The sequence below is a fragment of the Plasmodium falciparum genome (genome assembly GCF_000002765.6).
Source record: "Plasmodium falciparum 3D7 genome assembly, chromosome: 9".
Classification (NCBI taxonomy): domain Eukaryota; phylum Apicomplexa; class Aconoidasida; order Haemosporida; family Plasmodiidae; genus Plasmodium; species Plasmodium falciparum.
The window spans coordinates 1457849-1529937 of NC_004330.2; the positions used below are offsets into that span (position 1 = coordinate 1457849).

At 25.1% G+C, this 72089-nt stretch overlaps 10 protein-coding genes and 1 pseudogene across 10 annotated transcripts, besides 1 other annotated feature; 8 read left to right on the forward strand and 3 right to left on the reverse strand.

Annotated features, from left to right (window-relative positions):
- Positions 1 to 543: 543 nt before the first annotated feature.
- PF3D7_0936800 (Plasmodium exported protein (PHISTc), unknown function) lies at positions 544 to 2014 on the forward strand (the record flags this gene model as incomplete). Its single annotated transcript, XM_001352196.1, has 2 exons — positions 544 to 648; positions 968 to 2014. 2 exons carry the CDS (start codon positions 544 to 546, stop codon positions 2012 to 2014), a joined length of 1152 nt encoding a protein of 383 aa, XP_001352232.1.
- A 2537-nt stretch (positions 2015 to 4551) lies between these two features.
- PF3D7_0936900 lies at positions 4552 to 5811 on the forward strand (annotated as a pseudogene).
- Positions 4552 to 5811: a sequence feature (Plasmodium exported protein (PHISTb), unknown function, pseudogene).
- Positions 5812 to 8055: 2244 nt separating this feature from the next.
- Positions 8056 to 9207, forward strand: PF3D7_0937000 (Plasmodium exported protein (PHISTb), unknown function; the record flags this gene model as incomplete). The annotated part of the gene is made up of 2 exons (XM_002808944.1): positions 8056 to 8124; positions 8203 to 9207. The coding sequence occupies 2 exons, from the start codon at positions 8056 to 8058 to the stop codon at positions 9205 to 9207; spliced, it is 1074 nt and encodes a 357-aa protein (XP_002808990.1).
- Positions 9208 to 10697: 1490 nt separating this feature from the next.
- Positions 10698 to 11569, reverse strand: PF3D7_0937100 (Plasmodium exported protein, unknown function; the record flags this gene model as incomplete). Its single annotated transcript, XM_001352199.1, has 2 exons — positions 10698 to 11405; positions 11501 to 11569. The coding sequence occupies 2 exons, from the start codon at positions 11567 to 11569 to the stop codon at positions 10698 to 10700; spliced, it is 777 nt and encodes a 258-aa protein (XP_001352235.1).
- Positions 11570 to 14002: 2433 nt separating this feature from the next.
- PF3D7_0937200 (lysophospholipase, putative) lies at positions 14003 to 15076 on the forward strand (the record flags this gene model as incomplete). The annotated part of the gene is made up of 1 exon (XM_001352200.1): positions 14003 to 15076. The coding sequence occupies one exon, from the start codon at positions 14003 to 14005 to the stop codon at positions 15074 to 15076; it is 1074 nt and encodes a 357-aa protein (XP_001352236.1).
- Positions 15077 to 16582: 1506 nt separating this feature from the next.
- On the forward strand, positions 16583 to 17856 carry PF3D7_0937300 (rifin; the record flags this gene model as incomplete). Its single annotated transcript, XM_001352201.1, has 2 exons — positions 16583 to 16639; positions 16798 to 17856. 2 exons carry the CDS (start codon positions 16583 to 16585, stop codon positions 17854 to 17856), a joined length of 1116 nt encoding a protein of 371 aa, XP_001352237.1.
- A 1821-nt stretch (positions 17857 to 19677) lies between these two features.
- Positions 19678 to 20888, forward strand: PF3D7_0937400 (rifin; the record flags this gene model as incomplete). Its single annotated transcript, XM_001352202.1, has 2 exons — positions 19678 to 19749; positions 19881 to 20888. The coding sequence occupies 2 exons, from the start codon at positions 19678 to 19680 to the stop codon at positions 20886 to 20888; spliced, it is 1080 nt and encodes a 359-aa protein (XP_001352238.1).
- A 2210-nt stretch (positions 20889 to 23098) lies between these two features.
- Positions 23099 to 24363, reverse strand: PF3D7_0937500 (rifin; the record flags this gene model as incomplete). The annotated part of the gene is made up of 2 exons (XM_001352203.1): positions 23099 to 24154; positions 24310 to 24363. 2 exons carry the CDS (start codon positions 24361 to 24363, stop codon positions 23099 to 23101), a joined length of 1110 nt encoding a protein of 369 aa, XP_001352239.1.
- Positions 24364 to 28221: 3858 nt separating this feature from the next.
- PF3D7_0937600 (erythrocyte membrane protein 1, PfEMP1) lies at positions 28222 to 32339 on the forward strand (the record flags this gene model as incomplete). Its single annotated transcript, XM_001352204.1, has 2 exons — positions 28222 to 30933; positions 31104 to 32339. The coding sequence occupies 2 exons, from the start codon at positions 28222 to 28224 to the stop codon at positions 32337 to 32339; spliced, it is 3948 nt and encodes a 1315-aa protein (XP_001352240.1).
- A 2185-nt stretch (positions 32340 to 34524) lies between these two features.
- On the forward strand, positions 34525 to 35860 carry PF3D7_0937700 (rifin; the record flags this gene model as incomplete). Its single annotated transcript, XM_001352205.1, has 2 exons — positions 34525 to 34578; positions 34811 to 35860. The coding sequence occupies 2 exons, from the start codon at positions 34525 to 34527 to the stop codon at positions 35858 to 35860; spliced, it is 1104 nt and encodes a 367-aa protein (XP_001352241.1).
- Positions 35861 to 37730: 1870 nt separating this feature from the next.
- Positions 37731 to 45488, reverse strand: PF3D7_0937800 (erythrocyte membrane protein 1, PfEMP1; the record flags this gene model as incomplete). Its single annotated transcript, XM_001352206.1, has 2 exons — positions 37731 to 39137; positions 40101 to 45488. 2 exons carry the CDS (start codon positions 45486 to 45488, stop codon positions 37731 to 37733), a joined length of 6795 nt encoding a protein of 2264 aa, XP_001352242.1.
- Between the last annotated feature and the right edge of the window lie 26601 nt (positions 45489 to 72089).

A 72089-nucleotide genomic window follows, 5' to 3' on the forward strand; every position in this document is an offset into this window, starting at 1 on the left:
ATATATATAAATAAATATATTAATAATATATATGTTTTTATGTAGGTTATGAGGAAATTTAAAAAATCAAGAATATATTAATAAATAAAATATATTTATTTTTAAACCTTATATTATTCCTTTTTTTTTTTTTTTTTTTTTTTATTAAGTAAAATTAGAGTATCTAGAATGATTATCCATTAATTTTACAAAAAAAAATATATACATATATTATATATATATTAAGATCAAGATTAAAATAATTTTTTTTTTTTATGTAAGAAAAGAAAAAAAAAAATAGTGTTTATATTTGACATATATATATATATATATATATATATATATATATATAATTAATTTTTTTTTCTTTTTTTTTTAAATAAAAACCTTATTAGAATAATTTTATATTATACATACATATATATAATATATATATATATATATATATATAAGATTTAGTCTTAGAATATATATAGAAAAAATAACTTTTTTTGTGTAAACAATTATATATAAGAATTTGGTTCTTTTAAAGAATTCTTAAAAAGAAAAAAAAAAAGAAAAGAAATGGCTGTTAGTACATATAATAATACTCGAAGGAATGGTCTAAGATATGTCCTTAAAAGACGTACCATTCTATCTGTTTTTGCTGTCATTTGTATGTTATCATTGGTAATGAAAATAAATTAAATTACTATTTAATATTTCCAATAATATAAATATGAAGATATTTTATAAATAAATAAACATTTTATGTAATATATATATATATATATATATATATATATATATATATATTATACTCTTTTTTTTTTTTTTTTTTTTTTTTTTTTTTTTTTTTTTATTTTTATTTTTATTTTTATTTTTATTTTTATTTTTATTTTTATTTTTATTTTTATTTTTATTTTTATTTTTTTTTTTTTTTTTTTTTTTTTTTTTATTTTTATTTTTATTTTTATTTTTTTTTTTATTTTTTTTTTAATTTTTTTAGAATTTATCAATATTTGAAAATAATAATAATAATTATGGATTCCATTGCAATAAAAGACATTTTAAAAGTTTAGCTGAAGCAAGTCCAGAAGAACATAACAATTTAAGAAGTCATTCAACAAGTGATCCAAAGAAGAATGAAGAGAAATCATTAAGTGACGAAATAAATAAATGTGATATGAAAAAATACACTGCTGAAGAAATAAATGAAATGATTAACAGTTCTAATGAATTTATAAATAGAAATGATATGAATATAATATTTAGTTATGTACATGAATCTGAGAGAGAAAAATTTAAAAAGGTAGAAGAAAATATATTTAAATTTATTCAAAGTATAGTAGAAACATATAAAATACCAGATGAATATAAAATGAGAAAATTCAAATTTGCACACTTTGAAATGCAAGGATATGCATTAAAACAAGAAAAGTTCCTTTTAGAATATGCTTTTCTTTCCTTAAATGGTAAATTATGTGAACGTAAAAAATTTAAAGAAGTTTTAGAATATGTAAAAAGGGAATGGATTGAGTTTAGAAAATCAATGTTTGACGTATGGAAGGAAAAATTAGCTTCTGAATTCAGAGAACATGGTGAAATGCTAAATCAAAAAAGAAAACTTAAACAACATGAACTTGATAGAAGAGCACAAAGGGAAAAAATGTTAGAAGAACATAGTAGAGGAATATTTGCTAAAGGATATTTGGGAGAAGTAGAATCAGAAACTATAAAAAAGAAAACGGAACACCATGAAAATGTAAATGAAGATAATGTAGAAAAACCAAAATTGCAACAACATAAAGTTCAACCACCAAAAGTCCAACAACAAAAAGTTCAACCACCAAAATCACAACAACAAAAAGTTCAACCACCAAAATCACAACAACAAAAAGTTCAACCACCAAAAGTACAACAACAAAAAGTTCAACCACCAAAAGTGCAAAAACCAAAACTTCAAAATCAAAAAGGACAAAAGCAAGTATCTCCCAAAGCAAAGGGTAATAATCAAGCGAAACCAACCAAAGGAAACAAGTTAAAGAAAAATTAATTAGTATAATGTAACTTAGTTAATAGTGCTAATATATATATGTATATATGTATAAGGTTTTTACGTTTTGAAGGATGTATTGTTTTTATGTTTTTTAAAAATTTTGAACATGAAAACACCAAAACGAAAGAAAATAAAAAGAAAGAAAAAAATCACCATACATATATATATATATGTTTATATATCTTTATAAATATATTATATGAACGTTTATATATTAACAAAAAGGCATAAAAACGATCATAGAAAATGTTTTTATAATGTTTTGTTAATGGTTTGTACTATTTTGAATTCATAATTATAATAAATTAAAGTGTCTCTCATCATTTATATTTTATTTAATAAGGTAAGTTATAATTATATTTTAGTTATTATTATTATTTTTTTTTTTTTTATATATTTTTATGTAAGTAATTTTGAAGTGTATATTTTGTTTTATGTTTTATATATAATTTTTTATTTTTATTTTAAGATTCTAACTTGTTCTTTTATTTATATTATATATATATATATATATATATATATATAAACACATAAATAAAATATTAATGTGTTTTTGTAAGAAATAATATAAATTTTATATAGCGTTCATATGTTTATTTAACAATAATCATAAAATCATTGAAAAGGAAAAATATATTATTTTGTTTAATATAAAAGTATAATAAAATATATTTCATAAAATTATTATAATTAATAATTTAAATAATGTTAGAATACAATATTGGAAATAGTTTCTTTTGTGGTTTTATTTTATATGCTATTTTTATTTTTCACGATTGATATTTTTAAAAAGATAATAAAATAAGAAAAAATTATAAAATTCTTATTTTTTTAATTATATTAAATTTTTAGAGTATACATTTGAAAATTACATTTAAATATTTAATTTGAAATATATATTTTTGACAAGAAAAACAATTTAAATTATCATTACTATGAACAAGAACTTTTAAATTATATCCCAATTATATATAATACAACACATATATATATATATATATATATATATATATATATATATAATATTTGTTATTTTTATTTTATGTCAATTTTTTTTTTATTTTTCATCGTTCTTCCTATTGAGAAAATAATATTATTTTAGGTGCTTGATATGATAAGTCTTTTTAATTTTTTTTTTTATATTTAAAAACATTATATTATTAATAATTTAATATATATATAACATGTAAAAATTAGAAAAGTGATGTATGAACCTGTGTAAGAATAAAATTAATATTATGCATATATTTAGGTATCCAATTAATCTTGGACAGTTCTTTTTCCCTATAATGTGTAATATATATGTTATATAAAATTATGTTTGGAGATTTTACTACTTTTATATGTGCAATATAATTAAATTAAAATATATTATGGTAAAATATTATGATTATTCTTCTTCTTATTATTATTCTTATTATTATAATAATAATAATTATTATTATATATATTTTTTATTATAATTTAAAATAATATTGTACTTAGATATAAATATGAAAATGAAAATATTTTTAGAAGAACAAATTAATATATTTAGAAAAAATTATGTTGAAAAAAAAAATGTTTAAAATAATATATTTATATATATATATATATATATAATGGTATTTATATAATTATATATTTTATTGATGAATATAAACATAGGTTAATTTAATTAATTATTTTATTTTATTTTTTTTTTTTTTTCTTCTTAATATGAGTTATATTTCTCCTATATGGTGAAAGTGTTTGAGTTAAAAAGAGACCTTAATTTTTTGAGACTATTATTAAATATTATGAAAAATAAATTATATGAAATAGTTATTAAAAAAAATATATTGTAATATTTGTATAATAGTTATAAAAATGGTTTTAATTAAATAATAAAATTGATTTTTTTTTGTTTGTTTTTTTTTTGTTTTTTTTTTGTTTTTTTTTTGTTTTTTTTTTGTTTTTTTTTTGTTTTTGAATTAGCTCCCAATATATATTTCAGTTGATTTATAAAATTTTAAAGAAAGGTAGAAATGTGTATATAATACATACAAATAAGCTCAAGAATTACAAGTAACATTTTAATTATATGAAATGATTATATAAACAATAGTGTAGAATTAAATAATATATTTATAATTATATCTTTTTAATAATGGGATACAATATTTTATAGTTTTATTATTATATAATTTTTTTTGGGTGCTTGGGTAAATTTTATTAAATTTTAATATGCTATAGATATAGGGTTAAAAATGAAAGTGAAAAAAGAAATAAGATGAGAAGTGTCCCATAACAATTTAATATTTTATCTATGTTTCAAATTATATAACATCAATGTATATATATATATATATATATATATATATATATAATTATGTATTCTTATATATAAGTTATTATAATTGTTTTATTTTATTTATTATTATTATTTATTATTATTATTATTCTTTTTGTTTTTTTATAATAAGAATCATATTCATATAAATTATTATATATATATACATATATAGAAAGACTTTCCCTTTTTTGAATTATTGTTTATATATAAAAAAAGAAAAATGTGGTTTTGTAATAAATTTAATGATAATACAACTAAAGGGTTACTGGATTCTAATAATGTACAATCAAAATATTGTACCATATATTCTTTTGATGATGAAGAAAATAATACGAAAAGAAAAAATCAGTTCGCATCTTTTAGTAAATTATGTTTAAAGTTATGTATTCTTGGAATTATTGTAATAGTGGTATGTCAAAAAAAAAAAAAAAAAAAAAAAAATTTAAAATAAAAATAAAAAATAAGAAAAAAAATAGTGTGCATTTTTTATTCCCTACTTGAATCATATATATTTATTCTAGATATAAAATACTAATATGTTATTATATATATATATATATTTTTTTTTTGTGTATAGAACGTGTGTTGTAGTTTTGAATCAAATGAAATATCCAAGGTTAATTTAATAAAGAAGGAATATTCCAGAATATTAAGTGAAACCGAGGCATTAGAAAATTTGAAAGAGGAAAGTAAAAATAGAAAAGATGATGAAGAAGAAGTAAGTTTATTTGATGGTTCTGATGATATGGGTCGTACTTACGATAATGATACATGGTCTGTATTTAATGAAGAATGTGGTAAAAGAAAACCCAAGAAAAAGCCCTAGAAAAAACCTCATCCTTTAAAAAATAATTTCGAATCATTCAGTTATCAATCAAGATATAATAGATCAAGTATAGGTGATCTGATTCAAGTTATAAAATCCACATTTGGAGGTGAAGATGAACATTTATTTCAAACTTGTCCAGATATTTTCGATGAGTTAGTAAAACGTTCTACATGGGAACGTTTGGAATTAGATTTGTATGAAACTGAAATTTCTGATTATTTAACTGTAACATATGATCTTTCATTAAATGAAAAAATTTTGACATTGAGTAGATTAAGTAACGAAGAAGATTTATACAATTTGTGGTCAGAAATAATGAGAAATGAAGAAAGGAAATTTAGCTTTCTAAGATATCATCTATATAACTACTATTATTCACTAAAAAATAGAAGCAGAGTAAGTCGTGAATATTCAGAAAAAATATGGAATGAATGTGAAGAAACCCTTAAAAGTTTACATGAAAGTCATGAAAGTTCAATCTTTGATTTATTCCATAAATGGATTAATGGAAGTATACATGAGCTTTCGGAATTTAAAGTTCTTGTATCTGCAGGTAGATATTCATGGAGAAATTTACTTAAAACTGGAGAACGTGAATGTAAAAAATTTATGATTAAACATTATAAGGGTAAAACCGCTTTAAGAATTTAAATACCAACAATAAAAAAAATATAATATACTTAATATGAAATAAAATTATTACATATAAGAATGATAATAATGCATATAAATAAAATAAAATAAAAAAAAAAAATGAAGTATATATTAATCGTTTTACAAAAAATTTTGTATATGAACTTTTTCTTCTTTATATATATATATATATATATGATTATGTGTATAACCCAAAATATATTGTTTATGATTTTTAATTAAAATTTATCATGTACGTTTTCATTTTATTTTATTTTATATACACTTTGTACTTATTTTATTCTTCTTTTATTATTATTATTATGTTATTTTAAAAATTATGTTTAACTTATTAAAGGGCAAAAAAAGAAAAAAGAAAGAACAACAATATATAACATAAGACCTTTTATTATTTTATAATTACATTATCAATCTATAAATATATGGTTAGGCAAATTACAATTTTTTTTAATTGTTAATATATATAAAAATTAAGAAATATTTTAATTCATAATGATATGTTCACACTAACACATTTTGAAAAATATTTTATGTATGTATATTTTCTTTGCTATATATGTTTATAAAATTTTTTTTGTGAGAGAAAAATTAAATGAAACAGGTATGTTAAAAAAATAATCATAATAAAATAAAGAGTGATTAATATTTTTATTATTATTATATTTTGGAAATTAAGTCATATTATTTTAGTTTATTTTATGATATTTCTTTTTTTTTTTTTTTTTTTTTTTTTTTTTTTATGTGTTATCCTTTCTCTTTTTTATAAATTACTAAATTTTTACATGTTTAAAAAAAAATAAAAAATGTTGATAAAAAAAAATGATGGCATCATAACATTTATGCAAGTGAAAATAGGGTATTGTAAAGATATAAAAATATATAATTTGTTAATAGTATTTTATTATTTATTTTGATAATAATTTTTTTTTTTTTTAATTATGAATTTAATATTATAAGAATTTTATATTAATACATACATACATATATATATATATTATTATTATTATTATTATTATTATTATATACAAGAAAAGTACAGTGGACAAGTACACTTTGAGAATCCTATGTAGAAGAAATAAGAATATATACAAATGATATAAGGATACCATACTATTTTTAATATTTACGGAAAATATAAACAATGAATTCAGTACATTATAAAATGAAATGTTTATTATATATAGATTATTTATGAAGGTTACGTGTATTAAATTCATTATTTTATTTTATTTTTTTATCCTATTGTATAAATATATTTATATTATAAAATAACGATAAAAGAAAATGTTGAATACATACAATATAATCATTTTAATAATACGAAAAAGAAAAATGCATTTGATGTGTACGCATTATAAAGAACAAAAAAGAATTATAAAATAAAATGACAGTATTATTATATTTCAATTATGTACATATAAAATGAATAAATACATACATACATATATATATATATATATATATATAATATAATGATTATATATGTATTTACTTTTTTCCTTTTATGATCATATCCACATTATTTTGTAGATATAATTTTAATAAAATTTTGAGGATATTAACTCTTTAAATTTCATATTTTTTTTTCGCATAAAAAAAAAAAAAAAAAAAAAAAAAAAAAAAATTCCAAGTAAATGAAACATCTATATTTTTGTCTTCAACTTTATTTTTATATATCATGAATTTACAAGTTCATTTTTATTTCATTTTATTTTTATTATTTGTATTTTTTAAAGATAATTTTACAAAGGTAATGAATACATGATAAACTTATTTTCTATGTGTTCCTTTTTATTATGAATTATAATGTATTCTGTAAAAATATGTAAATCGATGTTTGAATAAAAATATAGAAATTGATATATACAATATATGTATATATATTTTGTATTAATTAATTTATTAAAAAGGGAAAATATTATATCGTTGTTTGGAATACATGTAAATATATATTGTAATATATGTTTTAATAAACATTTTATATTTTTATAGAAATAAATTATTATTTTAAAGAAATATTGGGAACAACAGATTATGCATATGTTTGTAGGAAAAAAAAGAAAAATAAAATAAAATATTAAGATTATTCATTTATTATTATATGTGTAGTTATTTATATATGTTTGCTTCCTTTTTTAACCTCATTTTTCAGTTTTCTGTAAGAGAAATTTAAATATAAAGAAATTAATTGAAAAGATATGTATTAATATTTTTCTTCTTGGATAAGAATACTAAAAGAAAATGAAAGGAATGAATTTTTTTAGAAGTATTTCACTATTGGTTGTTGGTATATTGTATGTATTTGTATTGGTAATATTTTAAAAATAATAAATATATATATATATATATATATATATACATAAATATTCATATATATTTTTTTATTAGAGAAATATATTTAAAGATGATACCTTTTCAGTTATATATAAATTAGATAAATATTCAAGAAACATGTCAGAGAGAGAAGAATTAGTAGAAATTCTTGGCGAATACTCTGATGGTAAATCCAATGTTTTAGAAAAGAGTAAGAATAATGAAGTATATAAAAAATATAATTTTGATGATTTGATATATTCTTTAAATTCAAATGATATATTAAAAATTATATTCCCCTCTCATATTTTTGATAAACTTTATTATGAACTGAAAGATTGTGATGATAATTATAACACTTATTATCTTTGTGAAAATATTAGAGATGGAGATATATTTTTTTTAAGTCCTAAAAAATGTTGTAAAGGTGGGAAGCATAAAGATAAATGTGTTCATAAACACTTTCCTATTTTAGTAATGGATCCTAAAGATTTGGAAATAAATAAGAAAATAAAAACTTATGATTTCTTTAAAAATAAGAAAAAATATATGAGGACTATGTGGTCCGAATTAATGTTCAAGGAAAAATTAAATCTTTTTTTCTTAATAAAACATTTAGAGATTTTTTATAAGAATTTAATGGCAGATTATAATATTTCAAATACCTATGTTTTTGGAAATTTTTGTTATTGTAAAAAAATGATTGTAATGGATATTTTAAATAGCGAGTATCATCTTAATTTAGTTTTTTATAATTGGTTTAAAAACTCAAAACTAAAAACAAAAGAATATAAAATGCTTTTAAATGCTTGTAGATATTGTTGGAGGTATTTAAAAAGAAAATTACACGACTCCTGTGAAGACATTCTTATTAATTCGTTTAATAAAATAAATGTTACTGATAAAACGATGAATAAGGATATGAATAATTTTAGAAATGAATCTAAAGTACAATTAAAAAACACACAAAACAAGAATTATATATCTATAAGCAACAAAGAAGCAGATATTACTGATAATTTAGGAATAACAAATTATGAAAAGTGTCTAATAAATGCACCATATATAGATGAAGAATAACAAAAGTTTGTGATATCTTAAAATATGAGAGATATTATAATATTTAAATAAAAAAAAGAAAAAAACATATAATATATCATGTATATAATTTTTAAATGTATTTATTTATAATTAGTTGTATTATGCTTAGAAAGATATTGAATATATTATGAATATATTATGAAGATATTATGAATATATTATGAATATATTATGAATATATTATGAAGATATTATGAAGATATTATGAAGATATACATGGAATTATTTAAAAGAAAGGTTGCCCATATTTATAATTATTTGATTGAAAGTTTAAGTATGTCTTATTATGTTCATTTTTGTAAAGAAGAAGAAAAAAAAATATATATATATATATATAAATATATACATGTATATGTGTGTTTGTTTAATTGTTTGTAGTTCTTATTATTAAAATAAGATATCCTTTAAATTAGATGTGTATATTCTTTATAGTTATTTTAAGAAAATATTTTTTATAGACTGTTTTCTTAAAATATTACATGTATTTTTGTTATCATTTAACAAATCATGTTCATTCGTTTGTTAGTTATTTATTATTATTATTTTATGGGTATTTATCATTATATATTTGGCTATCGTTTTCATTTGAAAAAAATTTCAAAAATGTAAGAAAAAAAAAATAAAATAAAATAATAATAATAATATATATATATATATATATATATATATATTTTTAAAAATAATTGTAATGTTGTTAAAATATTATATTTAAACTGAGTTTTTTTGTTTTTAATTTTTTTTTATATGTAAATTATTATATTTTTACTAGTTCTTTGTTCATGTTTTAATCTTTATAAAAAATAAAATATATATATATTTAATGAATACATGATGTTTGTTATCAAAATATAATAAATGTTCATTTAGTGTTTTGAGGGAATACAAAAGTATATAGCATATTCATTTTCAAATTTATATATGTTAAGTATTTGTTATATTAATGTGGAAAACAATGTATTTTCCCTTTTTTGTTCTATATAAAATGTTATTATATATGTTTATAGAATTTTTTTCCATAAGCATTAAAAGTAAGAATAAACATATTAATATATATATATATATATATATATATGTTAAATTGGTTTTTCTGTAATTTGATTTATGTAAAAAGAAAATAGAAAAGAAAGGAGAATAATATGATATATAAAATATAGATATATAATTTGTAAAATTTTCGTGAACAAAATAATATGGAAAAAGGTTAAATAAATTATTGTAATTATGTAAACCATAAATATATGATTAAAAGGAATACAACAATATATTATATATATATTTAAATGAATTTTATATTGTAGTATTATGAATGTTAAATTACTTTTAATCATATAAAAATTGCTCAATGTATATAAAAGTAAAAATTGAAAAAAAAAAAAATTATATATATATATATATTATATTATATATTTGTGTATCTCCTTTTTAATTTCTATTTTGATTTAATATTTATAATTATCTTCTAATTCATATTAGTCAATTGAAATCATTTCGTATATTAATAACCCTGCAATCATTAAAAAGACTAGTCCCATTATTCCAAATACAGTGGGCCAAATAATTGAGGTAATTAAAGAAAAATTTATCACCAAAGATATACTATATACTTTAAAGGCTATGAATAAGCATCCAATAGATAATATAGTAAAAATTAGTGTATATATACTATTTTGAAATATATCAAAATCGGACATTCCTTTTTTTTTCTCTTTTTTTTTCTCTTTTTTTATTTCTTTATATATTTTTTTCTTTGCTTTTTTAAATATTTTATAGAATAACTTTTTTATATAATCCATGAATTTCTTTTTTTTTTTGCTTTGTATTAAATATTTTGAAGCTTTTTCATCAAAAATTTTCTTTATTTTCCTTTTTATACTCTCTGTATCTTTTTTTGAATCAAAAAATTTTTTATAATATATATATTTTTCATTTGAATTTCCATCATTATATAAATATTCATCCCAGTCATATTTTTGAAGGTCCTTATTTATTAAATTGTACAAGAGAAGAGCCTTCTCATACTCTTTATATTTTTTACAGTTTTTTTTTAAATCATCATATTCCTTTAATTTAGTATATTTGTGATGTTTTAAATTAAAATCTGACAATATCCTTTTTGATTTTATTTCTGTTGTAATATATCTTTTATATATTAGGTCTTCTATTTTTGTCAACGTATTCTGAAAGGGAAAATATTATATATGTATATATATATATATGTATATATGTTGAATTAACTAATGAGTGAATAAATATTTGATATATATTATAATACCTTATATGATAAGAATAATATAAGAAATATAACTATGAAAAAGTATATTTTATTTTGTAGTAATAGCATTTTAATATTAAGATGTCTTTTACGTTTATTTTGTAAATGATGGAATGGTTTTAAAATAATATTAAAAGGATATAAATTTCAAAAATATTATTAGGAATCATATACATTTATAATAATGTATAATACACTACTATTGTGAATAAAATTTTATCCATTTACATTTCATTAATATTTGACGATAAGGATATTAAAATATAGTAAATTCAGTACAACTGGTTGATATAGATTTATGGATATTAAAAGATAAAACAAAATTTTATTTTATTTTATTTTATTTTTTTCTTATATAACATGAAAATAAATATTAATTAAACATACATAAGGCAATATAATAATATTTTATTTATTTTTTCTTTAATATAAATATATTTATTTTTTATTTAATGTGGATTAGTAAAATTTAACAAATGGAAATTATATAAAATATAGAGAAGGAAAAAAATTTAATTATAATGAAACTATCCTTATAACGATACGAATAAAAAAGATATACACATATATATATATATATTTATATATGTATAATATTAATACCTATATTCATTTCCCATAATATATAATATTAATTTATTTATATTTATGAATAACATAATTAATGTTTTTACCCACTAAAAATATGAATTTACTTATGTACACCTTTTTTTTTTTTTTTTTTTTTTTGGTGTACTTTTTTTAGAACGCAATGAAGAGAAAAAAAAAAAATTAAAAGAGAAATGGGTTAGTTATTATTTTGGATAATTTAAAAAATAAAAAAGAAACATAAGTTTTTATTTATACCATTATAATTTTTAATAAGTTATGTTTTGTACAAGGTATTTTTTCTATTATTTATTTAACTAAATTTTTTATTTTTTTGATTTGTTCTACAAAAAAATAAATAAATAAATATATACATATATATGTGTATCTTATATTATTATTTTACTTTTTTTTTTTTTTTTTAATCTTAAAAAAATAAATATGAATAAGTGGCATAAGAAACTTATGCCAGATTTGTTTTATTTTGTTTAAAAGACGAATAAAACAACAGACATAATTTACAATACATATTAATATATATATAATTATAGGAAAAATATAATATATATTTAGTTATATGATATTTATATAAACTTCGCAATGATTGAACAAAAAAATATTTCACTTGTATTTTTTCCATATTTTTTTATATTGTTTATTTATTTATTCTAGGTTAAATATTTAAAAAAGAACGTTCTAAATTTTTAATACATTGAATGATTTTATATAAAAAAATGTATGTAAATTTATATTACAATTATTTTAATGATAAGAATAAAAAGAAAAAAAGAAAAGGTAAAATTTTTTATATTTTCGGATTCCATTTCTTCTATATTTATATCTTAAATATGATTATTAAATTTTAAAGCTATATATATATATATATATATATATATATATATATATATATATGTATAATATATTTTTTAATAATATTAAGAGTTATATGAATTATAATGTGATACATCTTTTATATATTTGTAAGGTAACAAGTGTGCTTTTATATTATTTTTATATTAAGGAAATTGTATATTTTCAAATATAATTATAAGTTTATTTAAAAAAAAAAAAAAACTACTTTTTCTTTTATAATATTATAAATATATATATATATAAATATATATATTTATTTATTTATAAATTCCATATATCATCTTATGGATAAATAAATGTACGTTAAGATAACACAAAATACAAAATAAAAGGACAAAAAAATGCATGCCGTTAAATTATGTACTTATTATTTTAATATGCAATCAAAATTTATAATGTTAAAATAATTTATACTATACATATTTATATATATATATATATATATAATATTAAAAGAATATAGTAACTTTATTATTTATGCTTTATTTTTTTTTTTTTTTTAAAATGACATGTAGGACAAAAAAAAAAAAAAAAAAATTATTCTATACATTTTTATTATAATATATTAAATTAAGATATAATAATTATATTCTCAGCTTATATACCATAAAAAAATATTATGTATTTTTTTTTTTATGAAAGAAAAATTTAATTTTCAAAAATATTTTATATTTTTGCATGAGAAATGAATTATTTATAAACCAAAATGAATAATATATATATATATATATATATATATATATATATATATATATATAATGATTACTCATAAAAATATATAATAATTATTTACTTTTAATATATATATTCTATATAATATATATTTAAATGAACATTAATAAATTTAAAAGAAATAAATTAGTCACAACTTGGGTATATATATATATATTTTTTTTTATAATATTAATATATTAAAAAAATATATGAACAGATTATTTGTATAAGACTTTATATTTTAATATTGAATGAATACATAATATATATATTATATATATATATATATATATATGTATCTATAGTTTTATGCATAAAACATAAAAAATGTCAACAGGAGATATAATCCCTGAAGAAAGTAGTATACCTACTTGTCGTGTTGATTCATTTTATAATAAGGATGGTTTATCAATAAAAAATTATTCGTGGACAGTTAAGAAAGCTATTGGTTTAATAATATTAATTCATGGTTTAACAAGTCATATGAGACTTGCGTTTTTAAAGCATAATGTAAATATAGTAAGTAATAATCATGCTGAATTAATAGATGCTGATAATTATTATTTATATGAAGGCAGTTGGATAGAAGAATTTAACAAAAATGGTTATTCTGTATATGGAATTGATTTACAGGGTCATGGTGAATCTGATGGATATGATAATTTAAGACTTCATGTGAATAATTTTGATGATTATGCAGGTGATGTAATTGAATATATTAGAAGGGTTAATGCTTTAATTACTTCTGAAGAAAATGTATTAGATGAAAATACATCGGATTATGATGAAAAGAAAAAAAATAGAAAAAAGCTTCCAATATATATATTAGGTTCATCAATGGGTGGAAATGTTGTTTTAAGAGCATTGGAAATATTAGGAGAATCAAATGAAGATATATCTAAATTAAATATTAAGGGATGTATATCCTTATCTGGAATGGTTTCAATTACAAAAGTCGGATCTATTAAATCATTAAAATATCGATTATATTATTTACCTGGAATAAACTTTTTATCATCCATATGTTCCACTTGTAGAACAAGTAAAGGAAAAGTTTCATTTGAAAAATATCCTTTTATTGAAGATATCCTTTCATATGATAAATATCGATACAAAGGTCATATCACAAACAAACTTGCTTATGGAATTGTAAAATGTATAGATACTTTAGATAAAAATATAAGGTCCTATCCTTCAAATATTCCTGTTTTATTTATTCATTCAAAAAATGATACGATATGTGATTATCGAGACGTTGAATCTTTTTTTAAAGAACTGCGTAATGTTAATAAGGAGCTATACGCATTAGAAGATATGGATCATGATCTTATAGCAGAACCGGGAAATGAAAGTGTTTTAAAAAAAATTATTCATTGGATGAACAATATGAATCAAAAGTGAAAAAAAAAAAAAAATATATATATATATACATACATGCATATATATATATATATATATATATATATATATATATATATATATATATATATATACGAAATACATGTAATTAAAAATACATTTGGTGTTTATTATTTATATGTTAATTCTTTAAACAAATTTTATATAATAATATATTTAATGAAGTAATATTATCATCTGTTAATGAAATATTTTAAAATATAATAATAATTATATATATACAATGTTATTATTTCATTTTTTATATATAGTTTCACTTTTATTGTTATTAATTTTTTATTTTTACAAAAACATAATATATTTTTCTCGATAAACATTAAAAAAAATAATAAAATAAAATAAATAAGTGTTAATGAGAAAGAAAATATATTTTTTAAATGTATCATCACATTTTAATAAGAAAAAATTCAACGAATTCATGGATTTTATTTCGAGGTTTTTGTTCCTTTGTGTATTATATGTGAAGAAAGCTCTTCGCGAAAAAGGAAAAAAAAAAAAAAATTCCTGTATTTATTTGCTTTTCTTCTTTTTTGTTAAAAAATTTGAGAAATATAAAAATAATATTCATTAAAATATATAATAAATGAAGTATTAGAAGTATCTATATATATATATATATATATATATATAATTTTTTTTTTTTTTTTAATTTTGTTTTTGAATTTTTTTTATAATTATTATAAATATTAAAATTTTTTTTGTGATAATTATATAATTTAATAGATTAATAATTAATAATTTTTTTAAATAAATTCAAATATATTTATAAAAATAATAATATTAATATTTGCAACTACGTAGATAAAGTAGAGAGAAAGGTATAACATACAAGAATTTTTAGAACAAAAAAAAAAAAAATTCAATTACTATTTGTTTAAATTTTTTTTTTTTTGTTTTATTATCATACAAAATATTTATTGTAAAATTGTTTTATATAATTGCAATGATACAAAGTTATATCTTGGAATATGTATTATATAAATATATGTTCTAATACGTTGTAATATATGTATTGTGCACCTTTAACCATTAATTCTCTACACACTTTTATTTTATTTAGAACAAAATACAAGTCGTTTGTAAGAATAGTTTTAGTGGTTATATAAATGTTTAAAAAAATAAAAAATTAATATTACAATTTATCTTATGATATAAAATTATATTTTATTAGAAATTACAATTCAAAATTATAAAAAATGTAAAAGGTTTTATTATATTATTTACTAAAAATTTTAATTAATTATTTTCCCCCCCTATTTAGTATTTTTTTTTAATTTTTTTTTTGTTTTAAATAAAAGGGAAATATATGGTTATAGAAAAAAAAAATTATTTTTATAATGGTAAGATAATTGTGTATTATATTGTAGAGCAATAATAATATTTTATATTAAACATATATAATTCTTTTAATAAAACACAATACATTTTTATATATTAATTATTAAGTTATAATATTAATCATGAAATAATATAAGTATCACTATAAATATGAAACTGCTCCACTACTGTAAAGTATTGTTATTTTCCGTTCCATTAAATATATTGGTAACATCAACATGAAATGTATGCATGAAATAATAATAAAAAATGTATGTATGTTTTTATTATTTATTAAATATACCATATACATATTTATTACAAATATATAAAATCATAAATTACAATTAAATATATAATATGTATATATGTTACATTCTTTATAGGTGCATAATAAAAATAAATCATACATCACACCACAAAATACACGAAATACTAGGTTATTATGCGAGTGTGAATTATATACATCCATTTATGATAATGACACCGAAATGAAAGCCGTGATGGGAAATTACAATCAACAAACCTCACAACGTTTTGAAGAATACAATAAACGTATGAACAAAAACAGACAAAAATGTAAAGATGAATGCGATAAAGAAATACAAAAAATTATTTTAAAAGACAAATTACAAAAAGAATTAATGCACAAATTTGCCACACTACACACAGATATACAAAGTGATGCTATTCCAACATGTGTTTGCGAAAAATCTTTAGCAGATAAAGTGGAAAAAACATGTTTGAGGTGTACACAAAATTTGGGAGGGATAGTTGCACCCTCTTCAGGAGTATTAGCAGGAATTGCTGAAGGTGCACTAATTGTGTGGAAACCTGCGGCAATTAAGGCTGCTAAGGCTGCTAAGGCTGCGGCCGCTAAAGCTGCGAGTGATGCTGCTACGCAAGCTGGTATTGAAGCTGTCAGACTTGAAATTAATAAATTGTCTGTCTATTTTAATGGAACAACAGGATTTGTTGATTTGACACCAATTGTTACTTCATCAACATATGATAATGGTCTTGTTCTAGTTGAATGTGCCAAAAAACTAATAGGTGATTTGTCTTCGAATGGAAGAGGGGGATATACTGGTTTTTATAATACGGCAATACACACGGAGAGTGGTGAATTGTACGTTGGGAATTTCGGAGGAATTGGTAAGGCTGCACATGATGCAAAGTTGGCATCCGAAACAACAGCACTTACAGAAGCAAAAGTGGGTGCAGTAGACACTACATATGGTGGTTTCCAGACTTATATAACTGCTTCTGTTATTGCAATAGTGGTCATAATTTTAATTATGGTGATAATATATTTAATTTTACGTTATAGAAGAAAAAAAAAAAATGAAGAAAAAACTCCAGTACATAAAATTATTAGAAGAATAAATATAATGTGTTTGGCATTCTTCATAGATATTTTTGTGTATGAAATATTATTAGTTTAATATGAAATGTTTTTTATTATTATTTTCAATTAACATTTATATTTTTTTATATTTATTAGGTTTTTATATATAATTTATTTTGTTACATCCTATTTATTTATTAGTTATAATGTTAGTTATTAATTTATTATTATCCTTTTTTTAAGACATTTTTACTTTAATAAATAATATATTTGTTAATTTATTTTAAATACTTCTTATAAGTATATATAATTACATTTAATTTTTAAGAATATAATATAACATATATTTATTAAATTGTTTATATCAGTTGTTATATAATAGAATATATAATGAAAAAAATATAATATATATTATATTATAACATATAATTATTTGTGAATATCCATGAAAATTTTCAAAATTCAATTTTAATAGTATTAATGTATCTATTAATTTATGAAATTCATCCATCGGTTATTTATTACACATATTGCTAAAAAGTTTTTTAAAAAAAAAAAAAAAAATATAAATATATATATACGTATAAGATTCATGCTATTGTAGCAATATTTTAATGTTTTCTATTTTCGTTGTTCTTTTTTTGTTCTTGCTTACTCATTTTGTTCTAGTTATTAATTTTTTTTTTGTTTTTGTTTTGTACTCATACGTACTATCATCATAATTATAGGAAACAATTTTATTTTTAGAAATATTAAGAATTTTTTTTTTATAGTTATAAATTATGTATAAATTAAAAATAAATAACTCGGTTTTTTTTTTTTTGGTAATATGTATAACATTGTGTTACTTATTTAATATATAATAATAATATAATTATTAAAATATATAGTAATTAATAATTTTGTTGCAACATGTAATAATACAATTAATGTATGATAAATTGTAATATACTATGATTATTTTAAGAAATATATATAATAATTATAAATAGAATGTATATGTATAAGATAAAACAATACGTAAAAAATACAATATATTGTGTAATAGTATATATAATTTCTCATTTCGTTAAGTGTTTTCTTTTTTTTTTTTTTTTAATTTTCTTTTCTAATAATAATAAATATTAAAAACATTTTTTTTGTGATAATTATATAATTAAATAATTTAATAATTAATATTTTTTTTTGAAATAAGTTCAAATATTTTTATAAAAATAATAATATTAACCTTTGCAACTACGTAGATAAATTAGAGAGAAAGCTATAACATGCAACAATTTTTTGAAAAAAAAAAAAATATATATAAAAAAAATACAATTACTATTAGTTTGAAAAATATTTATTTCTTTTATTATGATACAAAATGTTTATTCTATAATTGTTTTATAAAATTGAAATAATACCAATTTTATGTTGTAATATATATTCATATATGTTGTAATAAGTTCCTATATACTTATTGTATACCTTTAAAAATTAATTCTGTACACATTTTTATTATATTTACATCGAAAAACTATTTATTTGTAATTATAGTTTTATTTATTATATACATATATATTAAAATAAAATTAATATTATAATTTATCGTATGATATAAAATTAGGTTTTGTTAGAAAATAAGATGGGAATTTATAAAAAATATGGAAATATTTTACTATATTATTTATATTTTTTTTCCTATTTATTATTTTTTTATTTTTTTTTTTTGTTGTGAATAAATGGGAAAAATATGGTTGCAGTAAAAAAATATATTTTTATATAATGGGAAAATAATTGTGTATTATAGTAAACGTCTATAATAATATTGTGCATTAAAAATATGTAATTCTAATATAGAACAATAAAATATATTATTATATATGAATCTTTTTAGTTATAATTTTAATCATAAAATAATAGTAGTATCACAATAAATATGAAACTGAACTACACTAAAATATTATTATTTTTCTTTCCATTAAATATATTGTTAACATCACCATCAAATGTATGAATAAAAAAATGACAACAATAATATATATATATATGTAATGTTTTATTATTTATGTAAATATATCATGTGCATATTCATAACAAATATATATATAAATATATATATATATGATATATTTTTTATAGTCACATAATAATAATAATGAACCACAAACCACTCCACATCATACACAAACTAATAGATCATTATATGAAAGTGACACAGAATCGTCAATTTATGATAAGGATGAGGATATGGAATCAGTGAAGGAAAATTTCGAACGACAAACCTCACAACGTTTTGAAGAATACCAAGAACGTATGAAAGAAAAACAACAAAAACGTAAAGAACAACGTGACAAAAATATACAAAAAATTATTCATAAAGATAAAATGGAGAAAAACTTAGCAGAAAAAATAGAAAAAGGTTGTCTTATGTGTGGGTGTGGGCTAGGAAGTGTTGCAGGAAGTGTTGGATTATTTGGTGGGATTGCTATAAATATCTGGAAACCTACGGCACTTGATGCTGCTATTGAAGCAGCTATAGCTAAGAGTGCTGCTAAGATTACGGCTGTCGCTGAAGCTGCACGTATTCTGGCAGGTAAGGAAGCAGTTATTGCAGGATTAGAAAAATTGGGTGTATCAATACTAGATAATCAGTTATTGGTATCCTATTTTACTACAACACCTTATAATACTGCCTCAGTCATTACTACAGCTCTTTATAAACAACATTATAAGATATGTGTATATGATCCTTCAAGGAACCTGTTATCCTCTTTCGGTGACGTTAACCGTCATATTGGTATTTGCAATTCGGTGTGGAAACAAATTTCAGTTGTATCACAAAGAGGACAATATATTTCACATGAAGAAGTTATAAAAAGAACTGTAGAAACTATGGTGTCATACGCCGAAGTATCAGCTAAAGCCGCTGCTAAGACTGCTGAAGTCGCTGAAAAAGCAACAATTAAAGTAGCACAAGAGAAAGTTATGGAAGCTACAATTTACAATTGGTACACCACAATTGGTTACACCATCCTTGCCATATTAATTATAGTTTTAATTATGATAATAATTTATTTGATTTTACGTTATCGACGAAAAAAAAAAATGAAGAAAAAAGCCCAATACACAAAATTATTAAATGAATAAATATATGGTTTCATGATATTAAATTCAAAATAATGTTTTGTCAATTTTAGATTTTTCAATACATGGATATTATGATAATTAAATTTTTATAACTCTATATAATTTTTTTTTTATTTCCCTATAAATTTTTTTTTGTTTATACTTATGTTGTTATTAAATTATTTAATTTATTTTTACTTATTTATTTTTTTTTTTTTTTAGTGAAACGAATGTAAATTATATATTTATTTTTATAATATTTAATATGTTTAATCTAAATAATATTAACTACTTATGTGATTATAATTAATATATATAACACTATACATATGATTGTATATAATGAGACCACAAAATTAAAAAATATAACATAATATATAACACAATACAATCATGTTATATATGTGTACATATATATGATATAATATAATTTATGACACTAAAAATTAAATACAAAAAAAAAAAGAAAAACACATAAAAAAAACCCACATATATCTCCATATTACCGGAAATGATGTCGATTTCGGCTTTTCCTTTAAGTGTAGGAATTGCGTTTGCTGCATTGAGTTACTTTTTACTAAAGGTAAATGGATGTATTTATATATGTATGTGTTTGGAAATATGTATGTGTTTTATATATATTTATGTATTTAAAATTGAATAAGAAAAAAAAAAAAAATCTCATTAAATAAAAAATAAAAAAATATATTTAGAAAAAAAATTAAAAAAAAATTTATACAATGAGAATTAAATGGAAATTTAAATAAAAATAAAAAAATAAAAAAAAAATTTTATATGAAAAAAAAAAAAAAAAAAAATTTTATACGAAAAAAAAAAAAAAATTTTATACGAAAAAAAAAAAAAAATTTTATACGAAAAAAAAAAAAAAATTTTTATACAGTGAGAACTAAATTGAAATTAAAAAAAAAAGAAAAAGAAAAAAAAATTTATGTTTAAAAAAAAAAAAAAAAAAAAAAAACAAAAAAATTAACAGTAAGAAAAAGAAAAAATATATATATATAAAAAATTATTCTTATAATTTTTTTTTCCTAAATGTGTATACAAATAAAATAATAAAAAAAAAAAAAACAAAAAAAAAAAAAAAAAATTTGAAATATATCATACAAATTTCATATATATAAAAAATAACAAAAAAAAAAAAAAAAGAAAATATATAAATATAAATATAAACAAAAAAAGGAAAACATTTTACAGAAGAAAAAATATTTAATATACAAAATTTTTTTTTTTTTTTTTTTTTTGCCACTTAATATATATAAAAATATAATGATAACAAATCAATGCATACGTAATATAGAAACAAATAACACTTAAAAAAAAATTAAAAAGAACAATATAAATTATGAAATATATATGAAATTATATTAGCAAAAAATATCTACATATTATAAAATAAATATATATAAAAAAGTAATATTTACATATTATTCTAAAAAAACAATAATAACAACAATAAAAATTAAAAAGGAAGAAAATAACGAAAAAGTGTATTATTATATTAGAATAAAAAATATTCATTATTCGTTTTTCTTTTCTTTTTTTTTTTTTTTTTTTTTTCATGTATTTTTTTTGTTTTTATTAGTTCTTTTATGTATTCTATCTATTTGTTATATTACGTGTAATTATTATAATTCTTATAAGTTAAATATTTTTGTGAATTCATTGTATTAGTAGAATTTATAAAAAAAATAATAATAAAATAAATTATGAAATAAGTATAAATAAATAACATAATATATAATATGATATGTTTTTTAAGAAGATAATTGTGAATTGAAATAATATAATTATTGGTTTTAAATTAAATTATATAAATACAGATGTAATTATATTTTTAATAATATGTTTTTTATAATATTAATAATAATAGTAATCATAGTAATCATTATATAATATACGTTTTATTTGTTTTATTATATATTTCACTGAAAAATATCTGAGATATTTAATAAATATAAGTTACATAATGTTTTAAAAGATTAGATATAATGATATATATGAGTGAAGTATTTAATATAAATTAAAACTACATTATTCAATAAATAAAATATATTTAGAAAATAAATAAGATTATAGAAAAATAAATAATATATAAAAACTTAATACATATAAAAATTATTAATAATAATGAAAAATATGGTACATTCAAAGAAAAATACTACGTGTACCGTACATCCTACCAACATCGAAAAATACCAAATACATCACATCTATTCTTCTAATAATTTGATATATTGGAGTTTTTTCTTCATTTTTTTTTTTCGTCTATAACGTAAAATCTTATATATTATCACCATAATTAAAACTATGATTACTATTGCAACGATGGATGCTATTATGGGAGTATAGTAGGAAGTAGTTGCAGCTTCTACTTCGGCTATGTTTTTTGTTGTAAATTCTGTTGTTTTAGTGGCAGTCACGTTAGAAACTTCGGCTTTAGCAGCTTGTTCAGCTCCTGCAACAGCTTCTTCTACATTTTTTTTTATAATAGCTTTTACTGATTTTATATCCAAACTAACTAGATCTTTTTGATGAAACAATTTGCAAAAACGATCACTAAAGTTAAAATTACTGACAAGGTGACCATTAACAGGACGAGGTGTACATAACGTGATATAATGAGAATAAACTTTATCATAAATGAAAGACACATTCATATAATTTGTTACATCAATAATTGTTTCCAATTGTTTATTACCTACAAAGTATATACCCAATGTGCGTAATTGTTCAATAACAGCATTAGTACCCGCCAAATGTCCTGCTTTAATACCGGCCGCAGCACCCTCAGCTATAGCTTTGTCAATAGCGGCAGCCATGGCAGAATGTAGCCATCCTGCATACCCTGAACCACAGACCAACCCCCACCAGGGTGCAATCGCTGCCATGTTTTTACCACAATTAAGACAAAACTTTTCTGTTTTATCTGCCATCGACTTTTCGCAAACACATGTAGGTATATCATCGGTGTTTATTTTTGTCTCCAATGTGCTTAACTTTTCTGCCATTTGTTTTTCCATTTTATCTTTTAAAATAATTTTTTGTATTTCTTTATCGCATTGTTCTTTACATTCTTGGCGTGTAGTTTTCATCCTTTCGTCATATTCGTGAAACCTTTGTGTTGTTCGATCATGAAATTGTTGCATGACCCTTTTCATTTCAGGATCGTTGTCATAATTTTGTGGTGAAAATAATTCACATTCGCATAATAATCTGGTAGTTTGTATATGACGTGCTGTGATGGATGGTTTTTTGTGGGTATTTACCTATAAAAAATGGTGACATATATATGTAATGTTTATTTGTAGTTTATGATTTTATATATTTGTAATTAATATGTATATTTAAACTATATATATAAGTCATATAGATATAATAATTATATTTATGAATATTTTATTTATTTATCACATAATGTTACCAATATATTTAATTTTAGAGGAAACAATAATATATTAGTATAATGGATTTTCATTTTTTATTGTGATACGTATATTATTTTATGATAAAAACTATAACTAAAAAAATCACATAAAATATTTTATTTTGTGTTATAAATACATCAAATATGTTTAACATAAAACATTATTATAATACATTTAATAACATAATATACAATTATTTTCCCATTATATAAATATATAATTTTTTTTTTTTTTATAATGGAACCATATTTGCCTTTTTATTTAAAACCTTAAAAAAAAAAAAAAAAATTAAAAATATAATATATCAAAATATATTACATTTTTTATAATTTTGAATTTTAATTTTTAATAAAATTTAATTTTATATCATACGATAAATTACAATTAAAAAGGTTTTTTTAATATTTTTCAAAAATACGTTACGATTTAGTAAGAACTTCTATTTTTTTGTTGTAAAATATATACATATGTGTAAATTAATGGCTGTTGAACGTGTATACCACATATAATTTACAATTTGGAAAAACCTATTAGTGAAATTGATATTGCAACATGTATGTTAACTATATTGCTGTCATATAAAAATCATTGCATATCATAATATTTGTTATTAAACGTAAAAAAAACAATATATATTTTTTAATAATAATAATTAAACCAAATATATTTTAACAAAGTATTTATGTTCTTTTTTTTTTCTTTTGTTCTAAAATTTATTGTATGTTATACGTTTCTCTCTAATGTATCTAAAATTATATAAATATAAATATATATATATATTTTTAAAATTATATTACGTTAAAAAAAAAATATTTATATATAATATTAAAAATAAATTAAAGAAAAAAGAAATTATTAAGATTAATAAAATACTATTGTATAGTTTTATGTAGTGTTGTGCGTTATACAAATATATACTATTCATAATATAGAAATTATTGTAATATTTTGATAATATATGTATTATATTAAATATTAAAATTGTAGATATATTATTTTAGAATTTCTTGATATAATATTTGTAGGATTACTAGTTGTAATAATATACTTATATATATTTAAATAAAAAAAAAATTATGTTAATTATTATTATTATATATATATTGAAAAGAAATATACGACTTTACATAATAAATACGATAAACAAAAATATATTTTTCTATTATGTTCAATTACTAATATTATATATATATATAATCGTTTGCGTATTGTTTCTAAAATGGTAGCTATTTTCTATAATAATAATAGTATGTATAATTTAAAAAAATATAAATAAAAATATATATAAATATATAATGTAAACAATATATTATAAATAATGACAGAAAGAAAATATATTGGTTCATATGAGAAAAGAACTTTCTGTAATATTATATAAAGTAAACAACACATACTTACATTTTGTAAATGAATAATTTTGTTAACACATCGTAATTTCAATTTTATTTATAGATAGTATGGAATAATTATATATATATATTATTGAATATTAACATAATAATATATTACATTATAATTATATATAGTTCTATAACTATTATAAAGCAGTAAATATATATATATATATATATACTCTACGTCCTAATTTATATTTTTTGTTTTTATTATTATAATAATAAATATTAATCGCCTTAATATATACATATATACAATTTTTCGTGCAATTAATTTATATTTTTATCTTAATTTTACATATATATAATAATAATGGTAATGATAAATACTTAAGTATATAAAAATTGCATATTATACCAATGATAAATGGTGCCATATATTTAAGGTGAACTTATTTTAAAATATAATCATTTTATTTTTATCTTTTAATGTGTTCTCATAAATTATAGTTTATATATATCTATATTATTAAAAAAACAAAATAAGCATTCTAAAGAAACATAAATATCGAAATATCTGTCTATAACCTATCGAATATATATTTTACTAAAATATGAAAAATTTTATATAACAATTAAAAATAATTTATAATTGCATTGAAATCTTTTATATAGTAATGACAATCTAAACCTGTAGAGATGCATGCATTGTTAACATGGTGGTAGCACCGTTTATATTATACATGTTTATTTATATGATATAGTTAATTATTCATATATATATATCAATAAGGATCACAATAATAGTACCATAACATATTATAATAGGTTTATCGAATATATCTAAATGAAACTTTTTTTGCAAATTTTATATGACAATAGAACTGTCATAATAAAACGATAATAATTTTTATGATAATGATTATTATGATGATAGTAATTATATTACATTATAATCCATATTATAGAACTACCTATTAAGAATGCGTGAATTTTATAAAGCTTGAATGAATACAACACAAAGGTAGAGATATTATTAACAGTAAAAGGAATAAACGAATTATTATAAAACATTATTTGTTATATTTTTTCATGATGTTATCCTAATATGTTATTTATAGGGTAAAGAGATTATAAAAGACAAAAGTGCATATATACATATGTATATGCATATATAATAATAATATTGAATAGAATAAATTTAATATAAATTTATTTTTTTTAAATAACAATAGAAGTATTATATAAAATTAGCAAATGTAAAAATATTTAATTTATATATAATTATTTTACGAACAAAATATATATATTATGTTTCATTTATATAAATTTCAATAAACATGTTCTCATATAAATATAACTATAATATTTATATCAATAAAGAAAAACAAAAAATATATAAGTAATGTTTATTTTTATTTTTAATTATTTTATTATTATGCATATATATTATAAACATTAATAATAATAATAATAATAATAATAATAATAATATATAATAAATGTTAATATATTAACTAATTATATTATTATATGCTTTATCTGTATATATATAGTTCTCATACTGTATATGAAAATATAAATGTATATATATAAGTGATATATATAATTTTATTAGATAAGTATAAAATAGATAGATACATTTATATATATATTTTTAATAACAGCATAATTAAATATGTATGTTTGTCATCTTTATGAATTATTTATTTTTTTTTGTTTATATTATTATATTTGGATAAGTGATGACATAATATTTTTAGAAATATAATGAATCTTCAGTTCTATATTGTATTAATCTATATATGAATACATATTATAGATAGTATAGATAGATAAAAAAAACATTGTTCTATTTTCTCCATTGTCACAAGAATTAAGTAAAATAAATAATATACATATATATATAAATTTATGTTGTTGTGATACATAAAATTATAATAATAAAATATAATGATAGTATTAAAGATATAATTAAGATTTATATAAATGGTTTATAATTATTTTATTATAATAGTATATTTTCAATAATATTATAAATTTTATAATTAATATTAATATGCAATAATAATACGAGTAAATATTATTATGAATATTATGAAAAGAATAATAAATATTTCATAAAGGATTCTTTTTAATAATATAATAAGTTCATTTATTATTTTATAATAATATTGTGTTATTTATATCATGTTAATATTATATCACTATAATAATTTATATATATTTTTAAATAATATTATGATATTACAATATTAATATATATATATATATATATTTTAAGAATACTATATTTTTTAATAAAATATTCTTACCATAAATTATCATCAAATTATATATATATATATACACTACATAGTACTATTAAATAAAATATAGCATAAAAAAATTATATATATATAATGGCAAACATTTGGTATAGAAAAAAATATTCTATTTATTACATTTGTTGTAGATAAAAATTTCCATTGTTTTTTTTCGTGTTTTTAATATATATAGTTATATTCTTATATTCGGACAATGTAATAGTAATTACAATATTACTCATATACAAAATATATTATAGTTATAAAAATGGCACCGAAAAATGGAAGTAGAAATGGAAAATTACTTAGTTTAAGGGATGTTCTGGAAAATATTGGAAGCGGCATAAAAGATAAGAGAAAAAATCAGAGTAAATATACAGATAAATTGAAAGGGATATTAACAAAAGCAAAATTTGTTGATGGATTGAGTAGTAGATATGGTTATGTAAGGGATTCTGATGGAATTTCATGTAATCTTAGTCACAAATTCCATACTAATATAACAATTGAAGCTGCAAGGGATCCTTGTTATGGAAGGGAACAAAACCGTTTTGATGAAAATGTCGAATCGTATTGTAACAATGATAAAATAAGAGGTAGTGGGAAAATATTTGATGGAAGAGTATGTGTCCCACCTAGAAGGCAACATATATGTGATCATAATTTAGAATATTTAAATAACAATAATACTGATGACACTGATGATTTGTTGGGAAATGTGTTAGTTACAGCAAAATATGAAGGTCAATCTATTGTTAATAATCATCCACATAAAGAAACTTCTGATGTTTGTACTGCTCTTGCACGAAGTTTTGCTGATATAGGTGACATTGTAAGAGGAATAGATATGTTTAAACCTAATGACCAAGACGAAGTATGGAATGGTCTAAGGTCAGTTTTCAAGAAAATACATGATAATTTGTCATCTGAAGTAAAAAATGCTTATCCAGATGATGGATCTGGAAATTATTTTAAATTAAGGGAAGATTGGTGGACAGCGAACAGAGATCAAGTATGGAAAGCCATGACTTGTGTTGCACCAGAAAATGCTTATTTTAGAAAAACAGAAGCTGATGGAATAGGAATTTCAAGTTTAATTTTACCATATTCTAAATGTGGACGTGATACTGACCCCCCTGTTGTTGATTATATCCCTCAACGCTTAAGATGGATGAGTGAATGGTCTGAATATTTCTGTAATGTATTAAATAAAGAAATAGATGAAATGAATAATCAATGTAAAGATTGTGAAATGAGCCGAAGATGCAATGATGATAGCGAAGGGGGAAAATGTAAAAAATGCAAAGAACAATGTCAAATATTCAAGGAGCTCGTAAGTAAATGGAAAAACCAATTTGATAAACAATCAATGAAATATATGGAATTATATAATAAAGCAAGTACTAATATAACTAAACAGAACTCTAGTGCACCTGAACGTGGATATCGACGTAATCATAGACGTAGAGGTTACGATGATGATACAAATGTACAATTATTTTTGAAAAAAGTAATAGAAAATAATGAGTGTAAAGTTGAGTCCCTTGGAAAATATCTTGATAAAACAAGTCATTGTGGTAATTATAATTTTAATTATGATAATACTCCAGGTTCCAATAGATCTAACGCTTTTGAAATAACTCCAGAAAAGTTTAAAAAGGCTTGCAAATGTAAAATACCTAATCCATTAGAAAAATGTCCTAATGAAGAAAACAAAAATGTATGCACAAGATTCGATAAGGTTTATTCATGTACATCACTTTCTTTTAAAAATGACTTGAGCGAATGGAATAATTCAGGAGTAAAAAATAAAGAAAATGACAATAATGGTGTGTTAGTTCCTCCTAGAAGACGAAATTTATGCATAAATTTGTTTTCAAAAAAAGATTATAAAATGAAAGATGAAAACGATTTCAAAGAGGATCTACTTAATGCTGCTTTTAGTCAAGGAAAATTGTTAGGAAAGAAATATAGTAACTACAGTAATGAAGCATATGAGGCTATGAAGTTCAGTTATGCTGATTACAGTGATATCGTGAAAGGTACCGACATGATGAATGATTTAAAAAAATTAAATAAAGAACTAAATACACTTCTTAAAGAAACTGAAAAAGGAGATATATCTGTGGATCGTAAAACATGGTGGGATGATAATAAAAATGTTGTATGGAATGCTATGTTATGTGGCTATAAAACCGAAAATGAAAATCAACAATTGAATTCATCGTGGTGTAATGTACCTGATGATGATTATATTGATCAATTTTTGAGATGGTTAACTGAATGGGCCCAACAATATTGTAAAGAAAAATTAATTAAAGCACATATAATAAATACAAAATGTAAAGATATCGTTGAAGGGAGAAAACATAAAAGTATGGTTGATATAACAGATGTAGAATGTAAACGATTATTTATTGATTATGAAGAATGGTTTCGTTACCGATATAATCAATGGAAGGGATTATCTGAAAAATACATTAAGATTAAGAAGAGCAAAAATTCTGGAGTGAATATACCCTCTGAGGAATGTGCTGCATCATACGTAACAAAACATTGCAATGGATGTATTTGTAATTTGAGAGATATGGAGGATATACATAAAAACATTAATAACCAAAATGAATTAATGAAGGAAATGATTAATATAATTAAATTTGATACTGATCAATATAGAACTCAATTACAAAATATATCAAATTCTATGGAAATAAATCCAAAAAGTGTAAAAACAGCAGTAGATACTACGAAAGATATAGTTTCATATGGATTGGCCGGTACTATGGGAGTTGCAGCAATTGGATTACAAGCAGGAGATTTTCTTGGAAAAAAAATTCAAGATTTGTACAATGAATTTATGAAACCTGTTGAAAAAAAATTAGATACATCATCTAAAAATCTTAATATCTACGAAGACCCCAACATTATGGTTCCTGCTGGTATTGGTGTCGCCTTAACTCTAGGATTGTTATTATTTAAGGTAATTATATAAAGATATACATATATGTAAATTAATTAAAAGGAAATGAAATGAAATTATTCACAATATAAATATAAAAAAAAGAAATATATATATATATATATATATATATATATTAATATTTTACACAATATATACGTATAAATACGCAAATATATATTCTTTTATAGATGAGAAGAAAAGCAAAACGTCAAGTAGATATGATACGGATATTACAAATGTCACAAAACGAATATGGAATTCCGACAACCAAATCACCAAACAAATATGTTCCATATGGGAGTCAACGATATAAAGGCAAAACATACTTATATGTTGAAGGAGATACAGACGAAGAGAAATATATGTTTATGTCTGATACTACTGATATAACCTCTTCCGAAAGTGAATATGAAGAAATGGATATCAATGATATATATGTTCCTGGTAGTCCAAAATACAAAACGTTGATAGAAGTTGTTCTGGAGCCATCAAAAAGAGATACACAAAATGATATACCTAGTGATAATACACCTAGTTATAAACTTACAGATGAGGAATGGAATCAATTGAAAGATGATTTTATATCACAATATTTACCAAATACAGAACCAAATAATAATTATAGAAGTGGAAATAGTCCAACAAATACCAATAATACTACCACGTCACATGATAATATGGGAGAAAAACCTTTTATTATGTCCATTCATGATAGAAATTTATATACTGGAGAAGAAATTAGTTATAATATTAATATGAGTACTAATACTATGGATGATCCAAAATATGTATCAAATAATGTATATTCTGGTATTGACCTAATTAATGATTCATTAAATAGTGGTAATCAACCTATTGATATATATGATGAAGTGCTAAAAAGAAAAGAAAATGAATTATTTGGAACAAATCATGTGAAACAAACGAGTATACATAGTGTTGCAAAAAATACATATAGTGACGACGCTATAACAAATAAAATAAATTTGTTCCATAAATGGTTAGATAGACATAGAGATATGTGTGAAAAGTGGGAAAATCATCATGAACGTTTAGCTAAATTAAAAGAAAAATGGGAAAATGATAATGATGGAGGTAATGTACCTAGTGGTAATCATGTGTTGAATACGGATGTTTCGATCGAAATAGATATGGATAATCCTAAACCTATAAATCAATTTAGTAATATGGATATAAACGTGGATACACCTACTATGGATAATATGGAAGATGATATATATTATGATGTAAATGATAATGATGATGATAATGATCAACCATCTGTGTATGATATACCTATGGATCATAATAAAGTAGATGTAGATGTACCTAAGAAAGTACATATTGAAATGAAAATCCTTAATAATACATCTAATGGATCGTTGGAACAACAATTTCCTATATCGGATGTATGGAATATATAAAAAAAAAAAATATATTATTTTACTTGTTTATTTTTTTTTTTTTTTTTTTTGTTATATTTTATTTGTATATTCATTTGTATAATATAAATATATATATTCATAGTATATATATATTTTTATTTTGATATATTTGTATAATAATATTTGTATATATATATATATAATTTGTTTTTTTGGCTTTTATATAATATTTGTAAATATATATATATATATATATATAATTTGTTTTTTTGTTTTTGTATAATATTTCTAAATATATTCGATTCATAATTTTTTGAGTAATATTTTTATTTTTTTTTCATTTTATTTTTGATTTTTTTTTTAAATGTCATTGTTCATAATTTTAATATATAATTTTTATTTTGTTTGTATAATATATATAAATTTGTTTTATTTTGTTTCTATTTGACACATGTGATTATTTGTATATATAAATTTGTTTTATTTGTATAATATATATATATGTTTTATTTTGTGTTTATTTGACACATTTGATTATTTGTATATATATTTTGTTCGAATTTATTTTAATTATTTGTTTTTGGATATTTGTATATATAAATTTGTTTCATTTGTATTATATATATATGATTAAAAAAAAAAAATAAAATAAAAACATAGAAACATATACCATACCATATAAATTATATTCATAGTAGTATATTATATGGTTCCATATTAAAATAAACTAATATAATACACTAAAATATTTCTTATTATATATATATATATATATATATTTAATATAGTAACAACAAAAATGTTTTCAACACCATATACGGATATATCAACACATTATAATATAATAATAATGAATTAATCTAATCTTACAATAAGTATTATTATAAAATAGTAACAATATAATATATCATATATAATAATTGTATTGGAATAACAATATTTATATGATATCCTTTTTTTTTTTTTTTTTTTTGTATTCATACGTACTATCATCATCAATATAGGAAATAAATTCTTTTTAAGAAATATGAAGAATTTTTTTTTTAACGCTTCTAATTACGTATAAAATAAAAATAAATGATTCCTTGTTTTTCCATAGTATATATAATGTCGCGTTATTTGTTTATTGTATAATAATATATTTATTAAAATATGTAGTAATTAATTATTTTGTTACAACATGTAATAATAAAATTAATGTATCATAAGTTGTAAAATACCATAACTTCTATTTTAAGAAATATATATATAATAATACACGTTATGATTATAATATATTTGAATAACATAAAACAATAGAATGTATTATGTAATAGTACGTATAATATCTTATTTTGTTATTTGTTTTTTTTTTAATAATAATAAATATTTATATTTTTTGCGATAATTATATAATTTACTACTTTAATGATAAATTAACGTTTTAATTTATTTGTAATATTTTTATAAAAAAAAAAAAATAATATTAATCTTAGTAACAACATAGATAAATTAGAGGGAATTTTATAACATACAATAAATTTTAGAACAAAACAAATAACATAATATATGAAAATTTATTTATTAATATATATGTATATATTATTATTTGAAGAAGATTTTATATCATTTATTATGTTATAAAATATTTGTTGTTAATTGTTTTTATAACAACAATGTTACGAAATTATATGTTTTAATAACTATTTCATAAGTATTTCATATATATATATTATAAATTGGTATTATATATATGTCATACACAATTTCCAAAACGTTGGTTTTGCACATTTGTAAATAATTTACAACACAGAAATATGTTGTATTATTACTATATCGTTAGATATTATTGAGAAAAATGAAAAAAATAAAAAAAAAATAAACCAAAAATAACCATAATAATTTATTGTGTTGATTTAAAATTAAATTTCATTAAAAATTAAAAATTAAAAAAAATTATAAAAAATGCAGAATGTTTTGATAAATTATTTTAATATTAATTTTTTTACGTTTTTGTTTTTTTTTTTTTGTAATAAATAAAATGGCAAATGTGGATCCACTATAAAAAAAAAAATATATTTACATAATGGGAAAATAATTGTTAATTATATTAAATAAATTATAATCATATTTTATGTTAAACATTTTTATTTAATTTATTTATAATATAAAATAAAGTATTTTATGTGATTTTTTTAGTTATAATATTTATCAAAAAATAATATACGTATCACAATTAAAAAAAATGAAAGTCCATTATATTAATATATTATTGTTTGAGCTTCCATTAAATATATTGGTAATTCCATGTCACATATATATTAAAGAGGATTAATATAATCATATTATAATATAATATATATATTTATATATAAATATATTACGATATCGTATATATAATTTTTATATATATATAGTCCAAATATACATATATATATATAAACATAAAAACATACATATTTATAACATATATATATAAAATAAAAAAGAACTAATTATAATATACATATATATGTGACCATTTTGTATAGATATATAATCAAAGGAACCATAACAGCACAACACCACATCATCCACCAAATACCAGGCTATTATGCGAATGTGAATGGTATGCCCCATCCAACTATGATAATGACCCACAAATGAAAGCAGTAATGCAAGATTTTGATCGTCAAACGTCGCAACGTTTTGAAGAATACAATGAACGCTTGCTCGAAAACAAACAAAAATGTAAAGAACAATGCGATAAAGAAATACAAAAAATTATTTTAAAAGATAAATTGGAAAAAGAATTGGCTGAAAAGTTTGTCACATTACAAACAGATATACAAAGTGATGCTATTCCAACATGCGTTTGCGAAAAATCAGTCGCAGATAAAGTTGAAAAAACATGTTTAAAATGTGGAGGTGTGTTGGGAGGTGGTGTGACACCTGCTTGGGGTCTTCTCAGCGGTATTGTTTATACTGGATGGAAAGCAGCAGCGTTGGCAGCTGCTAAGGAACTTGCCGAAAAAGCCGGTGCAGCTGAGGGTGCTTCTCAGGGTGCTGCGGCGGGTGCCGTTGAAGTAATTAAATCAATTAAAACAACATTTGGTATAGAATCATTAGGTGTTAATCCATTGCAATCATTATTTAATGCCGAAAATTATATGAATGCCAAATTCATTAGTGAATCTATTCATTCTGAATTTATCAGTTCGGGATGTGGAGCTATTTTAAAACCCCCGAACAAGCCTATTTGCACTTCTGTGTATAAAGGAATTGAAGCTACATCGAGAGGTAAGGGTGTTAAGCCTATAGAGTTTATAGGAAAAAAAGTAGAAACTATGGTTTCACAAGCCAAAGATGTTGCTGAAGCTACAAAGGCTCAGGTGACTTCTGAAACTACTGCTACACTCACAGATCTAAAGACCGGTGTGGTACAAACTACATATATGGGTTACCAAACTGTTATTATTGCTTCTATCGTTGCAATATTGTTAATAGTTTTGGTTATGATTATTATTTATTTAATTTTACGTTATAGACGAAAAAAAAAAATGAAGAAAAAACTCCAATATATCAAATTATTAGAAGAATAGATGTGATGTATTTGGTATTTTTCGATGTTGGTAGGATGTATGGTACACGTAGTATTTTTCTTTGAATGTACCGTGTGTTTTTTTTTTTTTTTTCTGCATTATAAATAACTATATATTTTTATATGTATTGCGCTTTTATATATAATTTATTTTTCTATAATTTTATTTATTTATTTATTTATTTATTTTTTAAAACTCTTTTAATTAATAAACAATGTAATTTTTAATTTATATAAAATACTTATACGTATTATAATATATTATTTTTTTAAAACATAATGTAACGTATATTTTTTAAATACCTCATATGTTTTTCAAAGGAATATATATCAAAAAAAACAATAAAACTTATGATTATTATAATTATGATTATTATGATTATGATTATTATGATTACTATTATTATAAATATTTTAAGAAACATATTATTCAAAATATTATATCTATATTTATATAATTTAAATTAAAACCAATAAGTATATTATTTCAATTCAGAATTATCATCCTTAAAAAACCTATCATATTATATATTATGTTATTTATATTTATTTCATAATATATTTTATTATTTTAATTATTTTTTATTAGAAATACTACTAATACAATGAATTCAAAAAATATTCAACATATAACAAAATATAATAATTACACGTAATATAACAAATAGATACAATACATAAAAAAACCAATAAAAACACAAAAAACAAATCAAATTAATAAAAATAGAACACAATAAAAAAAAGAATAATGTATATTTTTTATTTTAATATAATAATACACTTTTTCTTTATTTTGCTCTGTAATTTTTATTATGTTGTTTTATTTAGTATAATATGTAGATATTTTTTGTTTTTATATATATATATTTATTTGATAATATGTATATATTTATGAGATATAATTTCATATATATTTCATAATTTATATTGTTCTTTTTAATTTTTTTTTAAGTGTTATTTGTTTCTATATTACGGTATGCATTGATTTATTATCATTATATTTTTATATATATTAAGTGGCAAAAAAAGAAAAAAAAAAAAAAAATTTGTTTATTAAATATTTTTTCTTCTGTAAAATGTTTTCCATTTTTGTTTATATTTATATTTATATATTTTTTTTTTTTTTTTTTTTTTTTTGTTATTTTTTATATATATGAAAGTTGTATGATATATTTAAAATTTTTTTTTTTTTTTTTTTTTTTGTTATTTTTTATATATATGAAATTTATATGATATATTTCAAATTTTTCTTTTTTTTTTTTTTTTTTTTATTATTTTATATGTAAACACATTTAGGAAAAAAAAATTATAATAATAATTTTTATATATATATATATATATTTTTTTTTTTTTTTTTTAATATAATAAAAAGTAAAAATTATAAAATAAAAAATAAAAATATTAAATTTTTAAAGTACTGTTATCACTAATAAAATTAATAGTTATACTGTTAATTACTACTTCTAATAATATTACTATTAATAGTAGTATTAATAACAATAATACAAATAGTAATATATTATTATATTCAATGCGTTTCCAATAGTTTATGTTTTTTAATTTAAATAATTTTAACTATTATTGTTATCATATTAAATATATATATATAATACAATATAATTATGATATATATATGTACATATATATAATATAATTTGTAACACTAAAAATTAAATACAAAAAAAAAAAAAAAATACACAAACAAAAAATATAATATAACATGAACAATTAAAAAATATAACATAATACACAAATATAAAATATAATATAATACACAAATCAAATATAATATAACATCAACAAATAAAAAATTTAATATAATGCACACATAAAAAAAAATTCAAACATATGTATATACATACATATATATATTATATATCCCATACATCGGTTATAGGATATTTCTCTTTCACTAATTTAGTATTTATATCCATTTCAATTTGTACTTTACTAGGAACATCCACAGCATTACTATCCACAACTGATGCATCATGATCATTTACATCATAATAAATATCATCTTGCACATCATAATAAGGTTCTTTATATTTTTCCAGATCTTCCAAGATAGTATCCATATTAGTAAATTGATTTATAGGTTTAGGATTATCCATATGTATTTGTATAGAAACATCAGTATTCAACGTTTTGTTACTATCACTAGTGTGAGTGTTACCACTATGTGTCTCATTTTCCCATTCTTCTTTCAATTTGGCTAATCGTTCGTGATGATTTTCCCACTTTTCGCACATATGTCTATGTCTATCTAGCCATTTATGGAATAGTTCCAGTTGGTTGTGGATGGGGTCACTATTTGTATTTTTTGCAACACTATTGGTTGATGTATTTTTTTTCGTATGATTTGTCCCAAATAATTCGTTTTCTTTTCGTTTTAACAATTCATCATATATATCAATAGGTTGATTACCACTTAGTGCGTCGTTGATTAGGTCGATACCACTATATGAATCATGTTTGCCACTTGTTAGACCACGGTTATCACTTGTTGGATCAATACCACTGTATACATTATTTTGACCACTGTATAAATTATTTTTACCATTGTATAAATCATTATTACCACTGTTAGTACTCATATCATAATTGTATTCTTCTCCAGTATATAAATCCCTATCATGAATAGAAGTAATAAAAGGTTTTTCTTCCATATTATCACGTGACATGGTAGTATTGGTATTATTATCCACATTATGACGTGACGTGGTAGTAATATTGGTATTTGTTGGAATAGTTCCACTTGTATAATCATTTGGTATATCATTTGGTTGTTCACTTTGTAACATATTAGATATAAAATCATGTTTCAATGTATTCCACTCATTATCTGTAATTTTACTACTAGGTATACCATCATTTTGTATATCATTTTGTGTATCACTAGCTGTTGTGTTGTTACCACTAGCTGTTGTGTTGTTACCACTAGCTGTTGTGTTGTTACCACTGGCTGTTGTGTTGTTACCACTAGGTTCTAGTACCACTTCGATCAATGTTTTATATTTAGGGCTACCTGGTACATATATGTCATTAATATCCAATTCTTCATACTCACTTTCGGAAGATGAAGTAATATCACTATAATGATCGGTGTAACCACTATCTGTTCCACTATCTCCTTCAAGGTAAATGTACCGTTTGCCTCTGTATTTACCACTAGTATAAGGTATATATCTATTGGGTGAAAGTTTTGTCGGTATATCATAATCACTTTTGGGGATATTAATGACACGCAAAAGATCAATAGTAGATTTGGTTTTTTTCTAAAAAAAAAATGAACATATATGTGTATGTATATATGTATTTAGGTATATATTTATGTATATATGTATGTAGTTATTGGTATATATATATATGTATGTGTAAATGTGAATGTAGTTATGGGTATATATATATATAATATATATATGTATGTGTATATGTACATGTATTTAATTTTTTTATTTTTTTTTATTTAATTAAATTTTTTTATTTATTATTTTTTTTTATTTAATTAAATTTTAATATTTTTTTTTTTTTTTTTTAATTTTTTTTTTTTTTTTTTTTTTTAATTTTATTTTTTTTTTTAACATTTTTTTAATTTTCTTTTATTTTATTTCTAATAAATTTTTTTTATAATCATTATTTTTATTAATATAATTTTTTTTTAATTTTTTTTGATAAAATTTTTCATTTTTTATTTTATAAAAATTTTTATTTTTATTTTAATTTTAATTTTCATTATTTTAAAAATTTCTTTCATTTTTTTTTATTTGATGATATATATTTTTTTTTTAACATTTTCTTTTTCTTTTTTTGTTTTTATTTTATTTCTAATAATTTTTTTTTATAATCATTATTTTTATTAATATAATTTTTTTTTAATTTTTTTTGATAAAATTTTTCATTTTTTATTTTATCAAAATTTATATTTTTATTATAATTTTTATTATTTTTAAAATATTTTTCTCCTTTTTTTTTTTTTTTTTTTATTTTAATAAATTTTTTTTTATATTTCTTTTTTAATATAAATACATATATATAAAATATATATAAAACACATACATATACACAAATATATATCCAAACATACTAACAGATACATATAAAAAAAACACATCCACATATATATATCCAAACGCTCAAACATATATATACATATACATATATATACATATATATATATCAAAACACATATATCCACACAAAAAAACACATCCCCACATATACATATATATATATAATACCTTTAGATAAAAATAAGTGAATGCAGCAAAACCGATGCCAATACTCCACATGATGGTAGAAGACATGAGGGCGGTTTTAACATGGGGGTTGTCGAACACATTTGAGGGGGGTTTTGGTTGTGGGGTTTCGGGGTTGTCATCACCACTATCTGCTTTTGGTGATGGTTCTTGAGGTCCACGTGTGGCACCATCATCTCCTGCCGATGGGGCAATACGTTCTTCCTCTTGTTTGGGTCCATCAGTGCTATCTGTTTCCACTGTTTCTTTTGTTATCGTGTCTTCTGATGTACAAGTTTCTCCTGTTTCATCGTTTTCTTTTTTTGTATCCACTACATTTTTACAAATTTCCGGCATCTTCACCTCTATTTCTTCGTGTAGTGTATCGTCTTCGTCTTCAACGAGGGGGGGGGAATCACACGATGTTTGGTGGGTTTGGTCACTATGTTCGTCTGAACAAGATTCTGTTTTTTTTTCAAGCTTTTTAAGCATACAATCTATAGCGTCTTCTTTACTATTTTCTGAGGAATCAGTTTCAGTACATCCAAGTGACTTCAAGAAATGATATAATTCTGTACAAGGTTTCATAATTTTGTTAAGTTCAGTTAGATGTTGCAAATCCTCCAAAAACATTTTAACCGAAGATTTCATGTCATCGTCACCCTCTTTTTGTTCTCGATTATTAAAATGTTTTTTTATTTGATCCCACTCCTTTTTCTTTTTTTCTACCCATTTTTTTACACATACACAACCGTTTTTTGAATTTCCTTCACTACATGTCTGTTCTTTGTTTTGTGTACATAGTTCGATTTTTTTTTTTAATATGTAATAAGAATATAAAAAATCTTCTAACCAATATACTATCAATACTTTAAATGTAGTATATTCATTGAGGTCTATATTTGCGTCAAACTTATTTAATTTACATACATCCATCTTTTTTTCTTTATTAAATCTACATTCCCATTCTTCAGTTCTTAAACTTTTAAAAAGATATGAATCTTTAAATGATTTTTCTGAATTTTTTAAATACTCTTTAATAAACGGTCCCCTACGATCAATCATATGGACATCAATAGTAGTAGTCTTTCCATTGTTTTTAGGTATTTTATCAAAAACCTCTATCCATTTATTACCTTTTCCGTTATCTGGTGTGCATGGATTTGTACGACGTCTACCATTACAATTAACTTTATTGGGAGGACACGTTTTACAATATTCTAAAGGGCCAAACGTGGTTTTAGGATCATTAAAATTTATTTTATTATCTTGATCATTACTCTTTTTTTCCCCACCAGTTTGACCATCTTTGCAATGTTTCAATGCTTCCAAAAAATTTGCAGCAGAAGTATAATCTTTTAATTTTTCATAAATGTTTTTATCATCAGCATTATTTGAAGACGTGATTACTTTTCCATGTTCCTCTTCATATTTCTTTTCTTGCTTCCTAAATTCTTCGAATTTTATATCTATCCATTTTCTATATTTTCTACATTGTTTATAACAAGGACGACAATCTAAATTTGAAAACATATCATTATGTTTAATATCCTCTCGTGTACAATCATGTCCATCCCCACTACAATATTGGTGACCACCTCTATCACCACGACACTCCTCCTTTATCTTCCCCAACATCTCTGTTCGTTTTTTACAAAAATTTTGACCCCATTCTTCAAGGTAACGGAAGTAGGGGGGGCGAGAAATAAAGTCCACAAGGGTGGTTTTTTCACCACTGGGTGAGGCTTTAGGGTCTTTGGGTTTGGCACCACTTGTATCCTCAAGTTTGACTTTTTCGTAGTCGCTGTATTTGCCTTTGAGTGTATCGAAAAGATCTTTGTCATCCGCAGTTTTAACCTTTTCTATTGTTTTGCCCTCTCCACCACTACTATTTTCTTTATATGTTAGTGCACATACCATACCTTCCCAAATAGATGGACCATATTTTGTCCACCAGTCTTTTGGTGTTTGGACGGGGTTTTTTTTGCCAGGAGCAGGAGGTGAGGAACCACTAGGTTTGAAAACACTTTCTATAGCAGTTTTTATGTTCTGTTCTTTTTGCGCCATTTCTTTATCACCATTAATTATGTCGCTGTAACCATTCTTCTCGCCTTTATCACCAAATAATATATCTTTGTAGTCTGCTAATGTATAAAACATTTGACGCAAGAAAGGGGGGGGGATTTTTCCACTATATATGTTATTGGGGTCGTTGGGGTCATCACTGCCTGAACCGGTTAGTTCTGGTCCTCCACCAGCTCCCGATAGTGCTTTCATTTCAACTGATGTTGACCGGGCGAGAAAGGGGAGTTCTCCATTTTCTCGTTTTCTTTTTTCCTCTATTTCCTTTTCTTTTATTTTTTTATATCTATGCCATAAGAAAAAAGTCTCTATAGCTGCCGTCTCTATAAACCACTTGAGTAAATCCTCTTGTGTCGGCGTTGTGCTGTCCTTTCCGATTAGTGATTGTAAATCGTGTATGTATAGTTTTCGCCTCCTGGGTGGCACACAAACACTACCAGTATCTTTACCACTAGGGGAACTAGGTGCTGCACGTTTGGCACGTGTGGGTTCGGCACGTTCACTCTCACTGCCAGTGGTTTCACCAGGTGTGTTGTTGTCACCACCACTAGTGGTAGGAACACATTTCCAGCCGTAGTTTTTGCCTTTCACATATTTTAAATTACATGCATCTTGGAGATTTTCCCTGTTTTCTAGTGCGGTTTTTACTATATCACACACCTTGGGGTCTTCTACTGTTGTTTCTTTTGTTGTTACCACATCCCCCTCCTTTGCCGTTTCCACTTCCGCCTCCTGGTCTTCCGCGTCTTTGCGATCGAGGTCGTCGTCGTCTTCTTTGTCTTCTTCCTCTTCTTCTTCTTCTTCTTCTTCTTCTTCCTCTGGTTGAACTTCAGAACGTGGTTGTCCAATTTTTGCAACACCATCTCCGCCGGGTGGTTGTGGTTGCGTTTCTTGACAGTCTTTGCATTTTTTGGCTTCGTCTTTTTCGTAGTCGATCAATTTATCCATTATAGTTTTCTGTCCATTGGCACCAGCTGGTTCTTGATTTTTTTTTTCAATGATTTCGCGAATGTATTTTAGTTCCTCTGCCTCCTCTTCATCCAGACTATTTTCGGTATCTTGTGCGGAACCGTCTTCGGATTTTTCTTTATAAAATTCTAATTTCAAAACTTCTTGAAGAACAAAATCAGGAGATTCTATTTCTTTGCCTAACATTCCACCTGCGATATTTTCTCCTTGCTTGCGAAAATCTTGCTTGCGAAATTGTTGTTTTATTCGGTCCCATTCGTCTTTTTTTTGTTTAATCCATTTTTGAAAACATTCACAATCATTATTACATTGTTGGTTTCCACATTTTATTCTGTTACCATTTTGTAAACATCTCTGAAGTTTTTTTTTCCAATATATAGAATCTTTTAACATATGTGCCACCCAAAAATTAAAAAAATCATTGTATGTCTTTTGGATTTCATCAGGGTCATTATCAGTCTTTTTTTCTTTTTTTTTTTTTAATATGCACAATCCGCCTGCATTTATTACCTCGTTTTCATATTCCAGGTCATCCACGTCCTCCTCACCCTGATCATCTTTCGTCAGCTCTTCAGGTTGATAACATTGCCATGGTTCACACAAAGAAGAATCACTATTACCACCACAATCATCACTACCACCACCACCATTTTGTGTTTTGCAAAACGCTTTTAATTTTGTTTCAATTTCTTTTTGTTTTTCACCACTTTTAAGGATTTTAATAGGAGTACCATCTTTGCCACCTTTAGGCCTATAAAGTTTTATATTGCATTTATCATCTTCTCCTTTGGTTTCCCATTTACCATCTTTCATTTTCACTCCACAATGAGGACAGGGTTGGCAATATTTTGAACGATAAAATGTTCCTTGACTTTCAACATTAGTACCACTAGCACCACTATTAACGTTTTCAAAATTAATTTTTCCTCCTTCTGTGTCTTGAACTTTTGTGCATATTTCTTCATTACTTAATTTTTTTAAAAAATCTTCAACATTTTGATAGTCAATTTTAAGTATTTTATAAAATTTACTTTCATACCCATCATAATTTTCGTTACGTGCATCCCGTTTTTGTCTCCTACTAACTGGTGCTCCATTTATTACATTTATGTATTTTTGTTTTTGTTTTAGAAATTGTTTTCGTTGGTTATCTATCCACTCAACGTAAGGATTACATGCATACAAACAGCTAATGCATTGCTTACCATAACGTAATTTACCAATCGCTCGTTTAGTTTTTTCGCAATCAAATCCATTACGGCTACAATATCGTTCTTCACTATTTTTATCTTTTCCACGACAATATGTTTTAACTATATCAACATATTTTTTCTTTTTCCTACAAAAGTCTTCTGCCCATTCCTCGAACCAGCGAAGATACTGCGGCACATAATCGAAATAGGTGGGGACATCACCATTGTTACACGTGCATTTGTCTCTAGCCAGAGTTGCATTATTTCCACTACCACATGTTGCTCGAAAATATGAATAACCCCCTAGCTTGTCGTCGTCGTCACATGTAATTGCTTCCCACACGGTGTGCCGATTTGCAATCCACCAATCTTCTCTTAATTGATAAAAATGTCCTCCTTTGGCATCATCATTGTAGCGTGTTTTTAGCGCATCCTTATTCTTCCCATTTGTCGTCACGTCATCATGTATTTGCTTGAAAATATCTTTCAACTTCTTGTCTAATTCATCTCTTTTTCCTTTTTCTTGTGGATTACCTAAATACAAATCTCTTCCTCTTACGATATCTCCTATATCAGCAAAACTTCGTGCCAACTCAGTACATAATTGAGAATCAGAATATTTTAATTTATATTTTGGATGATCACGTATTAGTGACTGTGCCTCGTAATTTGCTGCCATACACACATCTGCCAACAAATCATGCTTCGTCGACGACGTTGGTATTTTTTCCATATTTTTCTTGCATAAATTTAATCGTCGAAACGACGCACATGCTCCTTCATTTTTACCATTACTACCATTACTACCATTACTACATTTCATTTTTTTGTTATCATATTCTGCTTGTTCTTTAACCGAAAAACGGTCTACATCGTTTCCGTTTGTGTCTTTTTTGCACGGATCACCGCGAGCAGCAAGAAGTTTATGACCTTCATATTTTATAATGTCGCATGTTTTAAGGCTGCTAACTGTTTCCCTCCAAATTGATGCTTGTGACAATTTTCCTTTCAACGCCTCTTTATATTTTTCAGCATCATCCTTTTCCACTATTTCTTTGTACACTTCTTCTCCAATGCTATCCAATAAATGCTTGGCATCCTTGGCATTTTTATACTTATCCTCACCACCCGGACGACCTAGAGCCATTTTGTTTATCTTTCGTGCACTACATTATGTCATGCATACGTGGTTTATATCGTGGCATACATGGTTTGGTGGTGTTTTGGTACATACGTGTATATATGTATGTATGTTATGGGAGTATTGTAATATGGTAGAATAATAATAATAGTATTGTGTTGGAATATATATATATATATAAGTATTGTATATATATTTGTATATATATATATTAATTATAATAGTAGTAATATTATAATATATATATAATATATATTAATAAATAATATTTCATATGTATATAATAATACTTATTAGTTTTACATATATATTTTTAAAAAAATATATATTAATACTTTTATAATAAATTTAAATATTCTAACAAAAAAAAAAACAACAATTACATTTTATGAAAAATATTATATTTGATGTATTCCTTTATTTATATATTTAATTACATATATTATTTTTTTATGTTTTATATATTTTGTAAAATTATATATGAGAAAAAAAAAAAATACGAAAATACATACATATAAAAACATACATGTTTATATATTTAATTATAAACTTTAATATTTTTTTCTTTTTTTTCGCCTTATATTAATTAATTATATATATATTTTAGAGATAACAACAGAGGCAAATATGTTCTTCCGTTTCTCTCTATCTATATTATCTATCATATATCTACATAAAAAAAATATATATGCATATATATATATATATATTTATATTTTTCATTATATTAAAAATAATACATTATAAATATAATATTCTTTATTCTTATTTTTTTTATATATTATAATTTATAATATACTATATAATATATAACATATCCTGTAGTACAACGTATATATAAGATCGAGAACAAGAACAAGAACGTATCGATATAGAAATAAAAAAAATATATATATTTGGTAACAAGGAGATAAAAAAAAATGATTAAATTAATAATTATAATAATTTTTATATTTAGTGTTTTATATAAAATATATAAATATATATATACATATATATATAAGCATACGTATTCCTCCAACATAAATATATATAGGAGCATACGTATTCTTGATAACATTAATATAAATATATACAAAAGAATACGTATTCTTAAACCCAAAATATACATATATATATATATATATATTTATATATAATAATTCTCGCCTACTGCATGTGTCCGTGCACGATTTCGATTTTTTGGGTATCTTCCATTTCGATTTTCATATTTTTTGTACTTACATTGCTATGGATTTCGTTACTTCCATATTTTAGTATAGGCTTCTTCTCTTAATTCTACTTTGGATTATTATTTCTTGGTCCTTATGACACTGTAATATGAATATCACATATGTATGAAATTACCTTGATGAACAGATATGTTCTTTAATATTATACTTCCACATACATATACATATATATATTTATACTTGCATGGCGGATGTATATATACTTATCATATATAATTAGGTACAATATATAGATCCTTACGTTCTATGAGAATACAGATCTTTATATAGTAGCTATAGATCCTACACATATTTAACAATAAAACCATATGAGATACAAAAGATACATGAAAATGTAAACAAAAGATATACCTACTCAACAATTATAGATATAATCCATATATAAACCCTAAGACCTAAAGTTATACCCTTAACCCTGAAACATGGGAACCCCTAAAATTTTTAAACCCTAAAAGTATATCCTTAACCCTGGTATATGGGAACCCTAAAGACTAGATCCTTTTATTTTAAGACTAGATCCTCTTTTTTTAAGACTACATCCACTTTTTTTAAGACTAGATCCTTTTTTTTTAAGACTAGGTCCTTTTATTTTAAGACTAGATCCACTATTTTTTTTTTTTTAAGCCGGACCTAGATCCACAATTTTTTTTTTTTGAGACAAAAAAATTTTTTTTTTTTTTTTTTTTTTTTTTTCCTTTTTCTTTTTTTTAAAATGTACATTTCCTTTTTCTCTTTTTAAGACGTAAAAAAAAAAAATTTTTTTTTTTTTTTTTTTTTTTTCTTTTTTTCTTTTTTTTAAAACGTACATTTGTTTTTCCTATTTTTAAGATTTAAAAAAAATTTTTTTTTTTTTTTTTTTTTTTTTGAGACAAGACCTAGATCCTAAAATTTTTTTAAAGCGCACCAATATGCAGTGTTTATCAAGTTGCACCTAGTTGCACCAAAATAGAAATTCGCACCTAGTTGCACCAAAATATAACTTGCACCTAGTTGCACCAAAATATAACTTGCACCTAGTTGCACCAAAGTAAAAATTCGCACCTAGTTGCACAAAAGTATAAATTGCACCTAGTTGCACAAAAGTATAAATTGCACCTAGTTGCACGAAAATAGAAATTCGCACCACTATGCACAATAAAGTCGCACCACTATGCACAATAAAGTCGCACCACTATGCACACAATTTTTTTGACCACTGGGTTTATGGTATATCCACTATTTTTAAACACTAGGTTTTAGGTAAAAGCAACACATGTGACAAAACACCACTTGTGTGGTATAACCAACATGTGTGGTATAACCACTTGTGTGGTATCACTATATATGTGGTATTACCACGTATGTGTGGTATTACTATATGTGTGGTATAACCACTTGTGTGGTATCACTATATGTGTGGTATCACTATATATGTGGTATTACCACGTATGTGTGGTATCACTATATATGTGGTATTACCACATATGTGTGGTATCACTATATATGTGTGGTATGACCACCACATGTGTTGTATTACCACGTATGTGTGGTATTACCACATATGTGGTCGCATCAAGAACCAGTGTTTATCCAACACTTGGTTTAGATGCACTGTTTTTTTGAACACTAGGTTTAGATAGCTGCACAATTTTTTTAAGGTGCACTTAGGTGCACTTTTTTTTTTAACACTTGGCTTAGAGGCACTATTTTTAAAGTGCACCATAGGTGCACTACTTTTTAAGACTTATATTCGTACCTATAGGACATAAATTAGTAAGCTTAGGACCTAAGTTAGTGAACTTACGATTTATATTAGTACATATATGACCTAACTTAATAAGCTTAGGACCTATATTAGGTATATTAGGGCCTACGTTAGTTACTTTAAGACCTATATTACCTACATTAAGACCTATATTAGGTATCGTTGGACCTACTTTCATGATCTTAGGACCTATATTAGTTATAGTAAGACCTATATTACCTACATTAGGACCTACATTAGGTATCTTTGGACCTATATTAGTTAACTTAAGACCTATATTAGTTAATCTAAGATCTATATTACCTACATTAGGACCTACATTAGGTATCTCTGGATCTACTTTCATGATCTTAAGACCTATATTAGTTAACCTAAGAACTATGTTACCTACATTAGGTATCTCTGGACCTACTTTCATGATCTTAGGATCTATATTAGTTAACCTAACACCTAGGTTAGTTTATCAAGAACTATATTAGTTATGTTAGGACCTATATTAGGTATCTCTGGATCTACTTTCATGATTTTAGGACCTAGATTAGTAAGCTTAAGACCTAAGTTTGTAATGTTAGTACCTACATTACTTACCTTAAGATCTAAGTTATGGTATTTAGGACCTATACCAGTTACCTTATGACCTATGTTAGTAATGATAGGACCTATATTACTTAAGTTAAGACCTAAGTTACTAATCTTAAGACCAAAGTTAGTAATGTTAGGACCTATATTAGTTACTTTAAGACCTACGTTACTGTAGTTAGGTCCTAAGTTAGTGATATTAGGACCTATATTAGTTACCTTAAGATCTATGTTAGTAATGATAGGACCTACATTACTTACCTTAAGATCTAAGTTATGGTATTTAGGACCTATACCAGTTACCTTATGACCTATGTTAGTAATGATAGGACCTATATTACTGAATGTAAGACCTATATTTGTGATATCAGGACCTATATTAGTGATACTAGTACCTATATTAGTTACCTTAAGAACTAAGTTAGTGATACGAGGACTTATATTAGTTACAATAAGACCTATGTTAGTAATATTAGGACCTATATTAGTTACCTTAACACCTAAGTATATAATGTTAGGACCTATATTAGTTACCTTATGACCTATGTTACTGTAGTTAGGACCTGTATTAGTTACCTTAAGACCTAAATTTCTGTAGTTAAGATCTATATTAGTTACCTTAGGACCTAAGTTAGTACCTTAATGACTTATGTTAGTAAACTTAAGACCTATATTGTTTATGTTAGGACCTATATTTGTTACATTAAGACCAAAATTAGTACCTTAATGACTTATTTTAGTGATCTTAAGACCTATATTAGTTACCTTAAGACCCACGTTAGTTACATTAAGACCTACATTACTAATGTTAGGACCTATGTTAGTCAAGTTAAGAGCTAAGTTAGTTAAGTTAAGACATATGTTAGTCAAGTTAAGAGCTAAGTTAGTTAAGTTAAGACCTATGTTAGTCAAGTTAAGACCTATGTTAGTAAAAGTAAGACCTTAGTTATTGAAGTTAGGACCTATGTTAGTCAAATTAGGACGTATGTTAGTGAACGTAAGACCTTAGTTAGTGAAAGTAAGACCTATGTTAGTGAAAGTAAGACCAGAGTTAGTTAAGATAAGTCCTATGTTAGTTATGATAGGACCTATATTAGTGAAAGTAATGTCTCAGTTAGTTGAGTTAAGACCTAAGTTAGTAAAGGTAAGACCTATTTTACTGAAAATAAGACCTATATCAGTGAATGTAAGACCTAAGTTAGTACCTTAATGACTTAGCTTAGTAATTTTATGACCTATATCAGTTAAGGTAAGACCTTAGTTAGTTACCATAAGACCTATATGAATGAAAGTAAGACCCACGTTAGTCGAAGTATGACCTCAGTTAGTTGAGTTAAGACCTATATGAGTGAAAGTAAGACCTACATTACTAATGTTAGGACATATGTTAGTCAAGTTAAGACCTATGTTAGTCGAAGTATGACCTATGTTAGTGAAAGTAAGACCTGAGTTAGTTAATGTAAAACCTACGTTAGTCGAAGTATGACCTTAGTTACTGACGTTAAGACCTATGTTAGTTACGTTAAGACCTTAGTTACTGACGTTAAGACCTATGTTAGTCAAGTTAAGACTTCATTTAATGAATGTAAGACCTAAGTTAGTTAACTTAAGGGCTATGTTTTTTGAAAGTAAGACCTAAGTTAGTAGAAGTAAGACCTATGTTAGTCAAGTTAAGACCTAAGTTAGTAAAGGTAAGACCTAAGTTAGTAAAAGTAAGACCTATGTTAGTAAAAGTATGACCTTAGTTAGTTATGTTAACACCTTAGTTAGTAAAAGTAAGACCTAAGTTAGTGAATGTGAGACTTAAGTTAGTGAAATGAAGACCTAAGTTAGTGAATGTGAGACTTAAGTTAGTGAAATGAAGACCTAAGTTAGTGAATGTGAGACTTAAGTTAGTGAAATGAAGACCTAAGTTAGTGAATGTGAGACTTAAGTTAGTGAAATGAAGACCTAAGTTAGTGAATGTGAGACTTAAGTTAGTGAAATGAAGACCTTAGTTACTGAAGTTAAGACCTATATTAGTAAAAGTAAGGTCTGAGTTAGTTAAGTTAAGACCTAAATTAGTACCTTAATGACTTAGGTTAGTAATTGTATGACCTTAGTTAGTCAAGTTAAGACCTTAGTTAGTTACGTTAAGACCTTAGTTAGTTACGTTAAGACCTTAGTTACTTACGTTAAGACCTTAGTTACTTACGTTAAGACCTTAGTTAGTTACCATAAGACCTATATGAATGAAAGTAAGACCTGAGTTAGTTAATGTAAGACCTATGTTAGTCGAAGTATGACCTTAGTTCGTTAAAATAAGACCTTAGTTACTGAAGTTAAGACGTATGTTAGTAATCTTAAGATCTATATTAGTGAATGTAAGGTCTCAGTTTAGTTAAATGAAGACCTAAGTTAGTGCAGGTAAGACCTATATCAGTGAACGTAAGACCTTAGTTAGTAACCATAAGACCTATATTAGTTACGTTAGGACCTAAGTAAGTACCTTAATGACTTAGGTTAGTAATTGTATGACGTTAGTTAGTTACGTTAAGACCTATGTTAGTTAAGTTAAGACCTAAGTTAGTTAAGTTAAGACCTAAGTTAGTCAAACTAAGACCTATGTTAGTAAAGGTAAGACCTATATCAGTGAATGTAAGACCTTAGTTAGTCGAAGTATGACCTATGTTAGTGAAAGTAAGACCTATGTTAGTTAATGTAAGACCTACATTAGTCGAAGTATGATCTCAGTTAGTTGAGTTAAGACCTATGTTAGTCGAAGCATGACCTTAGTTAGTTATGTTAAGACCTAAGTTAGTAAAAGTAAGACCTTAGTTAAGTTATGTACTATGTTAGTGAAAGTAAGACCTATGTTAGTCAAGTTATGACCCATGTTAGTGAAAGTAAGACCTAACTTAGTAAAAGTATCACCTTACTTACTGAAGTTAAGACATAAGTTAGTAAAAGTAACACCTAAGTTAGTAAAAGTAAGATCTAAGTTAGAAGAAGTATGACCTAAGTTAGTAAAGGTAAGACCTAAGTTAGTAGAAGTAAGACCTATGTTAGTCCAAGTATGACCTTAGTTAGTAAAAGTAAGACCTTAGTTCGTTAAAGTAAGAACTTAGTTAGTCAAGTTAAGACCTATGTTAGTCCAAGTATGACCTTAGTTAGTAAAAGTAAGACCTAACATACTGAAGTTAAGACGTATGTTAATAACCTTAAGATGTATATTAGTGAATGTAAGACCTAAGTTTGTTAAGCTAAGACGTATATTAGTGAAAGTATGACCTAAGTTAGTAAAAGTAAGACCTTAGTTAAGTTATGTACTATGTTAGTGAAAGTAAGACCTATATCAGTGAGAGTAAGACCTAAGTTAATAAACATATGACCTGAGTTAGTGAAAGTAGGACCTATGTTAGTAAAGTTAAGACCTATATAAGTCGAAGTGTGACCTTAGTTAGTTGAAGTTAAGACCTTAGTTAGTGAAAGTAGGACCTATGTTAGTTAATGTAAGACCTACATTAGTCGAAGTATGACCTAAGTTACTAATCGTAGAACCAGAGTTAGTAATGTTAAGACATATATAAGTCGAAGTCTGACCTGAGTTAGTTAACTTAAGACCTATATCAGTGAATGTAAGACCTAAGTTAGTACCTTAATGACTTAGCTTAGTAATTTTATGGCCTATGTTAGTTAAGTTAAGACATAAGTTAGTCAAGTTAAGACTTCATTTAATGAATGTAAGACCTAAGTTAGTACCTTAATGACTTAGGTTACTAATTGTATGACCTTAGTTACTGACGTTAAGACCTATGTTAGTCAAGTTAAGACCTATGTTAGTCAAGTTAAGACCTATGTTAGTCATGTTAAGACCTAAGTTAGTAACCATAAAACCTATGTTAGTAAACATAAGACCTATGTTAGTGAAGGTAAGACCTACATCAGTAATGTTAGGACCTCTATTAGTTACCTTAGGATTTATGTTAGTAATGATAGGACCTATATTACTTATGTTCAGACCTACGTTAGTGTAGTTAGGACCTACATCACTTACCTTAAGACCTATGTTACTAAACTTAAGACCAAAGTTAGTAATGTTAGGACCTATATTAGTTACTTTAAGACCTACCTTACTGTAGTTAGGTCCTAAGTTAGTGATATTAGGACCTATATTAATTACCTTAAGACCTAAGTTAGTAACCATAAGACCTAAGTTAGTAACCATAAGACCTAAGTTACTAATCATAAGATCTAAGTTAGTAATCATAAGACCTATATCAGTGAAAGTAAGACCTAAGTTAATAAACATATGACCTGAGTTAGTGAAAGTAGGACCTATGTTAGTGAAAGTAAGAGCTAAGTTAGTAAAGGTATAACCTCAGTTAGTTAAGTTAAGACCTAAGTTAGTAAACGTAAGACCTAAGTTAGTTAACTTGAGGCCTACGTTAGTGAAAGAAGATTTATATCAGTGATGGAAAGACCTTAGTTAGTTACCATAAGACCTATATGAATGAAAGTAAGACCTATATCAGTGAAGGTAAGACCTATGTTAGTCAAGTTAAGACCTAAGTTAGTTGAAGTTAAGACCTTAGTTAGTTATGTTAAAACCTAACTTACTGAAGTTAAGACGTATGTTAGTAACCTTAAGATCTATATTAGTGAAATTAAGGTCTAAGTTAGATGACTTAAGACCTATATTAGTGAATGTAAGGTCTCAGTTTAGTTAAGTTAAGACGAAAGTTAGAAAACGTAAGACCTATGTTAGTAAAAGTAAGACCTAGGTTAGTCGAAGTATGACCTAAGTTAGTAATCGCAGAACCAGAGTTAGTTAAGTTAAGACCTACGTTAGTCAAGTTAAGACCTGAATTAATGAAAGTAAGACCTGTGTTAGTGAACGTAAGACCTTAGTTACTCAATTTAAGACCTAAGTTAGTGAAAGTAAGACGTATATGAGTGAAAGTAAGACCTACATTACTAATGTTAGGACCTATGTTAGTTAAATTAGGACCTATGTTAGTCAAGTTATGACCCATGTTAGTGAAAGTAAGACCTAAGTTAGTTAACTTAAGGGCTATGTTTGTGAAAGTAAGACCTATATCAGTGAGAGTAAGACCTATATTAGTTAAGTTAGGACTTAAGTTAGTACCTTAATGACTTAGCTTAGTAATTTTATGACCTATATTAGTTAAGTTAGGACCTTAGTTAGTAATCATAAGACCTATATCAGTGAATGTAAGACCTAAGTTAGTACCTTAATGACTTAGCTTAGTAATTTTATGACCTATATTAGTTAAGTTAGGACCTTAGTTAGTAATCATAAGACCTATATGAATGAAAGTAAGACCTACATTACTAATGTTAGCACCTATGTTAGTCAAGTTAGGACCTATGTTAGTCAAATTAGGACCTATGTTAGTCAAGTTAGGACATATGTTAGTCAAGTTAAGACCTATATCAGTGAAGTTAAGACCTGAATTAGTGAATGTTAGACCTATGTTAGTAAAAGTAAGACCTATGTTAGTCAAGTTAAGACCTATATCAGTGAGAGTAAGACCTATATTAGTTAAGTTAGGACTTAAGTTAGTACCTTAATGACTTATGTGAGTAACCTTAAGACCTATGTTAGTATCTACATGACCTAAATTAGTAAGCTTAAGAGCAATATCAATAAGAGTAAGACCTCAGTTAGTAAACATAAGACCTATATCAGTGAGAATAAGACGTTAGTTAGTAACCATAAGACCTATATCAGTGAATGTAAGACCCACGTTAGTCGAAGTATGACCTATGTTAGTGAAAGTAAGACCTACGTTACTGAACTTAGGACCTACATTAGTGAAAGTAAGACCTAAGTTAGTCAAGTTAGGACCTATGTTAGCTAAGTCAAGACCTCAATTAATGAAAGTAAGACCTATGTTAGTAAAAGTAAGACCTTAGTTATTCAATTTAAGACCTAGATTAGTTAAGTTATGAACTAAGTTAGTGAAAGTAAGACCTAAGTTAGTAAAAGTAAGACTTATATGAGTGAAAGTAAGACCTACATTACTAATGTTAGGACCTATGTTAGTCAAATTAGGACCTATTTTAGCTAAGTTAAGACCTATGTTAGTAATCGTAGAACCAGAGTTAGTAAAGTTAAGACCTATATAAGTCGAAGTCTGACCTGAGTTAGTTAACATAAGACCTATATCAGTGAATGTAAGACCTTAGTTAGTCGAAGTATGACCTATGTTAGTGAAAGTAAGACCTGAGTTAGTTAATCTAAGACCTATGTTAGTCGAAGTATGACCTAGGTTAGTCGAAGTATGACCTTAGTTAGTTACCATAAAAGCTATATGAGTGAAAGTAAGACCTACATTACTAATGTTAGCACCTATGTTAGTTAATGTAAGACCTATGTTAGTCGAAGTATGACCTCAATTAGTCAACGTAAGACCTGTATTAGTTAAGGTAAGACCTATGTTAGTCGAAGTATGACCTTAGTTAGTAAAAGTAAGACCTTAGTTCGTTAAAGTAAGAACTTAGTTAGTCAAGTTAAGACCTATGTTAGTCAAATTAGGACCTATTTTAGTTAAAGTAAGACCTATGTTAGTCGAAGTATGACCTTAGTTAGTGAAAGTAAGACCTTAGTTAGTAAATGTAAGACCTATGTTAGTAATATTAGGACCTATATTATTTACCTTAAGACCTAAGTATGTAATGTTAGGACCTATATTACTTACCTATAAACCTATGTTGCTGTAGTTAGGACCTCTATTAGTTACCTTAGGACCTAAGTTAGTCAGCTTAAGACCCAAGTATGTAATGTTAGGACCTATATTACTTACCTATACACCTATGTTACTGTAGTTAAGACCTAAGTTAGTAACCATAAGACCTAAGTTAGTAATCATAAGACCTAAGTTAGTAACCATAAGACCTAAGTTAGTAATCATGAGATCTATATTTGTTAAATTAAGACCAAACTTAGTACCTTAATGACTTAGGTTAGTAATTTTATGACCTATATTAGTTAGGTTAAGACCTAAGTTAGTAATAGTATGACCAGAGTTAGTGAAGTTAAGACCTAAGTTAGTAAAAGTATGACCTTAGTTACTGAAGTTAAGACCTTAGTAGAAGTAAGACCTAACTTACTGAAGTTAAGACGTATGTTAATAACCTTAAGATGTATATTAGTGAAATTAAGGTCTAAGTTAGATGACTTGAGACCTAGATTAGTGAACGTAAGGTCTGAGTTTAGTTAAGTTAAGACCTAGGTTAGTAACCTTATGACCTATATTAGTTAAGTTAGGACCTTAGTTACTAACCATAAGACTTATATGAGTGAGAGTAAGACCTTAGTTAGTAACTATAAGACCTATATTAGGTAAATAAGGGCCTACGTTAGTACCTTAATGACTTACGTTAGTAATTGTATGACCTTAGCTAGTTACGTTAAGACCTTAGTTAGTTACGTTAAGACCTTAGTTAGTTACGTTAAGACCTATATAAGTCGAAGTCTGACCTGAGTTAGTTAACTTAAGACCTATGTTAGTCAAGTTAAGACCTATAATTGTTGAAGTATGACCTTTATTACTTAATTTAAGATCTAAGTTAGTAAATGTAAGACCTAAGTTAGTTAAGGAAAGATCTACGTTAGTCAAGTTAAGACCTAAGTTAGTAAAAGTAAGACCTTAGTTACTGAACATAAGACATAAGTTAGTAAAAGTAAGACCTAGGTTAGTAAACTTGTGACCTATATTAGTTAAGTTAGGACCTAAGTAAGTACCTTAATGACTTAGGTTAGTAATTGTATGACCTTAGTTAGTTACGTTAAGACCTTAGTTAGTTACGTTAAGACCTTAGTTACTGACGTTAAGACCTATGTTAGTCATGTTAAGACCTTAGTTAGTAATCATAAGACCTTATGTTAGTCAAGTTAAGACCTATGTTAGTCAAGTTAGGACCTATGTTAGTGAAAGTAAGACCTATATGAGTGAAGGTAAGACCTTAGTTACTGAAGTTAAGACCTAGATTAGTTAAGTTAAGACCTCAGTTAGTCGAAGTATGACCTTAGTTAGTGAAAGTAAGACTTAGGTTAGTGAAAGTAAGATCTATGTTAGCTAAGTTAAGACCTAATTTAGTTAAGTTAAGACCTTAGTTACTGAAGTTAAGACCTAACTTAGTAAAAGTATGACCTTACTTACTGAAGTTAAGACATAAGTTAGTAAAAGTAACACCTAAGTTAGTAAAGGTAAGACCTATATTAGTTACGTTAGGACCAAAGATAGTACCTTAATGACTTAGGTTAGTAATTGTATGACCTTAGTTAGTTAACTTAAGACCTATATTGTTTATGTTAGAACCTATATTGGTTATGTTAGGACCTAACTTAGTACCTTAATGACTTATGTGAGTAAACTTAAGAGCTATATTAGTTAAGTTATGACCTAAGTTAATACCTAAGATAGTACCTTAATGACTTATGTTAGTAACGTTAAGACCTATATTAGTTAAGTTAGGACCTAAGTTACTAACCATAAGACCAAAGTTAGTAATGTTAGGACCTATATGTCTTACCTTAAAACCTACGTTACTGTAGATAGGACCTATATGACTTAACTTAAGACTTACGTTACTGTAGATAGGACCTATATTACTTACCTTAAGACCTACATTACTTACCTGACGACCTACGTTACTTACCTTAAGACCTAATTTACTCTAGTTAGGACCTACATTACTTACCGTGAGACCTAAGTTAGTCACCTTAAGACCTATGTTAGTAACCATAAGACCTAAGTTAGTAATCATGAGATCTATATTTGTTAAATTAAGACCAAACTTAGTACCTTAATGACTTATGTTAGTTACCTTAAGACCTATATTAGTAATAGTAAGACCTAGTTTACTTATACTAAGACTTATATTACTTATTTGAATGCCTACTTTTGTGAAAGTAAGAGCTACATTAGTACAATTAAGACCTATGTTAGTACCTACATGACCTAAATTAGTAACCATAAGACCTATATCAGTGAGAGTAAGACCTTAGTTAGTAACCATAAGACTTATATGAGTGAAAGTAAGACCTACATTACTAATGTTAGGACATATGTTAGTCAAGTTAAGACCTTATGTTAGTTAAAATAGGACCTATATTAGCTAAGTTAAGACCTAAGTTAGTAAAGGTAAGACCTATTTTACTGAAAATAAGACCTATATCAGTGAATGTAAGACCCAAGTTAGTACCTTAATGACCTAAGTTAGTAATATTAGGACCTATATTACTTACCTATAAACCTATGTTGCTGTAGTTAGGACCTATATGACTTACCTTAATATCTACGTTAGTTACATTAAGACCTACGCTACTGTAGTTAGGACCTATATTTGTTAAGTTAAGACCAAACATAGTACCTTAATGACTTATGTTAGTTACGTTAAGACGTACGTTAGTTACATTAATGACCTAGGTTAGTAACCTTATGACCTATATTAGTTAAATTAGGACCTTAGTTAGTTGACATAAGACCTTAGTGATTTACCATAAGACGTATATGAGTCAAGTTAAGACCTACATTACTGATGTTAGGATCTATGTTACTCAAGTTAAGACCTACACTAATAATGTTAGGACCTATGTTAGTCAATTTAGGACCTATGTTAGTCAAGTTAGGACCTATAATGGTTAAGTTAAGACCTATGTTAGTGAAAGTAAGACCTATATCAGTGAAGTTAAGACCTACATTACTAATGTTAGCACCTATGTTAGTTAAGTTAAGACCTATGTTAGTGCAGTTAAGACCTAAGTTAGTAATAGTATGACCAGAGTTAGTGAAGTTAAGACCTATATCAGTGAATGTAAGACCTATGTTAGTCAACCTAAGACCTATGTTAGTCAAGTTAAGACCTCAATTAGTGAATGTAAGACCTATGTTAGTAAAAGTAAGACCTATGTTAGTCAAGTTTAGACTTATGTTAGTAGAAGTATGACCTAAGTTAGTAATCGTAGAACCACACTTAGTAAAGTTAAGACCTATATTAGTCGAAATATGACCTTAGTTACTCAATTTAAGACCTAAGTTAGTAAACGTAATACCTATGTTAGTGAAAGTAAGAGCTAAGTTAGTAAAAGTAAGACCTAAGTTAGTAAAAGTATGACCTTAGTTAGTAAAAGTAAGACCTATGTTAGTAATAGTAGGACCAGAGTTAGTCATGTTAAGACATTAGTTACTGAAGTTAAGACCTAGATTAGTTAAGTTAAGACCTCAGTTAGTCGAAGTATGACCTATGTTAGCTAAGTTAAGACCTATGTTAGTCAAGTTAAGACCTATGTTAGTGAAGTTAGGACCTGAATTAATGAAAGTAAGAACTTAGTTAGACAAGTTAAGACCTATGTTAGTCCAAGTATGACCTTTATTACTTAATTTAAGATCTAAGTTAGTAAATGTAAGACCTAAGTTTGTTAAGCTAAGACGTATATTAGTGAAAGTATGACCTTAGTTAGTCAACGTAAGACCTATGTTAGTCAAGTTAAGACCTATGTTACTGTAGCTAGGACCAATATTTGCTAAGTTAAGACCTACGTTAGTTACATTAAGACCTATGCTACTGTAGTTAGGACCTATATTAGTTACCTTAAGACTTACATTACTGTAGTTAGGACCTATACTAGTTACCTTAAGACTTAAGTTAGTAGAAGTAAGACCTAAGTTAGTGTAGTTAGGACCTATATTGGTTATGTTAGCATCTACGTTAGGACCTAAGTTAGTATTTTAATGACTTAAGTGAGTAATATTAAGACCTATATGAGTGAATGTAAGACCTCAGTTAGTGAAAGTAAGACCTAAGTTAGTGAACTTAGGACCTATATTAGTGAACGTAAGACCTATGTTAGTAAATGTAAGACTTAGGTTAGTGAAAGTAAGACCTAAGTTAATAAACATATGACCTGAGTTAGTGAAAGTAGGACCTATGTTATTGAAGGTAAGACCCAAGTATGTAATGTTAGGACCTATAATACTTACCTATAGACCTATGTTGCTGTAATTAGGACCTCTATTAGTTACCTTAGGACCTAAGTTAGTCAGCTTAAGACCTATGTTAGTAATATTAGGACCTATATTACTTACCTATAGGCCTATGTTGCTGTAGTTAGGACTTATATTAGTTACCTTAATATCTACGTTAGTTACATTAAGACCTACGCTACTGTAGTTAGGACCTATATTGGTTAAGTTAGGACCTAAGTTAGTGAACGTAAGACCTAAGTTAGTAAAAGTAAGACCTAAGTTAGTTGAAGTTAAGACCTAAGTTAGTAAAAGTAAGACCTAGGTTAGTCGAAGTATGACCTTAGTTAGATGACTTAAGACCTATATTAGTGAAAGTAAGGTCTCAGTTTAGTTAAGTTAAGACCAAAGTTAGAAAACGTAAGACCTATGTTAGTTAAAATAGGACCTATATTAGTATAAGTAAGGTCTGAGTTAGTTAAGTTAAGACCAAAGTTAGAAAACGTAAGACCTATGTTAGTTAAAATAGGAACTATATTAGTATAAGTAAGGTCTGAGTTAGTTAAGTTAAGACCTCAATTAGTGAATGTAAGACCTACATTACCAATGTTAGGACCTATGTTAGTGAAGTTAAGACCTTAGTTAGTTACTTTAAGGCCTAAGTTAGTAATAGTAGGACCAGAGTTAGTTAACATAAGACCTATGTTAGTTATGATAGGACCTATATTAGTGAAAGTAATGTCTCAGTTAGTTGAGTTAAGACCTAAGTTAGTAAAGGTAAGACCTATTTTACTGAAAATAAGACCTATATCAGTGAATGTAAGACCCAAGTTAGTACCTTAATGACCTAAGTTACTCAATTTAAGACCTAAGTTAGTGAAAGTAAGACCTAAGTTAGTAGAAGTAAGACCTATATCAGTGAAGGTAAGACCTAAGTTAGTGTAGTTAGGACCTATATTGGTTATGTTAGCATCTACGTTAGGACCTAAGTTAGTATTTTAATGACTTAAGTGAGTAATATTAAGACCTATATGAGTGAAAATAAAACCTGAGTTAGTGAAAATAAGACCTATGTTAGTCGAAGTATGACCTAAGTTACTCAATTTATGACCCAAGTTAGTAAAAGTAAGACCTAAGTTAGTTATGTTAAGACCTAAGTTAGTTAAGTTAAGACCTTAGTTAGTTAAGTTAAGACCTATGTTAGTCATGTTAAGACCTTAGTTAGTTAAGTTAAGATCTTAGTTAGTGAAGTTAAGACCTAAGTTAGTAAAAGTAAGACCTAAGTTACTGAAGTTAAGACCTTAGTTAGTTACGTTAAGACCTTAGTTAGTTACGTTAAGACCTTATGTTAGTTAAAATAGGACCTATATTAGTATAAGTAAGGTCTGAGTTAGTTAAGTTAAGACCAAAGTTAGAAAACGTAAGACCTATGTTAGTTATGATAGGACCTATATTACTTACCTTAAAACCTAAAATACTTACCTCAAGACGTACGTTACTGTCGTTAGGACCTAAGTTAGTTACATTAAGACCTAAGTGACTGTAGTTAGGACCTGCATAACTTACCTTCAGACCTACGTTATTGTAGTTAGGACCTATATTTGTTAAGTTAAGACCAAACATAGTACCTTAATGACTTATGTTAGTGACCTTAAGACCTAAGTTAGTAACCATAAGACCTAAATTAGTTAGCTTAAGACCTACGTTAGTGATAATAGGACCTATATTAGTTACCTTAAGACCTACATTAGTTACCTTAAGACCTACATTACTGTAGTTAGGATCTATATTAGTTACCATAAGACCTAAATTAGTTACCATATGACCTACATTACTTACCTGCCGACCTACTTTACATACCTTAAGACCTACATTACTTACCTAAGACCTACATTACTTACGTAAGACGTATATGATTACCTAAGACCTACATTACTTACCTTAAGACCTACATTACTTGCCTAAGACCTACATTACTTACCTTAAGACCTAATTTACTCTAGTTAGGACCTACATTACTTACCGTGAGACCTAAGTTAGTCAACCTAAGACCTATGTTAGTGAAGTTAAGACCTATGTTAGTAATATTAGGACCTATATTACTTACCTATAGACCTATGTTGCTGTAGTTAGGACCTGTATTAATTACCTTAAGACCTACGCTACTATAGTTAGGACCTATATTTGTTAAGTTAAGACCAAAATTAGTACCTTAATGACTTATGTTAGTGACCTTAAGACCTAAGTTAGTAACCATAAGACCTATATCTGTGAAAGTAAGGCCTACGTTAGTAAACGTATGACCTGAGTTAGTGAAAGTAAGACCTATATCAGTGAACGGAAGACCTCAATTAGTCAACGTAAGACCTGAGTTAGTTAATGTAAGACCCACGTTAGCCCAAGTATGACCTCAGTTTGTTGAGTTAAGACCTATATTAGTAAAAGTAAGGTCTGAGTTAGTTAAGTTAAGACCTTAGTTAGTAAAAGTAAGAGCTAAGTTAGTCAACCTAAGACCTATGTTAGTCATGTTAAGACCTAAGTTAGTTGAAGTTAAGACCTATATCAGTGAATGTAAGACCTAAGTAAGTCAAGTTAAGACCTAAGTTAGTAATGTTAGGACCTATATTAGTTACTTTAAGACCTACATTACTGTAATTAGGATCTATATTAGTTACCATAAGACCTACATTACTTACCTTAAGACCTAATTTACTCTAGTTAGGACCTACATTACTTACCGTGAGACCTAAGTTAGTCAAACTAAGACCTATGTTAGTAATATTAGGACCTATATTAGTTACCTTAACACCTAAGTATATAATGTTAGGACCTATATAAGTTACCTTATGACCTATGTTACTGTAGTTAGGACCTATACTAGTTACCTTAAGACCTAAGTTAGTGAACTTAAGACTTACGTTACTGTAGTTAGGACCTATATTTCTTAAGTTAAGACCTACATTACATACCATAAGTCCTAATTTACTGTAGATAGAACCTATATTACTTACCTTAAAACCTACATTACTGTAGTTAGGATCTATATTAGTTACCATAAGACCTAAATTAGTTACCTTAAGACCTACATTACTGTAATTAGGATCTATATTAGTTACCATATGACCTACGTTAGTGATACAAGGACCTACATTACATACCTTAAGACCTACATTAGTTACCATATGACCTACGTTAGTGATACAAGGACCTACATTACATACCTTAAGACCTACGTTAGTGATATTAGGACCCATATTAGTTACCTATAAACCTATGTTGCTGTAGTTAGGACCTGTATTAGTTACCTTAATATCTACGTTAGTTACATTAAGACCTACGCTACTGTAGTTAGGACCTATATTTGTTAAGTTAAGACCAAACATAGTACCTTAATGACTTATGTTAGTGACCTTAAGACCTAAGTTAGTAACCATAAGACCTAAGTTAGTAATGTTAGGACCTATATTTGTTACGCTAAGACCAAACTTAGTACCTTAAGACCTAAGATAGTAACCTTAAGGCCTATATCAGTGAAAGTAAGACCTAAGTTAGTAACCCAAAGACGAAAGCTAGTAATGTTAGGACCTACATTACTCCAGTCAAGACCTAAGTTAGTAACCCTAAGACGAAAGCTAGTAATGTTAGGACCTATATTTGTTAAGTTAAGACCAAACATAGTACCTTAATGACTTATGTTAGTGACCTTAAGACCTAAGATAGTAACCTTAAGACGAAAGCTAGTAATATTAGGACCTATATTTGTTACATTAAGACCTAAGTTTGTAATGTTAGTAGCTATATTACTTACCTTAAGATCTAAGTTATGGTATTTAGGACCTATACCAGTTACCTTATGACCTATGTTAGTAATGATAGGACCTATATTACTTAAGTTAAGACCTAAGTTACTAATCTTAAGACCAAAGTTAGTAATGTTAGGACCTATATGTCTTACCTTAAAACCTACGTTACTGTAGATAGGACCTATATGACTTAACTTAAGACTTACGTTACTGTAGATAGGACCTATATTAGTTACCATAAGACCTACATTACTTACCTAAGACCTATATGATTACCTATGACCTACGTTACTTACCTTAAGACCTACATTACTTACATTAAGACCTATGTTACTGTAGCTAGGACCAATATTTGCTAAGTTAAGACCTACGTTAGTTACACTAAGACCTAAGTATGTAATGTTAGGACCTATATTACTTACCTATAGACCTATGTTGCTGTAGTTAGGACCTGTATTAGTTACCTTAATATCTACGTTAGTTACATTAAGACCTACGCTACTGTAGTTAGGACCTATATTTGTTAAGTTAAGACCCAAGTTAGTACCTTGATGACTTATGTGAGTGACCTTAAGACGTACGTTATTTACATTAAGACCTAAGTTACTGTAGCTAGGACCTATATGACTTACCTTAAGACCTAGGTTACTTACTTTAAGACCTAAGTTAGTCACCTTAAGACCTATGTTAGTTAAGTTAGGACCTATGTTAGTCAAGTTAGGACCTATGTTAGTCAAGTTAGGACCTATGTTAGTCATGTTAAGACCTATGTTAGTCAAGTTAGTACCTATGTTAGTCAAGTTAAGACCTAAGTTAGTAAAAGTAAGACCTTAGTTAGTTACGTTAAGACCTAAGTTAGAAGAAGTATGACCTCAGTTAGTAAAAGTAAGACTTAGGTTAGTGAAAGTAAGACCTTAGTTAGTCAAGTTTAGACTTATGTTAGTAGAAGTATGACCTAAGTTAGTAATCGTAGAACCACACTTAGTAAAGTTAAGACCTATATAAGTCGAAGTGTGACCTTAGTTAGTTAACTTAACACGTATGTTAGTTGAAGTATGACCTTTCTTACTTAATTTAAGATCTAAGTTAGTAAAAGTAAGACCTAACTTACTGAAGTTAAGACCTTAGTTAGTCATGTTAAGACCTTAGTTAGTCATGTTAAGACCTTAGTTACTGAAGTTAAGACCTATGTTAGTCAAGTTAAGACCTATGTTAGTCAAGTTAAGATCTTAGTTAGTGAAGTTAAAACCTAAGTTAGTAAAAGTATGACCTTACTTAGTTAAGTTAAGACCTGAGTTAGTTAATGTAAGACCTATGTTAGTGAAGTTAGGACCTATATTAGTAAAAGAAGGACGTCACTTAGTGAAAGTAAGACCTATATTAGTCCACGTAAGACCTAAGTTAGTTAAGTTAAGACCTATGTTAGTGCAGTTAAGACCTATGTTAGTTAAGTTAAGACCTATGTTAGTTAAGTTAAGACCTTAGTTAGTTATGTTAAGACCTAAGTTAGTAAAAGTAAGACCTTAGTTAAGTTATGTACTATGTTAGTGAAAGTAAGACCTTAGTTAGTTACCATAAGACCTACATTACTAATGTTAGGACCTATATCAGTGAAGGTAAGACCTTAGTTAGATACGTTAAGACCTATATTAGTTAAGTTAGGACCTTAGCTAGTAATCATAAGACTTATATCAGTGAAGGTAAGACCTTAGTTACTGAAGTTAAGACCTTAGTTAGTCATGTTAAGACCTTAGTTAGTCATGTTAAGACCTTAGTTAGTCATGTTAAGACCTATGTTAGTAATCGTAGAACCACACTTAGTAAAGTTAAGACCTATATAAGTCGAAGTGTGACCTATATCAGTGAAGGTAAGACCTATATCAGTGAATGTAAGACCTGAGTTAGTTACCTTAAGACCTAAGTTAGTGAACTTAAGACTTACGTTTCTGTAGTTAGGACCTCTATTAGTTACGTTAGGACCTAAGTTAGTCAACTTAAGACCTATGTTTGTAATATTAGGACCTATATTACTTACCTTAAGACCTAAGTTAGTCACCTTAAGACGTATGTTATTAATATTAAGACCTATATTGGTTATGTTAGTACCTACGTTAGTGAACTTAAGACTTACGTTTCTGTAGTTAAGACCTATATTAGTTACCTTAGGACCTAAGTTTCTGTAGTTAAGATCTATATTAGTTACCTTAGGACCTAAGTTAGTACCTTAGTGACTTATGTTAGTAAACTTAAGACCTATATTGTTTATGTTAGAACCTATATTGGTTATGTGAGGACCTAACTTAGTACCTTAATGACTTATGTGAGTAACCTTAAGATCTATATTAGTGAAATTAAGGTCTAAGTTAGATGACTTAAGACCTATATTAGTGAATGTAAGGTCTCAGTTTAGTTAAATCAAGACCTATATTAGTAAAGGTAAGACCTATATCAGTGAAGATAAGACCCAAGTTAGTTAAGTTAAGACCTTAGTTACTGAAGTTAAGACCTAAGTTAGTGAAAGTAAGACTATGTTAGTAAAAGAAGGAACTCACCTAGGCAAAGTAAGACTTAAGTTAGTAATAGTAGGACGAGAGATAGTGAAGTTAAGACCCATATTAGTCGAAATATGACCTTAGTTACTCAATTTAAGACCTAAGTTAGTAAAAGTAATACCTAAGTTAGTGAAAGTAAGACATATATCAGTAAAGGTAAGACCTTAGTTAGTTACCATAAAAGCTATATGAGTGAAAGTAAGACCTACATTACTAATGTTAGGACCTATGTTAGTCGAAGTATGACCTAAGTTACTAAACTTAAGACCAAAGTTAGTAATGTTAAGACATATATAAGCCCTTGTCTGACCTTAGTTAGTCAAGTTAGGACCTATGTTAGTCATGTTAAGACCTAAGTTAGTAAAAGTAAGACTTTAGTTAGTTCAAGTAAGACCTTAGTTAGTTAAAGTAAGACCTAACTTACTGAAGTTAAGACGTATGTTAGTAACCTTAAGATCTATATTAGTGAAATTAAGGTCTACGTTAGATGAATTAAGACCAATAATAGTGAAAGTAAGGTCTCAGTTTAGTTAAATGAAGACCTATGTTAGCTAAGTTAAGACCTAAGTTAGTTAAGTTAAGACCTGAATTAATGAAAGTAAGACCTGTGTTAGTTAAGTTAAGACCTAAGTTAGTAAAAGTAAGACCTGTGTTAGTGAAAGTAAGACGTATATCAGTGAAGGTAAGACCTTAGTTACTGAAGTTAAGACCTAGATTAGTTAAGTTAAGACCTATGTTAGTCGAAGTATGACCTATGTTAGTCAACGTAAGACCTAAGTATGTAATGTTAGGACCTCAATTAATGAAAGTAAGACCTATGTTAGTAAACGTAAGACCTATTTTAGTTAAAGTAAGACCTATATTAGTAAAAGTATGACCTTAGTTAGTGAAAGTAAGACCTATGTTAGTGAACGTAAGACCTTAGTTAGTCGAAGTATGACCTATGTTAGTAAACGTAAGACCTGTATTAGTTAACCTAAGACCTACGTTAGTGTAGATAGGAGCTATATTACTTATTTGAATAACTAAGTTAGTAACCTTAAGACGAAAGCTAGTAATATTAGGACCTATATTTGTTACTTTAAGACCTAAGTTAGTGATATTAGGACCTACCTTAGTTAACTTAAGACCTACATTACTGTAGTTAGGATCTATATTAGTTACCATAAGACCTAAATTAGTTACCATATGACCTACGTTAGTGATACAAGGACCTATATTAGTTACCATAAGACCTACATTACTTACCTGAAGACGTACATTACTTACCTTAAGACCTACATTAATTACGTAAGACGTATATGATTACCTAAGACCTACATTACTTACCTTAAGACCTATATGACTTACCTAAGACGTACATTATTTACCTTAAGACCTATGTTAGTAATATTAAGACCTACACAACTTACCTTAAGACCTAAGTTACTAATCATAAGATCTAAGTTAGTAATCATAAGACCTGTGTTAGTGAAAGTAAGACCTATGTTAGTGAAGGTAAGACCTAAGTTAGTGTAGTTAGGACCTATATTGGTTACCTTAAGACATACGTTACTGTATTGAGGACCTATATTACTTACCTTAAGACCTAAGTTAGTGAAGTTAGGACCTATGTTAGTAAAGGTAAGACCAAACTTAGTAACCATAAGACCTAAGTTAGTAATCATAAGACCTATATCAGTGAAATTAAGACCTATATCTGTGAAAGTAAGACCTACGTTAGTAAAAGTAAGACTTAAGTTAGTGAAAGTAAGACCTATGTTAGTAAAAGTAAGACCTAACTTACTGAAGTTAAGACGTATGTTAATAACCTTAAGATGTATATTAGTGAAATTAAGGTCTAAGTTAGATGACTTAAGACCTATATTAGTGAACGTAAGGTCTAATTTTAGTTAAGTTAAGACCTTAGTTACTGAAGTTAAGACCTATATTAGTAAAAGTAAGGTCTGAGTTAGTTAAGTTAAGACCTAAGTTAATGACGTTAAGAAGTATGTTAGTGAAAGTAAGACTTATATTAGCCCAAGTATGACCTTAGTCATGTTAAGACCTTAGTTAGTTAACTTAAGACCTATGTTAGTCAAGTTAAGACCTATGTTAGTCAAGTTAGGACCTATGTTAGTGATGTTAAGACCTATGTTAGCTAAGTTAAGACCTAGATTAGTTAAGTTAAGACCTATGTTAGTAAAAGAATGACCTCCCTTAGTGAAAGTAAGGCCTACGTTAGTCGAAGTATGACCTTAGTTAGTCAAGTTAAGACCTATGTTAGTCAACGTAAGACCTATGTTAGTCAAGTTAGGACCTATGTTAGTCAAGTTAAGACCTAAGTTAGTTGAAATTAAGACCTAAGTTAGTAAAAGTAAGACCTAAGTTAGTTGAAATTAAGACCTATGTTAGTAAAGGTAAGACCTATTTTACTGAAAGTAAGACCTATATCAGTGAAGATAAGACCCAAGTTAATACCTTAATGACCTAGGTTAGTAACCTTATGACCTATATTAGTTAAGTTAGGACCTTAGTTAGTAATCATAAGACCTATATCAGTGAATGTAATACCTTAGTTAGTCGAAGTATGACCTAAGTTAGTAATCGTAAAATCAGTGTTAGTAAAGTTAAGACCTATATAAGTCGAAGTCTGACCTTAGTTAGTTAACTTAAGACCAAAGTTAGTAATGTTAGGACCTATATTTGTTACGCTAAGACCAAACTTAGTACCTTAATGACTTAGGTGAGTAACCTTATGACCTATATTAGTAATAGTAAGACCTAGTTTTTACTTATACTAAGTCTTATATTAATCATTTCAAGGCCTACTTTTGTGAAAGTAAGAGCTACATAAGTACAATTAAGACCTATGTTAGTACCTACATGACCTAAATTAGTAAGCTTAAGAGCAATATCAGTAAGAGTAAGACCTCAGTTAGTAAACATAAGACCTATATCAGTGAGAATAAGACGTTAGTTAGTTAACTTAAGACCTATATTAGTTACGTTAGGACCAAAGATAGTACCTTAATGACTTAGGTTAGTAATTGTATGACCTTAGTTAGTTACGTTAAGACCTTAGTTAGTTACCATAAGACCTATATGAGTGAAAGTAAGACCTACATTACTAATCTTAGGACCTATGTTAGTTAATGTAAGACCTTAGTTAGTCGAAGTATGACCTATGTTAGTGAAAGTAAGACTTAGGTTAGTGAAAGTAAGATCTATGTTAGCTAAGTTAAGACCTATATCAGTGAAGATAAGACCCAAGTTAATACCTTAATGATCTAGGTTAGTAACCTTATGACCTATATTAGTTAAGTTAGGACCTTAGTTAGTAATCATAAGACCTATATGAATGAAAGTAAGACCTGAGTTAGTTAATGTAAGACCTACGTTAGTCGAAGTATGACCTATGTCAGTAAAAGTAAAACTTATATGAATGAAGATAAGACCTAAGTTAGTAAAATTATGACCTTAGTTAGTTAATTTAAGACCTATGTTAGCTAAGTTAAGACCTATATAAGTCGAAGTGTGACCTTAGTTAGTTAACTTAACACCTATGTTAGTTGAAGTATGACCTTTCTTACTTAATTTAAGATCTAAGTTAGTAAAAGTATGACCTTAGTTAGTAAAAGTAAGACCTTAGTTCGTTAAAGTAAGAACTTAGTTAGTCAAGTTAAGACCTATGTTAGTCCAAGTATGACCTTAGTTAGTAAAAGTAAGACCTTAGTTATTGAAGTTCATACCTAGATTAGTTAAGTTAAGACCTATGTTAGTCAAGTTAAGACTTCACTTAGTGAAAGTAAGGTCTAAGTTAGATGACTTAAGACCTATATTAGTGAAAGTAAGGTCTAATTTTAGTTAAGTTAAGACCTAAGTTACTAAAGGTAAGACGTATGTTAGTTAAGTTAAGACCCAAGTTAGTACCTTAATGACCTAAGTTAGTAACCTTATGACCTATATTAGTTAAGTTAGGACCTATGTTAGTAAAAGAAGGACCTCACTTAGTGAAAGTAAGACCTTAGTTAGTAAAAGTATGACCTAAGTTAGTAATCGTAGAACCACACTTAGTAAAGTTAAGACCTATATAAGTCGAAGTGTGACCTTAGTTAGTTAACTTAAGACCTATGTTAGTCAAGTTAAGACCTATAATTGTTGAAGTATGACCTTTATTACTTAATTTAAGATCTAAGTTAGTAAATGTAAGACCTAAGTTAGTAAAAGTAAGATCTAAGTTAGAAGAAGTATGACCTCAGTTAGTCGAAGTCTGACCTTAGTTAGTGAAAGTAAGATCTGAGTTAGTTAACTTAAGACCTAAGTTAGTAAACGTATGACCTTAGTTAGTGAAAGTAAGACCTATGTTAGTGAAAGTAAGACTATGTTAGTAAAAGAAGGAACTCACCTAGGCAAAGTAAGACTTAAGTTAGTAATAGTAGGACGACAGTTAGTTAACATAAGACCTATGTTAGTAAATGTAAGACCTATATCAGTGAGAGTACGACCTTAGTTAGTAACCTTAAGACCTATATGAATGAAAGTAAGACCTTAGTTAGTAAACTTAAGATCTATGTTAGTGAAAGTAAGACCTAACTTACTGAAGTTAAGACGTATGTTAGTAACCTTAAGACCTATATTAGTGAATGTAAGATCTCAGTTTAGTTAAATGAAGACCTAAGTGAGTAAAAGTAAGACCTAAGTTAGTAAAATTATGACCTTAGTTAGTTAAGTTAGGACCTATATTAGTTAAGTTAGGACCTTAGTTAGTAATCATAAGACCTTATGTTATTCAAGTTAAGACCTAAGTTAGTACCTTAATGACTTAGGTTATTAAACTTATGACGTATATTAGTTAAGTTAGGACCTAAGTTAGTTAAGTTAAGACCTAAGTTAGTTAACTTAAGGGCTATGTTTGTGAAAGTAGGACCTATGTTAGTCAAGTTAAGACCTAAGTTAGTAAAAGTAAGACTTCGGTTAGTGAAAGTAAGACCTTAGTTAGTAAACTTAAGATCTATGTTAGTGAAAGTAAGGCGTAGATTAGTAATGTTAGTACCTATATTAGTTATGTTAGTACCTATATTAGTTATGTTAAGACCTATATTAGTGAATGTAAGGTCTGAGTTTAGTTAAGTTAAGACCTAAGTTAGTTGAAATTAAGACCTAAGTTAGATGACTTAAGACCTATATTAGTGAAAGTAAGGTCTCAGTTTAGTTAAATCAAGACCTATATTAGTAAAGGTAAGACCTATATTAGTTACTTTAAGACCTCAGTTAGTTAAGTTAAGACCTAAGTTAGTTAACTTAAGGGCTATGTTTGTGAAAGTAGGACCTATGTTAGTCAAGTTAAGACCTAAGTTAGTAAAAGTAAGACTTCGGTTAGTGAAAGTAAGACCTTAGTTAGTAAACTTAAGATCTATGTTAGTGAAAGTAAGGCGTAGATTAGTAATGTTAGTACCTATATTAGTTATGTTAGTACCTATATTAGTTATGTTAAGACCTATATTAGTGAATGTAAGGTCTGAGTTTAGTTAAGTTAAGACCTAAGTTAGTTGAAATTAAGACCTAAGTTAGATGACTTAAGACCTATATTAGTGAAAGTAAGGTCTCAGTTTAGTTAAATCAGGACCTATATTAGTAAAGGTAAGACCTATATTAGTTACTTTAAGACCTCAGTTAGTTAAGTTAAGACCTATGTTACTCAATTTAAGAACTAAGTTAGTTGAAATTAAGACCTAAGTTAGA